At 50.2% G+C, this 58,752-nt stretch overlaps 3 protein-coding genes across 3 annotated transcripts; 1 reads left to right on the forward strand and 2 right to left on the reverse strand.

Annotated features, from left to right (window-relative positions):
• Positions 1 to 2,270: 2,270 nt before the first annotated feature.
• On the reverse strand, positions 2,271 to 7,222 carry LOC122381963 (cytochrome P450 307a1-like). Its single transcript, XM_043366759.1, has 4 exons — positions 6,749 to 7,222; positions 4,023 to 4,513; positions 3,775 to 3,888; positions 2,271 to 3,471 (listed from the first exon to the last, which is right to left on the reverse strand). Exons 1-4 carry the CDS (start codon positions 7,149 to 7,151, stop codon positions 2,929 to 2,931), a joined length of 1,551 nt encoding a protein of 516 aa, XP_043222694.1. The 5' UTR covers positions 7,152 to 7,222; the 3' UTR covers positions 2,271 to 2,928.
• A 120-nt stretch (positions 7,223 to 7,342) lies between these two features.
• Positions 7,343 to 42,515, forward strand: LOC122381965 (cholesterol 7-desaturase nvd-like). The gene is made up of 8 exons (XM_043366760.1): positions 7,343 to 7,437; positions 30,427 to 30,621; positions 32,371 to 32,563; positions 34,593 to 34,784; positions 35,028 to 35,209; positions 35,776 to 36,009; positions 36,349 to 36,528; positions 41,193 to 42,515. Exons 2-8 carry the CDS (start codon positions 30,427 to 30,429, stop codon positions 41,352 to 41,354), a joined length of 1,338 nt encoding a protein of 445 aa, XP_043222695.1. The 5' UTR covers positions 7,343 to 7,437; the 3' UTR covers positions 41,355 to 42,515.
• A 1,598-nt stretch (positions 42,516 to 44,113) lies between these two features.
• Positions 44,114 to 57,398, reverse strand: LOC122381966 (caveolin-3-like). Its single transcript, XM_043366761.1, has 4 exons — positions 57,325 to 57,398; positions 55,305 to 55,411; positions 52,794 to 52,973; positions 44,114 to 45,596 (listed from the first exon to the last, which is right to left on the reverse strand). Exons 1-4 carry the CDS (start codon positions 57,332 to 57,334, stop codon positions 45,399 to 45,401), a joined length of 495 nt encoding a protein of 164 aa, XP_043222696.1. The 5' UTR covers positions 57,335 to 57,398; the 3' UTR covers positions 44,114 to 45,398.
• Between the last annotated feature and the right edge of the window lie 1,354 nt (positions 57,399 to 58,752).

Raw genomic sequence — 58,752 nt, forward strand, 5'->3', positions numbered from 1 at the left:
TCTCTGCGTCTCGTAACGGCGCACACGCTCGTTTTTTTCCGCGACGCGCTAGCTCCACCAGGGGCGAAACGGCAAGGGGGGGTCGTACCCGCCCCCCCCCCCTCGGCCGGCGCGTATGTAGAAAACCAATAGGTCCGGCGAGGGTTAAAAATATATTTAAAAGGAAATGGAGAGGACAGGGACTCTGGAACCACAGGATAAGTTAAGGACAAAGGAAGTAGGAACGAAGGAAAATTAAAAGGAAGGAAAAGGAAGGAAAATTAAAACGCGGAAACGGCACGGTGCGACTGCGAAAAAAAAAACAAAGAAAACGTTATGCCAAAAAGTATGCTAAGCTTTTATAAATGCTTATTCTACGTCTTTGATTTTTTGGTAAGATGACGTCATTGATAATCATGTTGTATGGTAGATTATCATAAAATAAATCGGTTGTACAACACCAATTTCGTTTTAATTATTTTTTCATTTGAAATAAAACCACTTAATAATATTCGGTAAAATATTTTAAGGAAAATGAAATATATTAAAAACTATATGTTATGATTAGGCTCTCAGGAGAAAAGGATCAACAAACGTTCTGCTGCAAATTAAACAATGCAGCAAATTTACCGAGACGAAAACGGCGCTTTTGTTTCAGTTATTTTTGTAGGGGTTTCAGATATTTATAGAGTTCAGTGGGTTGTTTCTGAGGAGATGTGGAGATGTGAATCATTAATTAATCACACTTTATTAGTATATAGGGCCTTGCACTTTATCATCTGGATTAAAAAAAACGTTTCCTGCTGAGTGCAGAAAGGTAGGTAGGTGCATCGCCAGGTTCTATCACCAGAATTGGAGCAGTTATTGCAGTTGAAAGTCAAAGTTGGCTGTTCATGTTTAGGCCCTGTTCTTTATTTGGCCATCTACCCCGTATTGCAGTTGTGATGACAAGCAGTTTTCAGTGTAGTTTTGTGATCTTTGATGTCATCAATTGGTGTCATTATTTTTCGTCAACTAAAACTTATTTGAACTTTCCTTTCAATCGACTCAATCATACGAGTCACTCTAATTTTCGGGAATCAAATCAGTCAACCAGTCGCTAAAGTCAAACGAGTCAGTCAACCAGTCATCTCGAAAAGTCAATCGACTCAATCCAATCAACTCAAAATACGCGTTGAATCAAATCAATCAATTCAATCGACTTGATTGGTATACAACCCTGATTATGGTGCACGAATAACAAAACAATGACAATATCTAAATGTTGCACACATTGCTTTTTAGGGAATGAAAAAGAAAACTAGGGTATAAAACGTTTAAGCATCACATGTTTGTTTCATATCATTGATTGTTTTGCATTATTGCCGCTAAAAAAAAATAACTAAATTCCGAACACCAATACCACCTGAATTTCAGGTATGTATTTACAAAGTCTCCTTGCAGTTGGCAATTCCAACGGTTCTGTGCAAATTTTTTCTTGCAAAATAGTTTTCATGCTCGAATATTTCGTGAAATGCGAAATTCAAATATGGGCTATTATAGTTATAGTTTTTCATTGTAATAACCAATTTTGTTTGCTGGCGAAATAGGCCTTAGGTCGCCAAAGTAAGGCAGAACATAAAAATATCGAATTGGTTTTAGAAAAACGCTCTGAGACATTTCACCTATTTTCCTTGCAATCGCATTCCGTGCTTTTTCCAATTTGTCCCTATACTTTGCACTGTAGGTATGCTCTTCAGTAACGACCACCAATCAAGACCTTTTACGTCGAACCGTCCTTCCAATTCCTCCTGGAGCAGGTGGCGAGTGTCACAGCAACAAAAAGATAAACCATGATATTGTACGCCAACAGTTTATTGACAATAACAACAACAAGAGAATGCCACGAAGGATTGACAAGCATTGTACAAAGTAAAAAGGCCTAGATTTCTGAGGTTCCAAAGCAACCCGAAATCATTCAAACAGAAGTCACATGAGTCGATCCGAGGCCCTTACGTGGTAAGATAGCGGTCTCAGAGGCCCGGGCCAGCCGACGCCTTGGTCCAGTTCCGCACACCCCGCCTAGGTCCCTGGCGCCGCGCGCGCGCTCGTACAAACCTGGGTTCGGGTCGCGTTGCTCGGGTAATGCCGTTTCTGCCTTTGGCCCGCCGCAGGCAGGTTGGGGCATCCGGTCCGTCTGCTGCCGGCGCTCGGGACTGCGGATCCCCTGCGCTCCAGCGCTCCCACTCGTCACCAGAAGAACAATCGTCATCATCGCACAAAAACACCATGGAGATACTGCTCCGAACGCCTGGCCTTCCTCAACCCTGATCGGGGAGCGACCGCGTCCCGCTGGCATCCTACTGTCATATCACATTGTTAATATCATAGATCCTGTCCTACGTTATGCCCTCGCGGTATTTACAAATTTATCAAGACAAACTTCCACAAAGAAAAAAAGAATACTACAAAAGTTGAAAAGAAATCCTCACCAGTTACTCATTATTCATTAATGCCAGCGGGTCCACCTACGCTACCACGCACAAACAATAAATACATATTTGGAGTGGCGCTGGGCCGGTGTGCGCGGCCGGCGGTGGGCGGACAGAGGCGGCCGGTGGCCGGTGGACGGACGCGCACCGGTCGCCCGTCGGTGGGTACAGAAGAGGGCCCTCGGAGGAGATCACGTCTGGAGATCACAGCCGCCAGCCAATGCTGATAGACACAGGACGCGCAAAGACATTCGCTTCTCGGCACGGAGAACGAAAGTTTAAATAATGCCAAAGTACGACAAAAAATGGAACGCAATCATGCAATGATTGTAACATAAAATAATGCCTCAAAGAAGTGCTTCTTTTCAGACAGACTAACTGGGCTGTAGCTTTTGAGGCTCGTGTTGAGGAGAAGCTTTCCACGCGTCGGTCAGTTGGCCGAGCAGAGGCTCGACCAACGTCAGCTTGTCAAGACCGCTCACGTGTGGGTTCTCTCCTTGAAGACGAGCGAGAAGGAGTCGACGGGCAGCGCCAGACAGCCGGTCACCAGGTGCTCCTTGACCATGCGCGAGTTCTTGGGGCAGTCGGGCAGCGAAATATCGAACTTCTGCAGCAGACACCCGATTGTGAGGAAGGTGATGTTGGACAGCATCTTTGAGCCCATGCAGCTGCGCTTGCCTGTGGAGAAGGGCAAGAAGTGCGGGGGCTTTACCATGGCTCCGTTTTTCACGAAGCGGCCGGGGTTGAAGGTGGCCGGATCGGTCCACAGTTGTGGACTCGTATTGAGCTCGTAGTTGTTGATGAAGACGAGTGTGTCCTTGCTGATGTCGTAGCCTCCGATGGTGGAGTCTCGGGAGGCCACGTGTGGCACGATGGGGCTGCTGCAGACGCGCAGCGCCTCGTACATGGTGCTCTCTGTGTACGGCAGGCTGGCGCGGTCGTCCAGACTCAGCTGGCGGTCACCGACCTGCGAGTCCAGCTCCTCTTGAACCTTGGCCTGCACCTCAGGATGGCGCGCGAGCTGTGGAAAGCCCGAAAAGATCTGTCACCCACGGAAAATTTTGCCAGTAATTGGCCTTATGCATTGCACTTGATTTTTTCACTTGTTTTGCACCTTTAAATATTGTTCAGCATGTCTTGAAACCGTTAAGCATTTTTCAGAAGTAATAATCAAATCGATGCCTTCTTACTAAAACAGCGTATAAATTTTCAAACGTCTCAACACAAAGAAGAGGACAAAAAAAAAAGAGGGAAGCACGCAAAGGTCATTTGAAGCTTATGCACCGATTTAATCTTGTGGACAATGTGACGATTAGGCACGAACCTGTGTGACGGTTTGCATGATGATGTTTCCGACGGCGGAGTGTCCTCCCAGGAAGTCCTCCAGCTCGTAGAGCGCCGTCGTCTCCGATATCCGCTCGTGATCTCCTTCCTGGCTCTGTTGGAAAAAAAAGAAGACGTCTGGATAATGGAATATAGATGACAGGCATTAAATTGGTTAACAGTATGATGAGCAATGTGTGATAAACACTCAAAAATTAATGTTTTCACCAGATATAGGCATTGACTTACGTTCATACGCCTGAGCAGCATGTCCACAAAGTCTCTGGGGTTGTCGTAGTCGATGGTCTCCTTGTGGTGGTTGACGATCCGCTCGCAGATGAACTTCCTGATCCGGCTCGACAGTTTCCGCAGGTGCTTCAGCGTGCCAAGGCGGAACACCTTCAGCCACTCGATGAAGTCCATGGCGTAGCCCTGGTTGATATCCCAGAAGACCTCGTCGAAGTCGCGCACCAGACGCTGGTACTCGGGGTCGTTCTGGTCGAACCGGACGGAGCAGAGGTAGTCGCAGAAGATGTTGCACGACATCATTTGTACGAGTGGCTTGAAGTCGATGGGCCGCCCGGCGGCCGCGCGGATTTGCTGCTCCACGGCAGGCATCTCGGTGATGATCGAGTCGTTCAGCATCTGGAAGACATCAGAGCCGGGCCGCACGTGCATGAAGTGGCGTGCCACGTTGCGGCGCGACACTTGTTTCTTGGACCAGTCGCAGAGCGCCAGCGCTGTGGGCAGAGGGCGAGAGAGCGCCGTCAGTGAGGTCGTCGCACACGTTTGGTTGTTTATCAGGGGGCGTGACGAGCGAGCGGTCCGTCTGGGCGGCAAAAAGCACTGCTGCGCCTGGCGGCAGTCATGGGTTCCCAGATGGTATCAGTGGGCAGAGCGCCGTTCCGGCCCGCCCGGAGCCGGCGGCGGCGCGGCGTCTGGCCCGGCGAGCGTCACGGCCGTCCAATGAATGGGAGGAGCCCGAGCGGCGTCCCGCCGTCTCGGCGGCCCGCCCCTCCCCTAATGGACCGGCCACATTCCGCTTCATCGCCGACGATCTGCCGCTCTTCAAACGGGCCGCAGTGGCCATTAGTTGTCGGGCGCCGGCGCCGCCGCAGACGGCACACCTGGCCGAGTCAGCGCTCAAGTTCAGAGTCGCTCAGCAACAGCCACCCGGGCTGCCACGGCCATGTGAGAAAGCTGCTCCGGCTCGACGTCCGCCAGCTTAACGACTGGGTCAGACGCATGTTTATCGTGTACTCGGCCACCCGCCTCCGGGCGCCCTCACTTCCCGTGCATGCATATGAATGCCGCCGACGCCACGAAACGACGTCTGCAAAGTCGATAAGGCAGAAATAATCGGGTGATCTGGCTCGCACACCTGCAGACAGACTGCCGTTTAGGAATTTCTAAGGTCGGACAAACTGTCTGTCTCGTAAACCGGCCGAGATAGAATTACGCTCGAGCGTCCACGAGTTTAGGATTTCGGCGAAGGGACGGAGCCGTGACCGACGGCTGTTAAAGTCGAGTGTGCAGCAGGGAAGAGCGCCTCATGGGCGTGCCGCGGGGAGCAGGCACGGCGTGCGGCAGAGGGTTCAGGCCCAGGAACCGGCGGTGCGGAAAACCTCGGCTCCAAGCAACTGACGATGGAAGCAAGGGCCGTGCGGAAATTCCCAGCCTGGAGACGGCGACGGTGGTCTGTGCCGCTACCCCAGAGGTCGGCACGGTCGGCGCTACCGGGCGCCGCGATGCGCCGAGAGCCCAGCCTGGTCGCTAAGCCGCCCACTTAGCTCCCAGCTCGTCTGCGGATTACCAAACTAGTTGGCGCGGCGCCGGCGGGGTGTGAGGCGTGCCGGCAGCCGCGGCGCGACGCACCGGGACGGCCGGGCCCCAGCCACCGCGCGGCCAGCTCCAAAACCTTGGGCTCCGTGCCAACTGTGACGGGGGCCCGCTACCCGGCAACCCCAGCCATTACGATGAGTCAAGCGGTGCGGGGGGCTGGGGCGATGGGGGTGCGGCAGCGGCAGGGGCGTGTCCCGGCCAGTTCCGGACGGAGACCGGAAGATGGCAGCGCGCCGACTCGAGCCGCTGCAGGATAGGTCGGCGAGACCGGCAGCACGCGACCCTGACCGGCACTGCCGTCCCGCAAGGCCGCGCAGGCAGCCGCAGGCGGCGACCGGACACCGTAAACAAACGTAAACTTGACCTTCGCCGGCGCGCTCGGCGACCGTGGCGGAAGGCCGGTGCGCCGCCACGAGCCACACAGGAAATACCGAGCGATGGCATGGCTCCGGGTGGACTGGACGACCCCAGTTCGGCCCTCCCACCGGAGGGCGAGGGCGCTGGGCAGGCAGCCGGTCAGCTCAGCAGCCCAGTCGGCTGGTCTAGCAATTGGTCATAAATGAAACGTGCTGGTACAGAAGCAGGTCAGAAAGCGACGCTGCTGGTCAAGAAAGTGATCAGATTCTAATTCTGCCGTTCTGGCAACTGGCAATGCAGCTGGCCAAAAACTGCTCGTGTTGCTATGAAAACAGGTCAAAAGCGAACCATGCTCGTACTAATCTAAAATCAGAAACTAAAGCAAATAAAGCTAATCAGGAACAGATCATGCTGGTATGCCAGCAGATCATTGTTAGTACCTCTACGATACAGCGGTACGTGAGTGTCGGCACTAAGGAAAATCGGCTGAAGTTAAAGTCGAAGTCTGCGTGCCAACAGTCTCATATAATTTGTTGGGGTCTTTCGATATGAAAGTTCAGTGGCTGACACTATCTGGGCATTTCTTACTGAGATATATTTCAGATTATATACGCTTTTCGCATTGCAAGAATAAAAAAGGCATTTAAAAGGTACAAGGCTCTGCTAACTACGAAGCCAAGAGCTAGCTTGTTGACCCCAGTCAGTAGCAGGTCTGCAGGCCCCAGCCCCGATCAAAATGCATCCGCGCGCTGGGGGAGGAAGCTGTCGGTACTCACAGTTGTCGCGGTCGCCGCCGAAGAGCTCGTGGTAGCGCAGGAAGTTGGGCCTGCCGTCGAAGTGGTCGCCCTTGGTGACGAGCACCTCGCGGATGCTGGCCATGTCGTTGACGACGACGGCCTCTGTGGGACCCAGCTTGAGGCCGTAGACGGCGCCCAGGCGGCGGCTGATGTCGGCCATGCACTCGTACGGGTTGGGCTTGAGTCCGAGCTGGACCATGTTGCCGATGATGGGCAGCGCCCAGGGTCGCGGCGGGGGGCGTCGGGTGGGTCTCCTGCCAGCCAGCGGCAACCAGTCGGCCAGCAGCCTCTGGAAGCCCGCCTTCTGCTCCTTCGTCAGCAGCCAGCCCAGCAGGTGGACGGCGGCCAGCACTGCGAACACGACGGCGGAGAGCAGATCCATGGCGACGGGACTTAGCAGCTGGCTGGTGGGGGCGGGCAGACGCGCTCTGGCCAAGCAGAGGAGACTACACGCGCCCACAGCGGCGCGCGCCGTTTTAAGTAGCGGCGCGCGTTGAAGTGGTGGCGACCAATCAGCGGAGGCGGCGCGCCGCGGCCGGCCCAAGTGCCCCCTGCTCGGCGCGGGGCGTGCCGCACCATTAGAGTGCTCCGTCGGCCGCGCTCCGGTCAGCCGCCTCCTGCGAGCCACCGTAGGCCGTGCCTGCCGCCAGTGCTTCCTTCACTCTCCGGTGAGTACCGCCGGCCGACACACGTCCCCCGGTCTCTGCCGACAAACTGACACCGCAGGCGACCTCACCGCCAGGGCTGCCACGGTCCAGTGACGGTCCATCGAATGCTGTTTGTTCAAAGTCAAGTTCAGGATGCTCCTCAGATGTCATGCTTATCCGCGCTGCCGTACATGGGACGGTGCTATCAAGATGGGAATTAAAACGGCTGTAGCACTTTCGGCATTTACTGCTAAATATTCAATTGCTCGGTTCCGGATATGGTGTTGTTTAATCGCTAGCACCAGGACCTCATTGAAAGGCGCGCTACCAACTTGAGCTGATGAGTTTCGTTGTGAAAGATACACTGACACAAATGGCAAAAGCGCTAGATGAATCGTTGCAAGATATTAAACGTTAGCCGATTTATTTAAATTAAAAAGTGTAACATCAGTTCTTTATCATCTCCGAGATAGTGTGCATGCATAAAAGGCCGGTCCTTAGATGATAAGCTAGTTTTTAATTTCTAACACCCGTGTAATAGTCACTGAGATTGTGAGCCGGTACAGGATAGACTAATTTCTTGAATAACAGAGATGGTCAAGCAACAAATAGAAAGCGAAATATCATTTGTGATTTAGTTATGCCACGGTAGGTATTGCCATGATAAAATTTCATTTGACTACGTCTACGTCGTACCTTTTGCCGCAAGTTTCTGCAAATACCTATCCAGAAAATAAGCCCGGAATCTGATTTCATGGACCTTGACTTCGATCACATGAAAGAGCAGGCTTTTCTTTATGGCCAACTAAGGTCGAAGAATTAAACATATTTGCCCACGAATCCGGAAAGGTCGGAGCCGAGCGTCTTTTTTTACAACTAAAACATGTCTTTCTTTGTTTTCTTAACTGTTCTTTTGTGCATGCAGATTAATGATAGTTCAGCGTTCACGCGTGAGTAATACCGCTTGGTGTGGAGCATGATTATGTAATAAGTTACCTATACTAAACGTAAATACATTCTATGCAAATATACCTAAGAACTAACTAACTTGGCAATTATGTGTTATATACCTAATTCGTGTATATCAGTGCTCTCACCCTGTGATTTTATAAAATGTGGAACAGAGCCACGCTTGATAAGTCCCAATATATCTTTTATTTGTCAACCGGTATCATAACACCGTAAATAATACCTAACAAGATGGATAGTTTTACGCAAACCAATCATATTCAACAAATGCATATTTTGCATGAAAACGCTTCTATATTTCGCACAATGGCCATGTGAAATGATAAATGTATTGTCATGGATAACGTTTTGCTATACGAATACCATATTGTAGTTAGATAGTAGTTACAGGCGTTTCAAATCGTGATCAAGCGCGACGGAATGTGTAGTAGAATATTTTGAATATGTCTCTCATAAAACTACCCCTCAGAAACTATTATTCTAATTGTATTATTATTGATGTGATACAACGCAGTCTTTCTACTCAAAGAAACTTTTAGAGGTGATTTTTCAGTCGTCAAATACGATGTCGATGGTTTTACGTAACATATAAATAAATTGAAGTAGCACTGTATAAAACAAGCCAATTCATTCAGCTCACACCTAGTTGTGCCTTTGCTATTTCGGGAGATAAGCGCAGACGGTATCATTATATAACCAGACAACAATGTAACGGATCAAAAAGGATACCAAAGGACTCCGTATTTGGACGGCTCTGCCTAAAGAGCAGAGTCAGATCTCGGTCCGTACCGTTCAGGGCTGAGGCCTGCTACAGCTCGGGGGTTGCGAGAGCAGGTATACAGCTCTGCTCAGCCAGCAACAAACCGGCACAGCTCGACCGGACGACGGTCAGCGGGTCTCGGAGGCTGCGTCAGGGCACCTACGTCCTCCCGCGCATCACGTGATGCCACAAGGAGCTGTGACAGCATCTTCAGAAGACCGGCGCTTCACAGATATCACCCGGCTAACAACAAGGGTCAGCTGAATGACAAAACAGCTGCAAACTTCCATGAGCTGCACCTATGAAATGGACCATAAAATTGATAACTATATCAGCTTCTCTGCCAATATGTGATCTGTTGAAAGACGAAGATGCAGATGATGCATACATATGCATAAGGAATGGCAGGGCATAACCAATGTTACCTAACTGCTGCTTGTAAAGAGCGGCGCATGAAAAAAGTGTTTATGTCCGGAATTATTATTACGCTAAATTAGCAGCACAGAACGAGCAGCGTCAAACCCGGGCGTCGAATTATGCCGAGTCATCGTCTGTTTGGCATGGCAGGTAATCATTTTGGCATAGGTCCAACAGGCTTTGCTATGACGGCGGTGCGAGGCGATTGAAGGGCGACGGAGGGTGCCCTCGGTGAGCGCGAGAGCGCGTACTTTCCACTTGTCGGGGACCCTGAGGCGGCGCACATCAATTTGGTACGGTGGTAAGGAGTGTCGTCGCCTTTCTTCCGGGATGGTTGGCGTCATCGTGTACGGTTCCCGGAGACGTCCCATGGCAGGGGAACGCCGCAGCTTAGTGAGCTGAAGCGCGTGGCTTTTCACACGAATGATTCATCTCACACAAGCACCTACCCGTGATACTATTCATTGTTGACCTTAACCAAACAGCATTTCTCAATTAGCAAATGCGCTTAGCATCTGAAAGAAGGAAATAAACACTTCGCGATTTTCTAGTTGTAAAATGTTTTACTTCTTTTTTACACCGAAAAGGTTATTACTGGTCTATGTAGTCTTCTCGTTGAGCACGAGCAGCACAACAGCCAGATCGCGTATGTTGACTAAGCGGGGCTTAACATACCGCGCGAGCGGGGCATCTAATCCCCTGCCGGCGCTCCCGGGCGGAGCGCCTGTTTTGGCGCGCCATTCGGGACGGTTTGTCGCCGGCCACTGTAGCGGCGCGCTGTCGGGCGACTGTTGCGATGTGCAGATGCACGCTGATCGGTGTCAGTGGTGTGTAACCTTGGCCGTCGGGCTGCAGCGCCGACCGTTACCGCCGCGGCACATTTGGGCACAAGAAAAATCCGCTGTAAGAGGGGATGACATTTCCTCGTCGTCAAAAGTTGCCAATCATTGAATGAGATATGTGTGAGGGTGTGGACGATTGGGACGTCGTCAAGGGCGCATAGGATTCTGAATGACGTAACGCCGTATCGCAAAAGGAGCGGCGGCTGTCATCAGACTGTGGGGAGCCGGAATTAATCAACTATTTCCAGTGCTGCGTAGTGAGAATCCGGGTTCTTTCTGACAGCATCATTGCCGAGGCGGCATCGAGAGTCGCAGCTTAGCGAGCTTGGTCAACCGGGCATCATCTCATGATATGCTGCATATAATACATATGCATTATGCAGTGTGCACGTCTGATCTAAAGAGCACGGGTACCGTTTTGTTTGACGCAAAAACTCACAGTTGAGTAAATTGTTTGGCAATGACAATACTTATAACCAAATAAAACAGAAGTCAACACGGCTGTAGCATTGTTTAACCTGCGCTGGGCCGGTACTCGGCGCCAACCGCGCCGGGCCGGTGATGGTCTCTAAACTACCCCCCCCCCCCCCTCCCATCCAATCCAACTCGGCTCCTGGGCCACGTATCGACACGCAATAAGCGGCATTCGAAAGAGCGCCCAAAGAAGGACGAAAGCATTTCAGTCATTCCCTAGGTCAGGTGAGAGGTCAGGTCACCAGAGGTCATCAAAGTTAAAATGTTGCCTATTTCATTTTTTTAATGCCGGCGCGTAACTCGGGAACCAATAGAGCTAGAGCGCTGCGGAAAAGCGCATTTGATAGTGCTTTTAATATTTGTTTTTGGAGTATCCACAGATTTTACCTCAGGTCAACTGTTAAGCCTTCATAGGGCAAAAACTCAAGGATAGCCATTTTATAATAAAAAATCTGCAATTACTTTTGACTCAAGAAAGTGACATTTATTTTGCCAGCATCGTGCTTCTCTCATCGAGATGCGTCATATGAACTATAAATTCACCTTGAAAGGTCATTTTGAAAATTTGACCACAGATCAAGGTCATTCTGTAGGTCAGGTCAAAGGTCAGGTCAACAGAGGTCATCAAAGTTAAAATGTACCCTATTTCAACATTTTTTTTAAAATAGGCAATCTGACCGGAAAAGGTCATGTTGCATATTAGTTGATCCGTATCTTCGAGCTTAACACTTCTGAGATGTGTTCATCGCTCTAGCATGTCTCTATCAAAAGTTATTGTCAAAAAACTGCTATGGATCTTTCATGACCTGATATGACCTCAGAGACATAAGAGAGGTCACGGGAGCTATGTTTTCGTTTCAGCTTGTCAAGTTTACCTGTACCCGATGTTTGAGAGTGTTTGGAATGACGTTCGTCCAAAAGAGGCGACTTCAATGTTCTCTTGCCAGGTCAATTTTGCGACTTCCCCAGTAATGGATATGTCGCAAAATTGACCTGACCTTAGGTTACCGATATTGAAATTCCGAGAAATAGATTTTGTACATGCTGTTACTCTTATTAATCGCTAAAAGTTTCAAGACGATCGTTTAGTCTGTGCAGCAATGAAGAAGATTTTAAGTCTTTCTGAGGTGAGGTCACTTAACGTGACCTGGAAGCCTGACTTTGAAAGACCTGGGTCTAAAATTTTTACAACATGTGCGGGAAAGATGCATCGGCGTGTGTTAATTATGTTGACCTTCTCAAAACGGCTCAGCCCTGTTTTGCAGTTGCCGATACTCCATTTCTGGTGAGAAAAAACCATGACAGGTGAATACCAGTTACAACTGGGTGATGACCTCAAGTCAATCATCAGCAGTCATACAAACTTCGGGGCATTGTAGCCTTTGTGACGTCACCAAGCGCCTCTATTTTGCCGCTATGGGGACTGTTTTATGCACAATGCATGCGACTCACTGCAAAGCAGTCCAGCAAGTGAGCTTGCCGGCGAAAATTAGGTAGTCAGATAAGCCAGACTGGCATTCAAGCGAGTAGCTGTCCCTTTCTGACAATGGATTCAGAACAGTACATTTCGATGTCGCATCAGTTCTTTAGAGATGGGACGCCGGGTTGGGATTTCCCCCATTGGCTATGCCATTTATTCTAACTGAATCAAACTGGGTGGACTAGATGGGTGCATCAGGAGTTCATCTTACTTTAAATAACCATGGTCCAATGTGCAGCATGCCTTTGGAATGCTGTTTAGCATACGCAAGCCACGCAGGGGAGAAGGTTCTACACTATACATGCTGGAAAGCAGCACTACAACGCTTGTCTCCAATAGTTAATGTGTAAAACACCAAAACTCTATTGGGTGGCGCTGACAAACATACAATTAAAAAAAACTAAATGCACTTCACTTAAAGTAAATATGAACATTCAACCATCATCCTCCAATCTTTTAGTTGCTTTTTCCAAAGTGGTCAAGGAAGATGAGGATTGCGGACTGCTGTATCTACTCTTCCAGTATATGTCTTTTGGTTTAACCAATTAACCCAGCTGGACTGGAGCCAGCATTGAGCATCGACATCCAATGAATTTTGAGTTGGATGATAGCATGTTGGATAAATTATCTTATTAATGACCTCCATCATTGTTATTTTGTCATGCTTTGTACCGCCGAGCCATTCATCGACTTTCAGTCGAGGCTCCCCCAAACAAATGCGCAGCTACGAGAGCTAAACATAGAATCCAGGATGTGCAGCCGACGTGGCGACGCATCGGTTTTTAAGCAGTGTTTCCGAGTACCGGTCCCAGGGGCCAGGGGTGGTGGGCTCCTGCAGCCCACACCGAAACCCACCGTAAACATTTCCACCGCGCTGCGCTCCCGGAGGAAGATGGTACGATATAGGTACTGACTCGGGTGGGCTCTCTGCCCGCCCTGTCCCCGGGAAAGTGGCGGCGCGTCTCTGCAGTTCGCCCCGCTGACCGCTGCGCCTCCGACCGTGACCATGCTGCTCAGCGGCGGCCCGGCTCGGCCCGCGGAGCCGCCCGAGGAGGGTCAGCAGGACGCCCGAACGGTGCAGGCGGGCGGCAACTCGGGCCGCCAGACGCGTGCCTCGGCTCGACAGAGCCGGCCGCCGGCGCCCCTCGTCCCACCATCTGATAAACAGCGTTTCGATGCAGGGTGCATACTTCTGTTCTTTATTGTGTGCCAGCCAGTTCAACAACCGGTCAGGGGGCGCAGTAGACGTGCTGCTGGTGTGACCTTGACCTGTGACCTTCATGGCCGGCCGGCGGTACGGTGTGACCCGCTGGCGTGGCTGGTAACCGCTCGACTCCCTATAGGGAAGAGGCTGACAGCACACGCACCAGGCGGACACTATCTTGATGACCTCCGGCGACCGCCACCCTGACCATGATGGACCCCCCGAACTGTCGCGCCCGGTTCCTTAGAATTCTAAGCGATTTGTTGGAAGGCGGACGCAAAAGTAGTGTGTCAGCCGTGATGACGTCAGACGTGTCATGACTCTCGCCGCGAGAGACGTCCTTACCGAATCCCATAACACAGCAGCTGTCTGGTTCTTGTAGGGTTGTTTGTGCTTTAAAACGCCAGCCCTGATTGGTTCTCCATCCTTTCAATAGTTTGCTTATTTATTTGCATGAAAGGTCAAGCCCATCAAACACCAGCCAAAGCTAGTATACCAACTTGGAGAATCTATCTCCGACTTGGTAGCCGTAGTAGAAGATTTTCAAGAAAACTTCAGGATCTTCAAGTTGCGGCTTAAAATGCAAAAGAAGGGAATCAACAGAAAGTGCAACGTATACCTACCTACTCTGAAACGTTGTGTTCGTAACCTCCAATCGACAATGATCCAAAAGCGATTGTTCAAAGACACCAACATGTGACATCGTTACAGGTGCGTCTCTGGTCAAGCTTGTCTGAACATGGATAGAAGCTTCATCTCGACAATCTCCACTTGTTCTTGATTCAAAAAGCTCCGTGATTTCTACTTCGTAAATGATGACGCCTGAGACATGCATTTTGAGATTTCGAAATACACGCTGTGATCGTGTGCGTTGTGCCCGCCTCTGAATGTATTTATAGAGGAACGAAAGGCAATTTAAGAGACGTTGAATGACATAGTTAGCTTTTCATATCTGCTTTTCATCAAGCTGCACATATAAAGGAATTTCAAGTTAATGGATCTGGAAAACACGCCGAACAATTATTACAGACATATTACCAAACTGTTTTCTTGAAACTGTCCATCTCCCGAGTGTTCTCGGTGAAACTGTGCAACACTGGGGCCTGCAGCGCCCTCCCCGATGGCCAGCTTCTCTCCATGAGTGTTGGGCAACCCTGCGACGGCTGGCGAGAGCAGCTATATAACGCTGACGCAGGCTGTCCTGACTCATAGCAGACCCGATCCACCGTTCGGTGAGTACCTAGCAATAACTGCTGGAGACGCGCGCCGGGCGTCTCCGGCGCGTGCCTGTGTGGCCAGTGTCCACCGCGAGTGTCCATCCACCGTGGCGAGTGTCCGCCCCGGCGACACTTTGACCAGTCACGGTCGCAAGGGCAAGGCTATAAGACACTCACAATTAGCGACGACATACTGCTGGCATACTGCAAGCCCCATACTTTTTAACCGAAATCGTGCTGGAAATGCTTGTTTTTGCACGATAGCTTATTATATGCGGGTCCTGCAGCGACGAGACTTATTAAAGACATCAAACAGGCTTCCCTGTTGCAACGGGTGCCGTGTTATGCCGAGCGCTGTCGGATTGATCGTCTCAGCAGCGCGGGATTTCATCAGCTTCCTGAGTGCAGTTGCCGTGCGCGCGAAGGTGGCGAGGCGCGCTGCCGTGTGACAGAGAGGTGACGGCCGAGGACAGTGCCGCGGCTGGACCACACACTGCCACGGTCACACTGCGTGACCGCACGGTGGACTGACTACCAGGGTCCTGCGGCACAGCCACGGGCACCACACGTCTCCGCGAGGTAACAACAACTGCTGATAGTGAGCAGAAATGCTACATAGCTGCCTAAATAGTTATTCATTTCGCGGGCTAATGCCGAGATTGCACTTACTTGCCTGTATTTCACCCTCGTACTATCATATGCGATTTGACCTTTAATTTATTCACTACCTTAGTGCGCGACACATTTCATGTTGTTGAATTTCTTTGGCACATTAAAAAGCCTTTTTTGTGTCACCATGCTTCTTTAACAATTATTATGTAAGTGGTTGTCATAACTTTATAAAACCATGCTGTATATCACCCCAGTTATCTGCACAGACTGTAATAAAGTTTAAATAGCTTTTTAGCATCAGTATCATTAAACATATTAAGAGCGCTGTTAAACAGCTTCAGTCCTTCAGTCTTGCGTTAACTCTCCTACTATATCGTTTTTACACGACCGTAGCGTAGTAGGTGAAACTGAAAGCCGGCTATTCTACCACTCCGACTTTGGAATTTGTCCCGGAATCCAGTGAGGCGCGGCGCTCTGCGGGCGGTCCGTAGCGTCTTCCGCCCACCCGCTGTGCCCTCCGGTCAGTCCGAGCAGACCAGGCGGTCCTCTCCTCGGCGTGCCCCTATAACCTGAATTATCTACTCGGAAGAAGGCTCCCGAACTGAAGAGAACGACCGTTGATAACGGTAACATGGCTGGCCCATGTCTGCGAGAGCGTCGGTAGTAAAAACTCCGCCGGCCGCCCCGCCGCTGTCGGGACGCCCAGAAGTACAGTTAGATGGTCAGGTCAAAGTCAGCCGTGGTATTTTCACTTGGCCGCCGCGGTCGGTCGGACGTTTCCTTTCGCTCGACTCAGGCGGACCGGAATGCTAAGAGGATCGGGCCGGTGGAAACTGGAGGGCAGCGGGAAGGTGAACTGCGTGAAACTCGCGAACCGGCGAACTAGTAGCACGACAGAAGGGTCATGGCCACGCAGGATGTCATGTTTGGAGAGCGATTAGCGGCGTTGGAAGAATACGGACTTTTCTCCCGTTGAATCAAGTGCTCTTTACGACGCCACTTGTCGCTAGTGGAGTCTTTTTTTAGCAGAGCAATATAGGCGCGTAAGGAGAAGTTCTTACATTAAAGTTGATGTTAATGAGACCCAAACCTGACTTGGATGCTTGGACCGCAACCTCTTCAATTCAATTCAATTCAATTCAATTCAATTCAATTCAATTCAATTCAATTCAATTCAATTCAATTCAATTCAATTCAATTCAATTCAAGAAAAAGGTCAAAGGGTTGACCTAATTGTTGGATCTGTAGGTGGTACCTGCCCAGCCTGAGAGCGCTGGAGACGGTTCTATGGCAGGGTCCGCACGCATTCCACCTTTCTGAATCATCCGATCTCACTGCTGTGCCGATTCTGGTTCGAGGAAGATGGGCTTTCGCCGGCGCCTGGTCCGGGTACGTGGAGTGTCCGGGCCGGTCCGATCTGCGCCGTAGCGCCGACGCCACTTCCTCATGGCTCGGGCTTTTTATCGGCGCCCCTCCGACCGTTCACCCGTTCGGTAGACTGGGTCAGTCCCCGCGGCCAGCGGTCGATGGTTCAGAGCGTCGCGGAGGCCAGGGTCGGGCCTCTCCGGCTGATCGTGGCCCGACTTTCCCGAACTGACCGGTCTGTGACCTATTTGGTGGGTTCAGCGGCGGGAGGCGCCCTGTGCCACCACAGGATCGTCCCTCTACTATCGGGGAGTCACCTTCTTTCATGAGCATCACCCGACAGCGGGTCATAGTCGGGCTTCCTCTGAAACGTGCCTCCAAGGGTCATCTGCCTTTGGTCGAAGATGACGTCATTGGCCCACTTCACTGCTTTACTGGCCCTTTTCAAAAGTAGCAGGCGTTCGAAGGAACCGGGACAAAATTGGCGGCTGAGCTGACTGGCATGTATGTTCACCTTTTTTTCTGCCAAATATAGCCATAGTGCACACAGTTCAGGACAGTAATAGTGCAACCGATTCCGACAGTTTCCATAGACAGACTATGCCGACTGTCGAAATCACCCGCACTTTTTCTGAAATGCCGTCTCTGTTCACTGCCGTCTAAATTGGGTGTAGAAAGGTGTAAGGACATGTTCTCAGACTCAGTATAGAGTCACCATACATACGAGTACATATATGTGTGGCTCATCGCTTCCGCGTGTTCGGATAACAGGCATCGTACCAAGATCATGGTAGCAATGTTGGATGCGTCTTTTGCCAAATTGCTTAGCCAATTCAGAGCCGATTGCAGCTCCTTCCATTTCGTTTGTGATATTTGGGAAGGGGCAATTGTTTCTCCATTGTTTCAAAGAATCATTCATTACATTCCTTTTACCTTTTCCATTGAATCTCCCAAGTCAGCTGACGTGCCCTACGTCAGCTGACGTGGGAGTACCGGTGAGTCCATCGTGTCCACCTTTCTCCGTTGTCCAATCACCAATTCAATATGGCACCACCCCTCTCTACCGGTTGGCTCCGGTGTAGGTCAGCACTTGACCTCCGTTCGCCGAAGAAGAGGCTCCGCTTCGCCTAATGTAGCGACGATTCATCATTCGACGGAAATCGAAACTAGCACGTGAACCCGGCTGTTGGGAGCGCGGGGCCTTCGGCACTGTGCCCTGACCGACTCGGCGGTGCGGCCAGGGTGACGGAGCTGACCGCACTCGCGGCACCAAGCACGCGCCGGCCAAGCTAACGGCACCGGTCCTGCCTGTGCCCAGTGGCGAGCCATGCCAGCTGGGCCGGCGCGGCGGCCGTGTCGGCAGTCGGTCACGGACCGGTCCAAGACCGTGACCCTGGCCGCATCCCCGCCCTCCCAGATCCCGGCGCGGCGGCCAGAACTAGCCGCACAGCTACCGGTCCGCGCCTCCGCTCGGCTGACCGGCAGCATGCTTTGATATAAACAACTCAGTACAGACTTCGAAAGACGAGGAGGGACCGGGAAATGTCTGGGAAATCATTCGGACCCACCCTTGTTTGCAATTTGCATCGTCTCGAAAATGTTGCACTGAGTGAGCTCTGAAAATAAATGTACTGATAGTTTTAAAATGTGTTCGTCAGAGAATGAATGACAGACCACCCTAAAATGTTGACCTTCTCTTTGCACGGATTGGTTGAAAACTCAATCAAAGTATCCCGCCTGGAACTATTATGCATGCTCATTTAATAAGTTCAAAACCAGTTTCATAGGTGTCCTCGCCAATGATATACGCTTTCTTCCTCATGAGACAAAAGCAATTGCTTTCATTGATTTATAAAAACACTCAGTCAGTTCTTTCTATTTGTCATGACCACAAAAATCTGAATTTTTATCCGAGTCGACCGAGTGGTGCCAGCCTGCCTCCCGAGCGTAATTTCCCGAGATTCCATCCGGTGGCCGTTTGACCGGTGGGCGCGTTATGACGTGTGGGTCCGAGCTGGCCTGGAGACGCGGCGGCCGGCCGGCGGTGACAGCGCTGATCTGCCAGGGGTCACGCTGACCCCTGGCCGACCTCCAGACCCGGCCCGCCGGGACCGGCGCCGCACTCTGCCGGCTGGCCAGGCCGGCACCGTTAGGCTCCGTGGGCCGGCGCCCATCCGCGGCTCCTCTCGTGGCCTAAAGATAAGCCTGCGGACATCAGAAAGCCAACTCATCGCATCGCTTCAGTGGAGTCTTCACACAGCTGCTGCCGATTTTGGAGCCTTTGGGGATTTTATTGGGCTTCTGCTACAGGCTTAGGAGCCCGATCAGATTATTGGTGTGTAAATTTTAGCTACCGGTACATTCCGGCGCCGTCGGTGACGTCTGTCTGTGACTTGTTCTGCAGCAAGTGTCGCAATACTGATCTGACGCTGATGCCTATATACTTTGCATCTACCGTCCACATCATTTCCAGCTCGTGTTTGCTTCCGTATGCTTCTAAGTGGTCAGTTTTTACGTTTTTTTTTGCTGTTTTGCTTTCATGGCCGGTTTCTTTTGCTTACAGAAGGATACCCGAACAGAATTACATTTATAGAACATTTGTCTTCGATATATTTTGGACTTATTTGAGCTTCCTTGCGGAACTATCTGCTGCCATTTTTTTTTTTTTACCTTTTATGGCTTTTATGGTCATTTTTGCCAACTATCTACTTATTTTATTTTTGATAGCGTCACTGTTGTTGCTTTTGTCCTGCACCACTCCTACATCACTCCCATTTTTTGGCGTTTGAACACCATGGCTCTTTCTCGAGTAACGCGATCAGAAAACTGTTCTTGTTTGTCTCTCGTATTTTGTTTGCTTCTCATTTGTCTCTCGGATCTCGTTTCTTTCTCGTTCGTTTCTCGGGTCTCGTTCACCTCTCGTTTGCCTCTTCTTTGTCGTCGTTTTCCTCTCGTTTGTTTTTCGTCACCGGCGCCCGGCACAGGGAGCCGGACAGACATTTCCATCCATCCATCCATCCAACTGTTTATTGGTAATACAAATTAAACGCATAATATATAGTAAAATAAGAGGAGGCACAAAAGCCAAAGGGCTTAAGTCTCGGTGCCAACTCTCGTGATGCAGTGCACCGGAAATATGTAGGTATAATACAAGCGCAGACACACATACATGCATACTTACATACATACACATACGTACATACATACACATATATACATATATACGTACACGCCTGAACACATTCATCATCTCTCATACTTCGAACATACGCTCAGTCAGAAGTTCGCCCGACCGCCGCCCCGTCGCCAGTGGTCGATAAAACTTCCAACGTGCCAACGCTCGTTGGAGCAAGATATTAGCAATACTTGGATTGGAAGAGCTGGAGACAGTCCGCCCGTCTACATGGATGCTTCCTTACGCCTAAAATACAGCATTGACTTATGACTTACTAATCGTCCGGTGCTGTTATCGGCTGCTGGGTACCGCGTGAATGTTCCCTCATTCACTCCTGGTCACCCTTCGGTCACCCCTCGCTGGGTCGGGCCAGTCGGCTATTTTTATCCTCTTTCCGGCTAGGCCACCCGCTGAGCTCCCGCCGTGCCGCGCCGTCTGCGAGGGACCTGACCCTTCTGCCGGCAGAGGTTTCTCCAGGTGTCTCCAAGGAGCCATCGTAGCGCTAAGGGTGTGCTCCGCATACACATACATTGATTTTCGCCCTTACTAGCAGGGCCGCTGGCACGCGTTGGCAGCGCCCTGCGGGCATTTTTTCGCTTAGGGTCATTTTGTGGGGAGGATGATCAGAAAATCACCCTTCCAACTTTCTCCAGGCCTGGGTGTTTTATCGAGCGCGCCTGAAAACGCACAGTGGACCGAAATCACACTTCGATTGCGTTACTTCGTATTAGGTAATACGATAAAAAGTCCGCTCTTTTCTCAATCAATAAGGACAAGTGCGTTAAAGCACACATATAAACTTTTAAATTAAAAGCTTTAAAATGCTAAATTTCAACATCTCTACGCTGATGATAATCGTCAGTTGTTTCAGACTTTGGCGCGAAAACGTAGGCATTCAGATCCACCGTGCGACCGGTCACCGTATGCAGTAGTGTGATGGTGTGAGTTGGGGAATCAAGGCCGTATGGGGAGAAGGTGAGGAGATACCGGTGTGCCGACGCGGCGGATGGCAGTGAATTTTCAGGATAGGTAAAGACTCACAATCAAATCAAAAGGCTCACTCCCAGACGTTGTGCCAAATTTTGCGGCGCTACGCGACACCAACTTTTACGCTATTCGCGAAAAAAAAACTTAGGGAGGCTGCTCCCCCCCCCCCCGCCAGGCGAGGGCTAAGTTGGAGACAGTGATGGGACTAAGATGTTCGTTGGAGCAACTCCAAGCATTTTATCGACCTCTGCCCGTCGCCGGCCACCGCCCGCAGCCACCGCCCCCGCACGCCCCGCCAGGAGGCCGCGCCCGGCCAGGTCCCTGGATGAAGTTAGAAAGCGCATGAGAATCTGTGAGTATCTTGTATAAATTTATAAACACTGAACTGGACACCGGTCCTCTGTGACCAATGACGTCATCAACTATAAACCTGTCGGGCCGGGAAGTGCGGACGGAGTGGCACGTGTGTCGATCACGCGCCTCGTCAGCTTGACTCTTTATCTTACCAATCACACGCCGAAGGTGCTTAGCACTTAAAACCGGAAAAGCAGCGCTTATTAAAGGATCTGTTCCAGCAATGCATTCGATTTTATTAAATAGCTTGAGGGTGCTGAAAATAGCAATGGCTAAAGTCCAATAGCCCACTACTTCTGTATCCCATTGGGCTTTGAAATTCTCGATTTTTTTCTTCAAATTTATTGTTTTTTTTTCGACAGATGGATTCGAAACAGCGAAGCGCTCGTGTGGTAGCAGGTCGGTCCAGGCCACGCACGACCAGTCATCTCAGGCTGCTTGTGTTTTGGTGAATGACGGTGCAACATTCCCTTCCTTTCGCTTTTATTGTGTTCACTGTCGGATGGCCGGCACGACTTGTGAGGAGAGCGCTGTCTGACGGCGTATGGCGTCTCCGCCCCTGTCAGCTACGGAAGAAATACCGCCATCGAGAGAAATACCACAGCCTGGCATTTGGCAGTGGCTCGGCTCTGAAACCGAGAACAGGCTCGACAGCCACTGCTTAGGAACGGCATTTCCATAGATAAGCCCTGTCGGGGCACATTTTTCAGCGACCTGTGGCAGATTTTCTGGCGTGTTTTCCAGGTGTGGTCGGCAGGCCTTTCCGCTGCCTCCTCTGCTGCCAGCTCCGCGACATCTCGACCGCGCCCTGCGCCAGTCGACCGCTGGCACCGCAGCAGGCATACCGGCCGTTCATGGGCCGTGCCGCGCTGTGTTCACCGATCCACGACCCTTCTTGTCTGTTTCCTGATGATGCAAGGCTCGTTACAACTTACAAGCTTTTAATAAAATCGACACATCCGCGACAAGAATAAGAGTGAACAGGTGCTCTCGCTGTGCGCCGATTTTCTACCAACCTTGTCATGCTCTGACAACACACCCTCGGTGGCCCCTGACACGTGTGACACTCCTGCCCCCTATGGCAAGGACTGACGGCGGCGGCGCCACGCGACTATATCCCACTCAGCAACCGACAGACGCCTGACGCAACAGAGGCCTACGAGTGTATTTGTCGGGCCTCCGTGCCTCGGCATTCTGCGAACTGCTACAACAGCTCAACGCTCAGAGATTTAGAGCACATTATATAAACATAATCTGATTCAATTCATACCCATGCATATTCTGTTGCAGATGGGACTACAAACGGGTTAACCCTCGCCCGCACATGCCATTTTCCCATCTTAGAACGCACATGGGGGGGGGTTGCCCCCCCCCCGCGCCATTTCGTTCCTGTTGGAGATAGAGCTTAGCGGTAGGTAAAGACCAAAAAGATTCTTTGGGAAGAGACGATTCCAATGATACCCAGTTTTACCTTCTCAGGTCAGTCATTGACCTTCCAGGTCAGGTCAAACTAAAAAATATTGCTGTTTTGGGCCACCGTTGGATATCAAGTGCTCTACTTATCTGATATACCGATGACGATGCCGTTTTCGGGTGCCAAGCCAGCTAGAACCTCTTTGTCACACTACCCGACCAGGTTTTTGCTGCTGAGGTCATTTCAGGTCAAGTTAGGTCAAGGTCAATTATATGTGTTTGTATGTCTGTGTGTGTCTGTGTGTATACTGATGTGTGCACCGATTGTTTATGTGTCCATAGTACATGAAATCATGATCTGAGAAGCTTTTACCAACAATGCAGTCAAAAAACTTCACAAAAAGTAAATTTCGCTTGCCTAAAACGCAATTATCTTAGATGACCTAGGTTGACCTTGACCTTGACCTTGACATCTGTACATCGTCGAACAACATGTTCCATGATAGGTGGGAGGTAAGACTGGTAAAAAAGGCCGAAATCAAGGTGTCAAAAGCTCACAAGACCCATAGCCAACGCAAGATGTTGAGAATTGGCCATTTGGGTCATGACATGACCTGAAAAACAAGGTCATATCTCCAAAACAAAAAACCACAGAAACTTGAAATTTTCGGTGGACATCAAGAAAGGATAGAGGAGCAGCTATACAAAAAAAAAATCAGCCTTCTAGCTCTAAAAATGTTGAGTGCAGAGCAGAAAGACTACCTGGGGGGGTGGCAACCCCCCCATGTGCGGGCGAGGGTTAAGCTCATAATTACTTCCTTATGCCCCGCGAACGCACTGTTGAGAAGCACGCGCCTGCCGGTGTAACTGTTACTGCAGCGGCAGCCGACAGGACTTGACAGGACCCCTGTCGGGAGTTGCCGTGCCGTGAAGAGTGATCACAGGTCGTTCATAAGCCGCCGTCTGACCTGCCCCGTCGGTAACGGTGCTGCCGACTCGAGGTCGGCTCCTGGCCAGTTGCACGGACGATACGAGTGTCTCCAGTTGGGCGCAGGAGTAGGAGCCGGCGCCGGGACGCGGCCGTGGCATTCCTGGTGTGATGGGGAGGTGATAGACCGTCTGGGCGGGCGCCGGGCGCCGGCTGTCCTCTGCCGGGGCGCGGTCGCCGCCGACGCGTCCGACGCGGGCGGGCGGCTGTTGTCAGGCCGATCGCGGCGCGCGCGCGGCCGTTATGGCGCGGCGTCCTCGGCCGCCCGTTTGACGCCGCGCCGCGAGACGTTGGCGAATTAACATACAGAGGTGTGGGCTGTCGGAACCAGTCAGAAATCCCCCCATATAGAGTCAAACGTCACCCACTCCGCCCTACTCGACGCCGAGTTTTTGGTCAAAATATTGCGTTTATTTTGTTATTTATTTGATTCTCATAGCTTGATTGCTAAAGGAGTCTTGTCGCCCATAACTTAGCCAAGAAAGGACTTTTCTATTCAAGAGTGTGCATCCTTAAAGCGAGCATTCATCTTGCAGTTTCAATCTCTTTAACATTGGAACTTGAAGCATTGCCAGAGCAGAACACACAAAATCAAAGTTCAGGTTCGATCGGTACTACACACAGGTCGGTAAATGTAGCGGAGTTTGACAACCGTGTTATGTAGAGGGCCCGGTCTGTTTCCCCTCAGAGGAGTGAGAGGACTCTGATGCCATGACTTGCATCATCCAGTTGTTGTTGACTCTGGCGGACCAATGGGCGCGAGGTGCGTGAGAGGTTCTCGGCAGCTCTGCGGGCTTTCTCCGGGCGCCGATCGCAGTGCTGATCGCTGGCCTTGACATTCCGGGCCGGGAGGCGGCGCCGGCGGGCCCGGCAGGCCGTCACCGGCCGGCGCGCCCGCCGCCGGCGGCCTGCAGCCCGCACGCACAGCTCGCCGGCTGCACGCGGACGGCCACACCCCCGCGCGGGCTGACCGGCGCCCGGGGCGGCGGCACGTGCGCAGCGCACCCACCCAGCGTGCAGACAGCTGCGGCGGCCCGGGGCGCAGCGCTCAGCGGCCCGCCTGGGTCCGCGTGACCTCCGGCCCGGCTGTGTCATCGTGAACAGGTGGAAACATGACATAACACAGGAGTGCGGTAATACCGGCCCTCTGAGGGAGAGTCGGATATTCCGGGTGGGTGATGCCATAAGAGTGGCTATCGGGCCGCTAAATATCTGCGTTTCATTGCAGTGAAACTGTGCATAAAGCGAGGGTGAGGCTATTGAAACTATGAAGGCTTCCAAGGCAGCTAAATAAGCAGAACATGTGGTATTCCATCACTGCGCCTTTTTTGTGTAACACATTTTAGGTTTCGTGTAGTGATATTGCATAAAAAAACACGAGAAACAGTTTTCAATGTGAACAAATCAAGTATAATTTATACGATTTATTGGTTTTCGTTTCTTTTCATCTATGATATACTGAAAAGACCAGAGGGGCTCAGGCAGTGACGCAAATGCACTATATCAACCAAGGTTAAATATGCCATCCGTGTATCCATTGGCACCGTGTATGATGAAACACAGTGCTTTCCTACGTGGCATCTTGCATCCAAATTATGGTCGTCATCCGAATGCAAAAACAAGGGTGGTATAAATCAGGCGGCGCAAGAAGCCTTAACCCGCGTGGGGCTGGGGGGGGGTAAATTTTACCCCCCTCGCGAATTTTTGCAATATCTCAAAAACGGCGGCGCGCAGCGCCGCCAAACTTTCAGTGCCTTTTCTTACATCAATTTGACACGTTTCCTGAAAATTCGATCGAAATCCGTCGGAAAATTGTTGAGAAATTGACGTTTTAGTGACGTCATGTTCGCCATTTTCGCCTCAAAAACGGTAAAAGTTCAAACGCCGTTAACATCTTCATTTTTAAAGGAATTAAGACGTAACAAAAAAGGTTATACGTAATTCTACTTTGTCTATCAAATCACTATCTCGGTTTTTTGAAAATTTTGGATTTTGCCCAAATTTTTTTCTAAAAAAACTGACTTTTTTGGGAAAATAATTATAAAATCCAAAATTTTGAGTGTATCGAAAAAACCGGAATATATGTCAGAGAAGTGGTCTATGTGCACCTACATACCAATTTTTAGAAGAATCGGTTCAAAAATGTTGGAGTTATTCAAGATTTTATGACGTCACGACACACAAAAATTTTGAAAAATGTTTTTTTTTTGAAGTTCTAGACCTCGTACGGAAACAAAAATAGCACCATTCGATTTGCCGTGAAAAACTGCATCAGATAGACACCTGTTTAGGCCTTAACAATCAACTTCAAAATTTGACCTCACTTGACCTGACCTTGACCTGACCTCGACCTGAAATTCATCCAAAGGTGGTCCATATCACTTATTGAGTGTGCCTATTGAATTCTATGAGTAAAATGACCCATAAAACATGTGTCGCACATGCCCTTTTCTATATTTTTTTTTGGTGACCTGACCTGACCTGACCTGACCTTGACCTTGACCTTGACCTCTGAATGATATTGTATGCAACGAATATTGTCTTGGTAGCCTAAGAACACGTTTTGGGCAATCAGTTTCAGTCGATGACTCCATTCTTCGGCAACTACGGTGCAAGGCCGATACTGTAGAAATTTGCAATTTGTATCCTTGACCTGACCTTGACCTTGACCTCAAACTTTAAATTAAGTACATGTTTTTAGTTGTTCGTGATGAGATCTTTCGATTGGCGTTTGAATTTTCCAAATCGGACCATTAGTTCGGGAGATAACAGGGGGGGGGGGAAATATACCCCCCCCAGCCCCGCGCGTTCGGCTGGAGACCCCAGCCCCGCGCGGGTTAAATAAAGGAAAAAAGAAAAAGGTTTAATAGTTAACCACATCCCAAGTCATCCTCGTTGATGTCTACGATACAGCAATATCGACCACTTCCGCATAGTTCATGCTCTATGGTGGAGATGAGCTGTTATACGAGTTAATTAACCCGCGCGGTGCTGAGGTCTCCAGCCGAACGCGCGGGGCTGGGGGGGGGGTAAATTTTACCTCCCCCCTGTTATCTCCCGAACTAATGGCCCGCTTTGGAAAATTCAAACGCCAATCGAAAGATCTCATCACGAACAACTAAAAACATGTACTTAATTTAAAGTTTGAGATCAAGGTCAAGGTCAGGTCAAGGGTATAAATTGCAAGTTTCTACAGTATCGGCCTTGCACCGTAGTTGCCGAAGAATGGAGTCATCGACTGAAACTGATTGCCCAAAACGTGTTCTTAGGCTACCAAGACAATATTCGTTGAATACAATATCATTCAGAGGTCAAGGTCAAGGTCAAGGTCAGGTCAGGTCAGGTCAGGTCACCAAAACAAAATATAGAAAAGGGCATGTGTGACATGTTTTATGGGTCATTTTATTCATAGAATTCAATAGGCACACTCAATAGGTGATATGGACCACATCTGGATGAATTTCAGGTCGAGGTCAGGTCAAGGTCAGGTCAAGTGAGGTCAAATTTTGAAGTTGGTTGTTAAGGCCTAAAAAGGTGTATATCTGATGCAGTTTTTCACGGCGAATCGAATGGTGCTATTTTGTTTCCGTACAAGGTCTAGAACTTCCAAAAAATTCATGTTTAAAAAAAATTGTTTGTCGTGACGTCATAAAATTTTGAATAAATCCCTCATTTTTGAACCGATTCTTCTAAAAATTGGTATGCAGGTGCACATGGACCACTTCTCTGACATATATTCCGTTTTTTTCGATACACGCAAAATTTTGGATTTTATCATTATTTTCCCAAAAAGTCCGTTTTTTAGAAAATTTGGGCCAAAATCAAAAATTTTTCAAAAAACCGAGACAGCAATTTGATAGACAAAGTAGAATTACGTATAGCCTTTTTGTTACGTCTTGATTCCCTTAAAAATGAAGAAGTTAGCGGCGTTTGAAATTTTGCCGTTTTTTAGGCGAAAATGGCGAACATGACGTTACTAAAACGTCATTTTCTAAAAAAAAAATCCGAAGAATTTCGCTCAAATTTTCAGGGAGCGTGTCAAATTGATGTAAAAAAAGGTACTGTGAGTTTGGCGGCGCTGCGTGCCGCCGTTTTTTAGATATTGCAAAAAAAAATCCCCCAGCCCCGCGGGAGTTAAGAATGGGTAAAAATTTACACATTTTACACAGTTGAAGTTTATGTGTTTACCAAGTAAGTCAATCGCATATTGCATGTCTCAAGATGATTCTGTGCGCACCTATTGATGCAATTAGCAAAAGCGCCAGCCAACAACCGATGATCATAGTCGGCAGTTTTGCATTAATCACACTCATTACTCGACTATTGGTTCCCGAACACCTGCAGCAATGATCTATGTGGCAATTGTTTTGATTTATGCAAAGACGTCACATCTCCTGGGAGCTCGCTCGCCGTGCCGATGGCGCCGTCGAAATAAAATGACAAACGACTCGGGGCTTGGAGGAGGGAAGTCCCGTTCGAACCCCGCTGCTATGCAGACGCCGGGTTGCCGGGCTAAGATCCGGCTTTCTGGACCCCATCACGGTTAGGGTGCGCACCCAGACGAGGAAGCGCCGGCCGCGCCGCCGTCGTCTGAGCGGCGCGCGTCATGAGCGGCTGGCGGGCGGCGGGCCGCGCCGGGACTGCACCCGTGCTCCGGTGTTTGGGCCGCTGCTCTGATCACGGGCTCTATCAGAACTGGTCCGGTCCAGACCAGGCTCAGTGTGTTTGGGGGCCCGCTGGGGGTCACCTGGGAATGCCTTGGTATTTTATTGGAGGGTCAGTGGGTGCTCCCTGGAAAGGACAGGCTGCGGTTGAATAACGCTTCAGTGGTCAGTAACTGAATAACTGAAATTTGTTGTGGGTTATCTAGCTCATTGCCTTTGCCACCTGTTGCCACCTGCCTTCTCCCACTGCACCGCCATCCATTGGCCGGGGCACCACCTCTCCAGCATCGATATACATCGGCCAGTGCGCCCAGTGCATCACCAGGGTATATAGCTACCATCCAAAGCGAGCCACAGCAGCCGGTTCTCCACCACCCCACATTATCCGTGGCGGTGCCTCCACCGGTGTGGTCGGCAGAACAGCTCGGCAGGTGGTCGGCCCTTACTCCTTCTGTGTCCATCTCATTCGAACGACCTTCCATTATATTCTATGCCGACCCCGAAGTGATGCAACTTATTGTGCTGCTGTTGCTACCTGAAGACTGATGAAACGTTCAGAATTCATCCTTAGCAACTCAGAGCAGCTTGTGCAGCGGGAATGTCTGCTTAGCCTAGCAACAAGGATTTAAAGGCTTTGATTTACCTAAATGGAAGCAATCTGAGTGAAGTGGTGAGGTCTATCTATGTGGAAGTGCAATGATACACCAATCGAACCACGAGACGCGCTATACATATGCCAAGATTGCGTCTGTAATAGTTAAAGATGACGTTTACTGACCTTCTTCAAAATAACTTTCAAAGGTATCTATTCTGATCTGAGGCACTTGGAGTCAATAAATTATCCAACAGAACAGCGCAGCCAATGGCCCTTTAACTTCGACATAAGTTAGCTACCAAAATATACATGATGAAACACTTCTCTGTTTTGCTCTTCTTCGGGAAGAGCTTCACTGTCCCATCGTACAACTCTTTGCTGTAGCGCGACAATAAATGCCTTCAAAAATACACTGGCCCACAATTTTAGTGGTTATTCATTTTGAGTTTGTATGTTTGGTAGACCAGGTAAACATGCCTTGCTAGTTGCTATCACTACCTGTGATCACGTTCTGACATATCCGTCCCGTCTGAAATTTCACCTTTCCTTTTGATTGACATGGTCCAGGTCAATCTACTCCACATACCGTGTTTTATCAAATCCAGTCTTGACAACGGCGCATATATTTTACCGGCTAGTTAGCTTAACCGGCTTTTCTTTGCGGTATTCTTGCCACATGTGTTATAACGAGTGGCAAGCGTACACGAGTTCTTATGACAAAATAAATTCATATAAATGAAAATCGTTCATACTCACTATCTTTGCACACCATTTTTATTTTGTCCTTCTGTTCAGGCCTAGCCCTTAGGACATAGTGGGCAATCGTGGGTGAAAGCCTGATTAGCTTCACCACCATTGAATTTCAAAACTCCCGGAAGGTGAAGTCATTCAAGAAAAATGAAATAGGTATGTGGGGACACAATTGACTAAGATATGGACTTATGAGTATGCAGAGACCTCTCCGGCGACCACCATTGCATAGTTTGCTAATGGATCTGAAGAACAGCTCACCAGCGAAACGATCAGCTCGATACCTGCTAGCAAGTCGTGCCCCTGTGCCCACGCCCCGCTCCGGCGCGGCGGCTGAGACCGGTCTGCGGCCCGCCCGGTCACGTGACCGGTCCCGTGGCCGCCGGCAGCGCCCGCGGCAGTGCGTCTCTGGCAGAGCTGCGACAGACACGCGCACAAATTGTGACACTGTGCGTGAGGAGGTGCGTGCACGGCCGCACAGTGTGTGCGCGGGCCCCGGTCGGGGAGCAGCTCCCGGACACGGACTAGGTAATATCTAACGGAGCGACGGGATGACCCAGAGCCGATTGTTTATCGCATTATTTTAGAAAGTTTGAAGGGATAACAGTTGTGTTATTCCATCAGGAGTCGATGGCTTATAGTCAGTCAGGCTCAAAAAGTAGCCCCACCATGGAGATAATCTATTTCCTCACGTGACCGACGCATGCTATTTCTGACACCTCTTCTCCTCTGCTTATATTTCAGATGGCGATTCTCATGCGCGAGGCGGCGTGCTGGGCGGTGCTGGCGCTGATGTCAGCGCGCCTGCTGGTCAGTCCAGAGCAGCTCAGCACTCAGGAGCTGCTGGTGGCAGCCAGCTACGGCGCTGGCCTGCTGGTCGTCGGGTGGCTGCTGTGGTACGCCGTCACCCTGTATTTCGTGCCCTACAATCGAATCAAGGTGAGTGCCAAATGGCTACACACTGAAAACAATTTAACCCAAGGCTGGCGAGTAAACCGGTGTTTTACGGGTACCCCTATCCGCAGCCATTTTTAACCACCCTCCCAGGAGTAGTGCTAGGTCCCATTGCGGTGTAGTCGTACTTGCTCTGAGCGGATATAACCGCTGTCAGCGAACAAATCCGCTGAGAGCAGGGACGACTTCACTGCAATGGGACCTTACTGTACTCCTGGGAGGGTGGTTAAAAATGGTTGCGGATAGGGGTACCTGCAAAACACCGGTTTACTCGCGGGCCTTGGGTTAAATTGCTTTCAGTGCACAGTAAAGGAGCTGTATGTACTGCTGCGCCTTGTTCGTACGTCGTTACTGCATCTTATGTCACACACTGTGACGGGTGCCTGCTTTAATGAATGATTGAATACTCGTAGTAGGCCAGAGAGAGAGAGTCCAGTGAGAGATCGGAAATGATTCAATGGAGTCTATACCACGATAAGGATGAAAATACATGTCCATACGGCCCATACGGGAATGCTAATTTTCCCGAAATATGCATCCCAAAACATACCAGCACCACTTTCCGTTATCTTGTAAAAGTATTAGATGCTGTAAGTGTGAACATGACATTTTCAGTACTGGCAAAGTCCATATTTGACGGCTCTGGCTCCTAGCTTTCTCTGTACCACCTGCTCTAACGGCGTTCCGTGTAGCAGCGGCGTGGTCTGGACCCGTTCGGGGCAGCGCGGCTGCAGCTCGCGGTTCGCTCGGTCCGCCCAGCCCCCCACCCCGTCTATCCTATCCCGCCGGCGGCCGGACGTCGGGGCCAAACTGCTCGTCGGTCCTCTGCGAGGGCTGGTCGGCTCGTGACTTATCTGCACATGTACCGATGCTCCGCGCCGGCCGGAGGCAAGGCCAGCCCGTGTGCGCCGCCGGCCGGCAGGGGAGCAGGGCGGCCGGCAGGACGGCCGGCGCCGGCGAGCCGTCCTCCGTGCCGGCTCAGGGTCGGCCGGCTGGCCCGGCGCAGACGACCACCGCCCACAAGGGCCGCCCCACCACCAGCAGGAACTCCGGACAGTCGTCCTCACTCTGCAGACCTCTGGCTTCCAGGAGCCCCTCCGTAGGACCCTGTCCGCACACCACTCAAGGCGTTCTGCTGTACCCATTTATGGGGGTGATTCGCTTCTATCGATATCATGGTTGCCGGAGTTATTAGCCTGGGAAAGGCCATGTAGTCGGAACGGAATGCTTTACTGAGGCGGCAGCACAAAACCTCCGTGTCCTCGGGCACGTCATGGCCCTGGACCTGGTGCTCTGTGAATGTAAACAATATGTGGCAGCACCGTTCGAGTGTGTTTCTAGAATTACAAGTATGTTTCAGTGAACAAATGCATGTCAGCAGAAGATGTTGTTGCACAGGTTCTGGGATGCCCCATAGCTCGGGAAGTTCTGGGTAGGTATCTGGCAGATTTTCTGTTAATTGAATGACTGTAAAGGTCACATTGTCCTTACAGTTAACAATATTCATGTTATCCTACGCAAAAGCAACTCGTTGCTAGTTCGTAGTACCTGGCCGGTACATAAACGTTCCACTAAACTGTTCCAGACCATGACCAATAAGCCATGGCACGTCGATGGTGAGGTGGCCAAGCTGAACTAAGCTCGACTCGTCTTGCATTTCATTCAGCATCGATTGCGTGAGCAAATGAAATCCTAGCCATGTCTAACGCACGTTCCTCGGTCCCTGCGCGGCAGGCGGCGGAGGACTTTGGTCCGATCCGAGACGACTCGACCAAGAACCTGGGCGGCCGGCGGTGCGCGGCGGTGAACGAGGTGCGCCGCCGGCAGAAGGAGGCCGCCATGCCGCCGCCGTACCCGAACGCCTGGTTCGCGGCGCTGGAGAGCAGGGAGCTGCGGCCCGGCCAGGTGCGCCCGCTCGACATCCTCGGTGAGTGGTGGACGCCTTCCTCGGTCCACAGATCCCTCCTCTACCGACCTCACCGGACGCGCGACGACTTGCCACATATTCTTAGGCTCCTGCAAGGTGGGGCTCGGGCAGTTTCTTCGGCAGTGTTGACTGGGCCCTGTGCAATTTTGATATACATATGTGTAGTCTAACCAGGGCTTCCGCCATAATGGCATTGTCCAGTATTGGCATATTACGGTAAAGCGCTACTTGTTTGATTTAGTTTGAACTATATAAAACACATCAAATGCAGCAAGTGCAAACCTTACGAAGATCACAAATTTTGCATTTCTTGCTCAACATGCTCCTTGACGCACAATCTCACTCGACATACTCCTACGTAGTGCAATCGATGTGAACGGCTAAGCTGAACTAACTCAAATGTTATGATCTCAACTCAAATGTTTGCTGGCTAGCTTAATCGAACTGAGCTGAATAACTAATCGGTGCGGAATATTCAGTGCAGTGGTCAGGATTTTCTCCGCCTCTTTATTGGCCTAGAAAGTGGCAATAATTCCGCCTTTGCATGCAGACAAGAAATAATGTAAAAACACGACGGCTATATTTAGCTCATCTCCTTCCAGGCTTCACGCAACCGGTCGACCCGGTGAAGCTCGTTAATGGAACCGCAGTAAATTGAAATATTTAGCGAAGAGTTTTGGGGATTTAATCAGGACTACTTGTTGCACTCGTTCAAAACTGACTCACAGACCTCAGTTGCCAAGTGGCATCAACTTGTCGCCGACGTATTCATCCATCCACCCATCCATTCATCCATCAAAACATACACATGACGATATATTTATGCATTTGTCCTATGGTCAAATATCTGCAAATATCGGCACGTGCTGGGGGTGGGGACGCAAGCGGAACAGGAAGAATCTGTGCCATGCCACCGGTATGGGGACGGGTGGAGAGTGGAGGGGAGTTTGTTTCCAGCCGGTAGCCAGCGGCGCCGATCGCTGCGTATATGCGGCGCTCCTGCAGGGTGTCCGGGTGGGGTGGCAGCGGCAGCCGGTGACCCACTCTTGGGACCTCCACGGCAAGGTCAGGAAGAGCCACCAGGGCCAATGTCAGACGCCGCCGCCGCCGGCCGGAGGGCGGAGCGGCCGCCGAGCCGTCCGCTCCGCTGGGGTGTCGGACAGTAAATGTCGGACGGGTGATGTAATAGAAATGTGCGGTCGGACTGGCGGGCGCAGGGGAGGCCGGATAGGGCTGGTTGTGGATTAAGTGCCGCGGTAAAGGACGCGGGGGAGAGCTGCTGATCGGAGGTGGAGGGCTGTTGGGCGAGGGTCGACACTCGACAGAGCTGCTGGCCTGCTGCTAGAACGGCTGAGAGATGGTGATGGCACGGGAGGGATGGTGATGGGATTGCAGAGAGACCAGGTCCTGGTTACGGCGGAGGGCTTGCGGTAGCAGACGGTGAGGTCAAGTCCTAGTGACAGGCGGCTGGGTGAGAGGTATGAGACTGGTGAAGGCTGGTGATAACAGGCACACGGCTAGTCATGGGTAGGCACTAGGCAAAGAGCTGCTGATGGCTGTGACTGGGGAATAACTGATTGGGGCCGTGGGAAGTATCTGATGGCTGGGTGGGGAGTTTTCACTGGGATTGCGCCCAGCGTGTGTCCTGTGTACCCCGGATGGGCCGGCGGGCGGCGCTCGCTCCCTCCCCTCGCTCCCCTCCTCTTCCTTCTGCTGGCGCTCTGCAGAGGAGGGTCGGACTCGGCTCCTTTCTGAGAGACGACGGCCGCCGGCCGTGGCCAGAACCGGCCCGGTGCGACTCGGCCAGGTCCCGGCGGCCGCGTCGCGCACCCTATCGCGCCGCAATCACTGCCCGAGGTGCGCGCCGACAGACAGACAGACAGACAGACAGACAGACAGACAGGCACACGGACAGACAAACGGAGAGACAGACCAAGACAGTCTGAAACAGACTGAGATAGTTTGTGAAACTGACTAAAACAGACTGAAACAGACGGCCGTCTGACGTCGTGACTGTCGGTGCCGGCAGGTCAGCATCTGGTCCTGTTCCGGACCCGGGCCGGAGAGGCGCGCGTGCTGGACGGAATCTGCCCCCACCTGGGCGCCGACCTGGCGCAGGGCGCCGTCCGCGGCGAGGACATCGAGTGTCCGTTCCACAAGTGGCTCTTCAACGGCCAGACTGGCGAGGTTGAGTGCGTGCCGTACACCAAACAGAGCAAAAGTGAGTCGGGGTGCTAATTTTATTGATAGCATTTGAACGTTCTTCCTGGATTGAGGTGACTAATAATCATGGCAATGAATTGAATATTAATTACGGTAAGATCATCAGTAGGTACTTGGATGTCACCAGTGGCTATATTTGAAACCTTATATGAACACAAATCGATAAACACATCCAATCAAGTTGCAACAGCTTGCGTTTCTAGTGGCGCGTGACAGTTGGTTTGTCGTTCGTTTGTGGCAGGCAGTCTGAAGCACTTCTCGGTGACCTCGTGGCCCGTGTTCGAGGCGAACGGTGTAATCCACGTGTGGCACCACGCCGAGGGCGAGCCGCCCAGCTGGTACCCGCCCACCTACGAGCAGATCGCCTCGGGGCACTACCGGTACCGCGGCCGCACCGAGCACCTCGTGGCCGCGCACATTCAGGTGAGATGAGGGAACATGCGCTGGGAGAGAACTACACATTTTGGTGAGAAACGTGCGCACTCAATTGTGAGAGGCGCCCACAAATATGGTACAGCCGCCCACATCCATGTGGGCTTGTTTAATCTGGTTAACCGCGATGATGTCACTATTATGTAAGTAAATACGATTATGCATTTACGATTATATAAATTACAATGCTAGTATATGTCATGTGATAAAAGGCCTCCTCCGACATTCTCCCTTCTCTCGACGCGAGCTTGTTTAGATGACACTAGCGGTGGTACCGCACGCGTCAGTTTGCGTCCTTTTTCAGCGACACTTTTTAGCCGTAACGTCATCTGTCGCTGGTCACAGCTGAAGGTCAGGAAGGACAGACTACGACGTTACTCCGTTGACCCATGGTTTGGACTCTCTGACCTCACCTTAAGTCGCACTTACCGCCGTAAATACTCGACTGGACAGTCCACCGAGTGCGGTCGCTCTGAGCTGACCTGTGACCTGTGACCTGTGACCTGTAACGTGCAGCTGACATACAGTTGACTGTGATCCCGCGTCTCTGCTGACAGGACCTGCCGGAGAATGGTGCCGACCCGGCCCATCTGGCCGCCATCCACGAGAAAATATTCGCCGACGGCAACGACCTGGAGGAGCGCTCCCGGTGGGGCTGGATCCGCCACAACTGGACGGCCAGCTGGCAGCCGGACGCCGAGCACCGGCACCAGGCCTTCGTGCACATGCAGATGACGTTCGTGCTGCTGGGAAAGCTGCACTTCTACCACAACGACATCACCGTGCGGCAGGTCAGCTCCGAGAGGGTGGTTACGTAACTGTGGCGAAGTTTGCATTCCGAGCCGTCACATGTCCGATCAGTGTTTGTAAATCACGTCAGGGAGTCGATGGTGCAGTCGATTAGATAACAGGGTTACAGGGAAGTATCAGCAATACAGTTGAATAGCCACAAGCCACCCAATTCATGACAGTGATTGTTAATCACCACAATGTTTTACGAATAATGTTTTAGCAGTGTGTAACAGAATTAAACGAGTAGATATTGCGTAAAAGTGGTTCCCTAAAGCTTGCTTCCATTCATTCTGAAGCATCACTACAGTGATCCTGTTTTTCTGCCGTGTCGTTTACAGGTTGGACCGGGCCTGGTGTACATCAACTTCAAGTCTCCGCTGGGCAGCGGGGTGATCCAGCAGCTGGTGACTCCGGTGAGTGACCTGCGCCAAAAGGTCATCCACACCATCCACTGGGATCGCTCCTACGGCCTCGGACCACTCATCGCCAAATTCTACCTGATGGTCGAGGCAAACCAGGTACGTACGCTTCCGAATGTTTTATCACTGTTAGGGTGATATAATATTCATTTTTGCAAAACAATCCCAGAAGGTGTATGAATACCAAAGAATGCAATGGTTTTAGGCCTGGCGAATGAATCTAAAAGAATTCATATTATTCTCTCTTAAATGGTTTGAGTTATATTATAACACTTCCTTATTTCACCTAGAACACCACCATAACAAACGCGATAGTTGATTTCGTAACAGCAGATGTGTCCAGTTTACACCACAATGATGATAAGAGAGGCATTTTCAATGCAAGTTTAGTATATGGTAGCGTGTCGTTTGTCGCTCAGACAGTATTTCGAGGTCTCTCGTATGGTTATGGCCGGCTGCGTTCGGCGCGGCGGCCCAGGGCATATTTTAACATACTGACTGCGTCCCATTTTGGGACGCAGCCCCCTGCCTTTGGGACGTAGCCCTCGCGAAATTTGGACCACTGCGTCCCACACTGAAATGTTACGGTTTCAGCGGAAAAGTGCAAGCAAAAATAATTAACATGCCTCGGTCGTTTACTATGCAACAGATGTTGTCTTTCTGATTGCTTTGTGCCCTGATTTACTATGCACCTAAGCACATACATGCGCTCTCCAGTCCTTGTGCCCTGCCCTATCCTAGGGTCGTACACCTTGTTATGTCCTGCCCCCTACCCCTAGGATAAGTGACCTTCACAGTGCCCTGTCCTAAGGTCTTGTACCTTGCCCTGCCCTTCCTTCAGGCCCTGCGCCCTGCTCTGCATTCAGGCCCTGTGACCCTCTCTGCCCTACCCAGTGCCCTCAAACCCGATACCTTGTTGTCTTCCCGTCTTAAGGACCCATTCGGTGCTGCTGCCGGTTCGGTGCTGGGCCCGGATTTCGGGAAAATTGTGCATGTCTAGTCCTGTTTCTTGCCCTGCCCTCAGATCCAATAATACTTAGGTATATTGATAAAAAAATCAAATATAACACTTTAGCTTAAGCTGGAGAAGATTATCCCTGGACCTGGGCGGAACCCAGGGAGGCGAGGCGAGTTATCACAAGCAGCACAAGTGTCACCTTTAATCCCCTCCGCTCCCCCTCCCCTGTGGCACCATCCGCCGCCCACCACCCATTCATGATTGACATTCGCGTAGTCGCCGTGCTGGACCTGTCGGAGCCGAGCCGGACGTGCGAGCCTGGATGTTAGGCTGACCGGCGGAATCGGCGCCCACCCTTCCGGGGATTCTCGGCCATTGAAACCAAGGCCGTATAGGAGGGGTAGAATCATCCCGCGATTTCCAATAGACCGGTCGCTAAGCATTAGCGTGACGTCACTGGTGGAGACCGGGCGGCGCCCGGCTCCAAGCTGTACGTCGGGTACGTACATTTGGCACCGTATAGTTGTTATTAATGAACGACGAACGTAACGACAACTAATGACTCTTAATGACTTTTTTATTCACCTAAAGCTGATTTCCTTGCCGGTACCTTGCCGACCCGAGCCCCAGGGTTGACAATCATGGGATATGGGTCGGATGAGCGGCCTCGCGACGGGAGGAGGAACGATTGCAATTGTTGTGTTCCGCACCGCCGATGGCATTCTCATCTGCACCCGGGGGGAGGGGAAGCAGGGGGCACGTGCCCCCATCGGATCAGGGGGCCTCTCGGGCCAGAGGGGCCTTGCGACGCCAATTGGCGGCTGAGGGTCCACGCTGGCATCTTTCGACTCAGAAGGGCTCCACAGGGCTCGAAAGAACACCTTATGTGCTCCAAAGAGCCACACTTCTCTCCATAAGAGCCCCACATCGGCTTTTTAGTGTCCCTTGTCGGCCTTTGAGGGCCCTTTGCCGGCTTCTCAGGGCCTATTGGCGACCTCTGAGGGCTACTTGCCGGCCTCTGAGGACCCTTACCGGCCTATCAGGGGCCAGCAGCTCTAAGGGTTCCACACACGCCTGCGATGACCCCCTAAACCAATGGTTGAAGGCCCCCACAACGGCGCCTGCGAGGGCCCTCACCGGCGGCTGTGAATGCCCCACACCGGTGCCTAGCTGAGGGCCCCACACTGCCACCTCTGAGTGCAACCGGCACCCCTGAATGAGGTCCCGAAACCAGTGCTTCTTAAGGCCATATATCGGCGGCCTGGGGGCTCAACGCCGGAGCCGCATCGGACGGCCACTCACCGGTGACTTTTGAGGGCCGCACACCGACGACTCTGAGGGCCCCACTGGCGTCTGAGTGTACCTTGCTGGTCTCTAAGGACTCCACAGGGCTCCCGAAGGCACCGCACACCTCTTGAGAGCCCCTTGTCGGTCTCTGAGAGCCCCTGTCGGCCTGTAAAGGGTTCGAGCCAGCAGCTCTAAGGGTCCCACACCCGACTGTGACAACCCCACACTGCAGTGTCTCTGAGGGCCCACAACGGCAACTGTGAGGACCCTCACCGGCGCCTCTGAGGGCCCACAGCGGCACCTCTGGGGGCCCCGCACCAATGCCTCTGAGAGCATCACACCGGTACCTGTGAGGGCCCACCTCAGTGCCTCCAAAGGCTTCATAACCGGCGGCCCTGAGGGCCCTACACGGGTGATTTTGAGGGGCGTACCGAAGGCACCACACAATCTCTAGTCTCGCTGAGCTTCTATCCCAATCCCATACCGGCTTCTATCCCAATTCCGGCTCAACTAATTATCAGCCCCCCCCCCCCTCCATGGGCTCCATACCTATGTTTATTCGCTAAACATACATAGGTACATTTAGGTGCATCAAGGGAGGTCAAACACGCCCAACGACGCTCAGGAAAACGAATGACTAACAGCAATGGAAATATCATTTACTCGCCGGTCCGTCCTTTGAATGCGGAAAAAGAACGCGCTATGACTGGGCGAATTTCGAGACTGGCCAAAAGCAATCACAGCCCGCTCCCAATATCCCGCTTGCTGTCCCTCCACCGGCACATTACACAATGACACGTGTATTTCACCTGCATTATATATTATTTCGCTTGCAATGTGGTATGTGCCCTTTCCGGTCGAAGCATGTGCCCTATGCCACCTTTGGGACGCAGTAAAAAATCCTTAAAATATGCCCTGCGGCGGCCCGGCGCGGTTGGCGCTGCACTACGGCCGCGCCGCCGCCAGTCGCAGCAGCCGCCTGCGCGCTCCGCGATACTGCGCCGCTTAACTCGGGGACTTGAACGGGCCGTGCGTCACTAGCACCGACCGCCTTCCGCCATGTGCAAAATTCGCTGATTCGGCGGCACCGCTGCATTCCAAACAGAAACGGAAATTCCCGGTGGTAACAGACATCTGGACACTTCCAGATCATCTTGGTAACTTTGAGAGGAGCGTCTTCTGCAGGGATGAGTTATTGTCGCTCGAGACGCATTACATAACGCGGCAGTTATGTAACGAAGGATGGGGGATCTGTCGCCCGTGTTTCTATATGGAGGGATACCTTATCTGCCGCTTCTTTCCTGGTTTTGAATGGAACTCTCGGAATTAAATCAGAATCTTATTTCGATAGCTTTGAATGAATTCTTTTGGCATGACCAATAGTCATATATTGTCATTCATGCAGGGGCGGATCCAGAAAATCTCCAAGGGAGGGGCCATTAGAAACCAGGAGGCCCCCCCCCCATAATCCCACCTGTTGGAGGCCCCATCTTCCCACTTGTTGGGCCCCCCCCCCCCCAAAAAAAAAACTGCGTCTATTGAGCTTATCTAGCTGTTCAGGCAACATCTCAACATCTGTGCAGGCTTGGAGGCCCTCTGTGCAGGTTAGGAGGCCCTGTAAAAGTGGTCATCTCTGTGAGTATAAGAGACCTCCAAGTTATGAAAAGCTTTACCAATCTTCTAACAAAGAAGTCTTCTCAGCTAGTCTTCTAAGAAATAACTAAGTGAGTAGGTTAAAAAAAAAAACTCATCGGATTTCGGCCACTTTATTTTCAGGAGGCCCCCTTTTCAGCTTTTTAACTTTTTAACTTTTTATTTTATTTTTGAAAAAAAATCGGCCAAGGGGGGGCCATGGCCCCCATGGCCCCCCCCTTGTATCCGCGCCTGCATTCATGAACCCAAAAGAATTAATATAAAATATACATGTTTATTCTACTACTTGGAATTTTTCGCGAGCTAGTCGAAAGCAGCAAGCGAATGCTCACACCAGTCATTTACTTGCATGATGCTTCTTTAAGCATAATGCATTATTACTAGTTTATAATGTTTGTGAGATATACATAAATAATGTGTAACTCACCAGACATAGTTCGATTCTACATTGCAGGGACGCTGCTTTGAAGCTCCTACCTCTAATGCTGTTTTAAAGTAACATCTATTCTAGACTAGTCTCCCTTTGAATTAGTCAGTTTTATTTCGTCTGCATTTCATTCAATGGAAGCAAGTGCATCTCATAAATGTGAAGCTTAGATAGCATACGAGTGTATGGTAGCGGTGAATGTCAACAAACATGCTTTCAATTAGCATAAGGGCTTGCAAAGTAAAAATAAAAATATTGATATCTGCTTTAGACCACTTTAGACAAGCTTTCTGCTCTATTCCCACTTACTCCAAGTAATTGAATATTTTAAGATTTTTGAAGAAAGCCGATATAAATTCATAAGGCTACAAATATCTTAGGCTCCCTTTCGGACGAACTACAGGTAGTTTGATGGCTGGTCTGTGCTCTGTGCCGCAGTTTGAGCGCGACGTGCGCATCTGGAACAACAAGGACCACCTGCCGCAGCCGGGCCTGGTGCGTGAGGACGCCACCATCCTCAAGTACCGGCGCTGGTTCTCCCAGTTCTACTCGGAGAGCTCGCGCCGCCCACTGCGGCCGGTCGACGCTCTGGAGCTGTAGGGCGGCTCACCCAGTCCCCAGGCCGTTCGACAGACGCTGCGGCACTGCCCGCGGGCCTCTGAACTGTGCGACTGCTGCCGGGGTCAGGCGCTGGAGGGTGGCATTTAGTTGTGTGTTGAACAGGCGCTGTCGCGACTCGCCTGTGTCCGGCTGACGGAGCGGGGTGGTCAGGCGCGGGGTTTAGCAGGGTGTGTGTCTGCTGTACGGAACATAGCCGTCGCCGGCGGCCCGGTAGAGGCTGGTCATGACATCACTGTCCAACTAAAACCGTTGCACTGAAAGTGAGCGTGGATTGTGGTTAGATGCTTAAGTTGTTCAGCTTAGGGTTTTCCAGGAATAACCACATGCACGATCCCGTGGCATTGAGCTCCCCGTAGCGGCGCTCACTATACACCTGTGCAGGTGCAAAGGCTGTTTCTCAGTTTCCGTGCTGATCTTCGTAGATCGATGTGGTCAGTGATTGAGGTAGTCGTGTGGTCGCGCTATTAGTTCGTTAAGTCAGGTGGTTATAAAACAGCACCAATGGCAAAATGCTTACCTTCTAAGAATCACTTCCCGTTTTGTATAGAAAAGAATGCATGTATGGCTATAAGTTAGCTGATGCTAATTATCACAATGGGTAGGAAGGCGCGGTGAGATGGCGCTATAACAATTACCTTCCAATAAGGCCAGACTTCCGATGTGTGTGTGTGTGTGTGTTTTTTTTTTTTTACCTGATGCTATCGTACAATTAAAGATGCGCAGTTCTTACATTGATTTTAGCATGAACTAACTTAGCAGTAGAAATCCATAGCTCAACTTTTGCAATAGAATGCTTTTGTAGGAGGCAATTCTTCTTGTGAGGTACTCTGTGTAATTATTTTACATGACATTGAACGTGGACCAAATGTTAACAGGGTGTACTATATTTTTCGAACTTTTATATGACTACCCGACACCCGATCGTGGACTTTTCTCGAGCCCTGATGAATCAACACATTCATTGTCCTGCAACACTTCGTACGTTGCCAGACGCTATTTTAGACATAGAGATCTTATATGTGTTACTTTACATGTATGTGTATAAGATCTCTATGATTTTAGCGCTATGTGTTACATCATCTTCATTGTGTGAACCGTCGGTTTGAATGTGTCAAGGCTTATAATACATAACAAAGCCTTGAACTGTTTTTCTTTGTAGCTGTTGTAAATGTATACGCGGTGGCATGACATGCTCGGGAATATCAATTACAACAGACAAGAAGAACACCAGAATGAATTTCATTGATTTATTACACGAGTTCCAGTGGTGGCGGAACACCTTCAATTAAGGGGGGGGGGGCACTGCCGACTGTTGGTCTCATTCTTTCCATGCAACGCCCATAGGGCTAATGTTAAAATGCCAAAAGCAAAGGGGGCACGGTGCCCCGGTGCCCCCCCCCCCCCGTTCCGCCGCCTATGACGAGTTCGACGCTCTGCCCGTACCCTAGCATATGGTCCGCCCGACTTCTGCTTCATCCTGCTTATCCCCATTTCTTACCCCTACCCATCCCTCTCCTTCCTGATCTTCTGCCCTACACCTACCACTACTCCTACCACTACTCGGGCTGCACTTCTACTCCTATATTCACTCCTACATCTACTCTCATCAAAATGAAGAGTGATTAGTTTGTATACAAATAAACGAATCTCATGGCTGCGTTAACCCTAGAACGCCTAGGGGGGGGGGTTGTATCAACCCCCCCCTGAGGTTTTTTCGAAGTGCACGCTAAACGGCTTGCCGTAGCGGGCTGAAATTTTCAAAACCCTCTGGGGCAACCTTTGCGCATCTTTTGCCGAAAAAAAATTGATCGGGTCGTGTCAGGTCACGGAGTTATGACGTCATAAGAGGTACAGCCTCCGGCCGGATTTTCACAAACTGAGTGCCAACGCCCGAGGTTTCCTGCCGGTGGTACGGACATCGGTTGATGGATCGTGATGAAACTTCCCATGCATGTTAGGGCAAGTATTGGCTATCATATGGTATAAGAAATTTGACCGGGTCAGGTCAGGTCACGGAGCTATGACGTCACAAGAGGAACAGCGTCCGGTACTATTTTTGAAAAGCGCCCGAACCACTATTTTGCTAATTCTTGTCACCTCAATGGGAATATGCAGCAATATTAGCTTCTATAGGGAGCAAATGGACCTCCCAAATCCAAAAATACAATCAGATTTCAAAAATTTAAATTTTGATTTTTCGAATTTCTGTCGCCGACTGTGACCTTGCCGACTTCCGGCGCTCCCAACGCGCCATTTTTAGAGCTAGGGAAACGAAATACATACCAAACGATAGAGAATTGATCAAGGAACACGATAGTGAAGGTTTCAAGTGGATATCTCCCACCGTTTTGCCGCAATCGCCGCCGAAAGTTGAAAAAAGTCTATTTTTCCGAAAATTTGACCTTTGACCGGTCAAAAGTAGGTCAAATGTTGACCTAGGACCAAAAAATATACCACCAATCGCGAGATCTCGTTGAGAGCAATCCGTTGGTTTTTTCCGCTAAGCTCTACGACCTTCCGTTTCGAAACGCCAGGGGGGGGGGTCGTAACAACCCCCCCCTGGTCGTTCGTGTTATGAGAAATGGCCTGGTCGTGCGAGGGTTAAATAAAAAATGTAGCAAACTATAATTGGCGTGGCATTGTTATGAGGAAGAGGTTATTTCAGACTACTGACACTTCGAAAACGCAGGCATTAAGCATTGCTATAATGTACAGTCGATATTATGGAGAGACAAATATGTATAGAGAGGCATGTATTGTGCCTTATATTTCATGCGAAATGACTATCAAATAAATAATTCTATGGAAACACGTTTATAGAGCGCGTCAACGCGCAATATCTGTTCAGGCCTAGGCCGTCAACTTTTTTTTAAATTTCATCCGTACGAATGCTCGTTTCCTGTGCATCAGATGTATCTTGCCTTTCAAAACGATGCAAGCTATTAAACATTCTCTACCTGATTCTGATGGCTTTCTACAGTATGTGCAAGCTGCAATGATCTACCATTTGCGTTCATATGTGTATGGCAATGAACAATAGCAGCCTGTAAGGTTGCATGAAACACACATTATGAATGCCAAAATAGACTGCAAAGATAGTATTTGTTCGCGGTAGTATCAAATAAAACAACAAAGAGCAATCGTGTGCAAAAAAACACATTAGAAGCAGCTACTTCACCATAAATGCCTTAACCTTGCCATGCATTGTACTCGCTTGCTGCTGATCATAATGGATCTGGCCCCTTAACATTTCATGGTCCTCCTTATCATATGGCCGCGAATACGATAAAACGTTAAGCTCATCCACAGCGCAAGGAGCTAAAACATTAAGTGATACCGGAAAGGCTACTTATTTATGATATACTATGACAATGTGGGCTAATAATCATCAGTAAACGTCATGCGGACACACAGAGCTTGCATTTTCGTATTGCCGTCACATCATTTAAGCCCAAGTAACGCAAAAATCGTCATGCTTGTAAAGCTGTCCTTCACTTTCCACTCCTCGCTCACGCTTCACACATACTGGCTGTACGCACCTACGCAATACGCATATCATTAAGCACAGATTAAGCACTCTTCCGACGAATAAAAACATGATAGTCAATATTCAATCGCATTCCCATAACCGTGTGATTAAACAAGCGATGGCGTAAATGCGCTAGCACCACCTATCTATCCGCATTGATACGTCGTTCTGGCAGTTGACATACCATTTTTAAAAGTGCTAGCTATGATAAGGTGCAGATACCTATGTGTGCACTGTGCAGCGACCCGTCGATGTGCGGAAAGAAGTTCCGCATACAGGGTCACATGACTTACTACTGGGCGCTCTCTTCCCTCCCTCCCCCCTCTCGCTCTCTCTCTCTCTCTCTCTCTCTCTCTCTCTCTCTCTCTCTCTCTCTCTCTCTCTCTCTCTTTCTTTCTCTCTCTCCGGGCGCCCTCCCTCTCTCTCTTTACCCCACCCTGGATAGAGTGGCGGGCATCCGATGCTGCACGACGTGTTATGCGCCTTCGCGGCGTTCACACGACAAAGAGGTCCTCCTCTTTCGGATCTTCGGAGGGCAGAGGGCCATGGCGCACTCGAATTCGCTGGAACATCATGCCGCAGACGTCGAAACAGGGCGCCAGTGTGGCCTGCATGCACACGCGGTTGACTGCGCGCACGAAGTTGCAGTTGATCTTGCACTGTCGCAAGCACGGAGTGTTGCACCAGATGTGCTGCGGAAAAACGGAGGGTGGGTGTCAGTCATAGTTGCGATCGGGTGGAGAAAGGGGGGAGGGGATACCTATAGCTTCACCGTCTCCTTCCTTATCCTGGTATATTAACTTTGAACAGCAAATTATTACAAAAGTCGTTCTGTGGTGAATTGATGTACTTGAAGGTCGAATCTGATAGAGATTATATTTGAATCATGTGACACAAATAAGTAGCATATGAATTATGCATATATGTACATTGTACAGTCTTTCTTAAAAGTACCACGCAAAGTGACGGTGGATCCATCAAGCCTAACCGAGGAAGGGCCTGCTTTAATTTGAAAGTCACCGAACCAATTGACCTGGAATGGACGAGAATGTCAATTGCTTCGGTGACTCAAATTTAGCAGGCCCTTCCTCGGTCAGGCTTGATGGCTCCACCGTTTCTTTGCGCGGTACTTCTAAGACAGACTGTACATGTAAGCTATATATTCACCATTGCTACACGGATGAAGGAGTATCTACATCCAGAAACGTGGTCTAGAAAAAGATGAGTTTGCCATAGGCCTTGATTATGGCGCAAGGTAAGTATTCTTTTTCTGGTACATATAATGAACATCTAAATTATTTTCATGATTAACTTTTCCAGCAAAGGCAGCTCACTTATTACCTTTGGACTTTTGATCTCATTTATATGCTGAATATGAATGCCGCTTGATTTTAATGATCAGCTTTTTATGATTAATCGTTAGTAATCCTGCTAAAACACCGAAGCCATGTTAGGCAGACAAGATAACTTTCGTCAGATTTATTTCATTAACTACATCATGCCGATGCCGGGTAGGATGAGGTAATTTTGCCATGACGTTTACAATTAAATGGAAATAATTTTGACGGTGCCTTATAGTCAAGGTCTTTTCCATTTCTACTACTATAAATTATGTGAACTTTTCATATAAGTATTCATTGCAATCCTAATCATCATAGTCAATTTGATTGTATTTTGAGGCGTGTTTTGATCCCTGCAATCATGCCCATCGTGCCAGGTGCAGTGGTCAACAGACCAATCTGTTCAAGAGAGGTCACTTTGTACCAGCCCCAGGCTACGCTGAGCCAATTTCCGGCAATGCTCCAGAACGATCGCCGCTATAAGCCCGGATATTCACTCATGAGGGTGTGGAAGCCGGAGGCGGCCGGTGCACCAGCATGACCCTGGTGTTCCTGCTGTGAGCACCGCGATCTCCCCTCGCGCAGTCCGTCACTACTCTCCACACTCTATCTCCACCCTCCGCTCCCTCCCCACGTCCAGCAGCGCCCCGAGCACCCCTCTCTCCCTCTCACCCTCGCTCTATCCGGCGCCCAGACGAGGCGGAAAAGGTGCGTCGGCCAACGACTGGCCGCCGCGCCGCCGAGCGGGGCAACTGCGTACGTCCCGTTCACCGTCGGCTCGACCTCGTAAATCGGCCCGCTGGGTCGTCGGACGGTGGCCGGCCGCCGGATTTTCCGTGGGTGCGGCTCGACAACCAATTTCAGTAGCACGCTGACAGGAGCGTGGCTCAGTGGCGTTACATGATCAAGTCAATAGGCAAATGCTATATTGCAGCTATTTAGCGGCCTAAAGACGTCACAACGAGTCAGTTATTATGCATTGAGTGATTGTAATGTTGAGTTATCACTAATTTCGTGAGAAAAAGGGTGTGGCAGTGAGAAAATAGAGGGGTATTGCTCATTACAAGATAAGGATCGGCCTAAAAGATGTTCTATGACCATGTCTGGCTGCATGTTGTACGGCGGAAAAGAAATTGAAAGTCGGACAATTACACGTGATTATTTCTCATGGAATTTAGCATGAAACTAGGCGGTTGTCTTCTGGGTAAAGTGCTATTTCATTTCCAACCTGCTATATAAAGACTTGCCAGTAACATTGGACGTACGCAGCACTTCAAGGATTTAGAGCCGTGCTAAGGCCCCCCTTTAACTGACTCTGCAACAAAGTTAAGAAAGGGTGCCAGAACACCGATTAAAAAAGCTGAAATACCGTTTGAATGGACGGATAGCCGGAGCCTACGCTACGCAGATCTTGTTGTGTAGGCCCAGATCCTTAAAGGGAGATAATGAGCTTTCTTTTTTCTTAAATAAAAATTACTCGACATCTATACTATTTCTACTGTAGTTTCTATAAAATATGAAAATTTCGTAGCACATTTTCGTATGTGAAAAAGGTTTTTATTTTTGCAAAAAAGAAGCAGTACTTGCAGTACTTGTAACACCCACCGAAATGCGTTGTCCTTCTCTATAAAAAAGTCGCAGTATATGGTGCTTTTGTTTCAAACAGCGACGCTTGGGTTTTTGTTTATGTTATCGCCTTGTCGTTGCTTGGTTGTAAGGATTCTAATTTGAATTAGAGTTAATTCGGTTTAGAATTAATTAGATTCTAATTCGGGGGTACATAGTGCCTACTCTTCTTTGTTTCCAAGTAGGTAATAGGATTATTTTGCGCCACAAATGAACGGCATGCGCCAGAAACGCAGCCAAATCTTGCGATTGCGACTACGAAATTCATTATTTTGGCGTCAGAGCCTGAAGCGAAAAATACAAGCATATTTATTTCAAAAAGACTTCAGGTTTGTCGAACAGTGTTATGAGAATTTTGATTACGGAGCGAGCGAAGCGAGCGTAGTCTTTCCTTAGATTAACGGAAATTTCTGAGTATGAGCGGCCGGCCGGCCGGCCGGCCGTGGTCACGCTTTTGCGAGGCTTATATCTCAGCAACCACTTGACCGATTTACACGCGGTAATTTTTGTAGGGTAGCTTCATTCCTTTTACCAAGTATTGGACTATTCCCGATGCATGTTGGTGACCCCTTATGCACGTGCCACGTGCAAAACGAAGAGGTGTCAGTTTTGTAATTTTTGCAATATCTCGGTAACTACTTGGCTGATTGCACTGAAAGGTGGCATGTAGGTAGGCACCCACCAGGCACTGCATATACATGTGCCAGAGTTGGGGTGCTGCTGCACGTGCGCACGTGCAGGGGTCGTTTCCAGATCTCGGGAACGGCTGGACCGATTGCGCTCAAATTTGGTACACGGTTAGGGACCGGTTAGTAGGGTGCCGTGCATAAGTCAGTTGGGACCCATTTTGCACGTGCGCACGTGCAGGGTGCCGCTTCCAGATCTCGAGAACGGCTGGGCCGATTGTGCCCAAATTTGGCACATCGCTAGAGACCAGCTAGTAGGGTGCCGTGCACAAGTCAGTTGGAGGTACCCCCTCGCAATTTCGCACGTGCAAGGCCCACCCTCTCGCTCGCTCCGTTAGTCGCCCCAAAAGGCGTTATACTGGTAACAGTACTGCATAAGTTTTTCAGTGATGCCGCAAAAGTGTTGTATCTATCTTCTTTTATTGTGCAGTCGGCGGGACCGATTGAAAATTGAGTCGTTGCTACTAAAATAGCAGCATATGGCGTCAGATGATGAACAGGAAAAATAGTTGCGTAAATTTAGACATAAACCACCCCCAAACCATGAACATCTTTTGAAGGCACTATAGACGACCATTAACTAACTAGATGTGATGAAGAGCAAATGTAAGGAATACGCTCATTTTACAAAATTACATGCAAGTACCAAAAAGTGATGTAAGTACTTATTCAACGGTCATTTTCAGCGCTTCGCGCTAACGTGACTTCAAGTTGAGATATTTGCGGCAAGGTACCGAATTGAGCAAAATGGTTTTAATTTACATTATAACTTGTTGTGTTTTGTCAGAAAATGGTCCTAACTCAGATTTTGTGGAAAAAGGTCATTATCTCCCTTTAACGTCCGATCGCGCAATTCCAGGTTATTCGGGCTCGGGCTCCCCGTGTCAGATTTTTTTATACCAACGTGCAACGTGCCCGATGTATCAAAGCCGGTCACGGCCTCTCCCACAAAATTGACCTCAACTGGTTGCGGCTGCTGACCAGTGTTCGCCATGGGCCGGGCCAGCCCAATGGACCATGGGCTGGGCTGGGCTACGGGCTGGGCTGGGCCCTCAAATATGAAAGATCGATGGGCTGTGGATGGGCTGGGCCATGAACTGTTAAGTGGAGTCAGGGGCTCACAACTGAGACAAAAACTATAACTACATAGCTTATTACTGTGCAAGACTCAAAAACGAGTCAATAACCCGGCCGGGCCCGGGGGGTAATCCCAACCACCGCAGCTCGGGGGGGCGTTTTTCGCCCCCCCCCCCCTGTCTAATTCCGTAAATAAGGGAGCTACGGAAACAAAAGCGATACCAAACGAAAGGTCCTTACGAGACGATTCTAAAGCACCTAAAATTTTTGACCTCAGGTCAATTTTCAAGGTCAGAGGTCAAGGTCAAAGACAAAAACCGGCACATGTGTAGTGATCTCAAAGTAAGCCTTCTAGAGGACGGCAGGCTGCATCAAACCGGCAAAATTGGGTGTCAAACAAAAGAAGAGAATCTGAGGATTCCGAAACTGTGCTCAAAATCAAAGGTCAAGGTCAAGGTCACGCTCAAAATTGACCTCAAACTTGGCACTTTTTCGCACATCTTGCGTGCTAACTTCCAAGATGTTTTGAAATGTTTTGAGGCTTATCAGTTCCCTATTTGTGGTTCATCTTACGATACAAGGCTGCTCAAAGGTGAAGGTTACAGAAGAGTATCCCTGCTAGAGGCTATTTCACTAATTCAAGTTAGTTATAATAAATAAGACAACTTTGCCATCCGGAAGCTCTAAATGAAGGCTGAGAGGAAAATAGATGCCAGATTCGTGATCAGCGGATACAAATCCATCATAAACGACCTTTCATGTGTCAAGGTCAACCAGAGGTCATTCGAGGTCACATGAGGTCAGCATAAAATTTGACCTTTTCCGAACAAAATATATATCATTCGACGCGGCTTGACAAGGCGAATGCGATGGTACCACTGCCGTAGCTCTAGGACCATTTTTGTCGAAGTTATTTGCGAAAAACTAAAACCACATTTCGGGGTCGTTGACCTGACCTCTGACCTCAGGTCACCAAAACTATTTTTCTATTTTTCTCTAGGTCAAACGCTACACAACCGTGCTCGTAATTTGTCTTTATCTCTAAAACTCTATTTTTAGCAGCTATTTGAAGTTTGCGTCTGTGACGCCGAAGTTTGCCGTGCAGGGGTCTAGAAAAATGGACCTTGTGACGTCATCAAGGGGGCTAGGTCCAAATTTTTTACTTCAGAAGATGTCAAATTGATAGGAGAAAAGGTACTGAAAGTTTTGCTTTCCTATCCCTAAGCGTTCGGCAGCTATCGCAAATATTCGCCAGGGGGGGCGAAAAACGCCCCCCCCCGGGCCCGCGAGGGATAAAGCACGCACGCAATGTGCATTGTGTATGCGGCTCGCAAAATATTGTTTCTTTGCTACCTTTGGGTACCTGTGCGGTGTCAATAATTTTTAACCCATTCATTTTTGACGGGCTGGGCCGGGCTGGGCTTTGACACTTTTACCATGAATGGGCTCGGGCTGGGCCGGGCTGTGAACCCATGGGCCTGGGCTGGGCTGGACTAGGATTTTGCGGCCCGTGGCGAACACTAGGCTGTCACCCTGTTTTTGACAACAACAGAAGCAACTAGCAATTGCATTTTACTGGGCGAAAAGTTGACTTAAAAATAAAATCTAAAATACTCGTAGGCAGCTAAATGATGGCCTCAAGAAAAAACATCAACTCAGATGACGATGATTATGCTGCAGGCTCATGCTATTCCATTAGTACAATTCATGGTACAATCAAGCTCACGGCTATGTGAGATAGGAATCTGTTGCATGCATACTCAGCCTTTTTTCTCAGCCGCATGAAGTTTTGAGCCGTGAAGGGATAGCTGCGATCGGAAGTTGAAATCGCCTTTGAGGCGACGGGGACGATGTCTTTTCTGTTCATATTTTGATGGGAATTTCATGAGATAATGAAGAAGTCCGGTATTTTTTCCTTATGTTTTATAACTCTTTGAGAATATGGAGAGCCGGCGTCACCTGTACCCTCTGCGGTTCCGCTCACGCCACATGGGGCCCGCCGAGGCAGGTGGCCGATAAAGGCGATCGACTCATTACGGGTCGGTGCCAGCCGTCTGGCTGTACAGAGGTCACAGGACGCTGAACGGTCGATGGCGTGAGACCCTCCCCTGCCTCTCAATACCACTAGAACAGACCAGCCCCTATCCCCGCTTGCGCTGGGAGCGGGGGACCATTGCTGTCCCAGCACGTTCATTTGTGTGAACCGTAGTGACCATTGTGGTTTTACCTGCCGTAAATTTGCGGTGTAGCAGCCATGTACCCGTCTCCTTGGAATTTGTCATTTTTTGTTAAAACACAATTAGCAGGTGAAGTCCTTGTATGGGAATTTTAGTGCTATATTTTCATATCAAAATTGGAAAAGAAAGTATACCTACTTTGTAGAACTTGGTGTGATGGTATAATACGTTGTGGCAGAACCTGCAGAAGTGTAAAGTAATGGCAGAGGAAGGACAGCTTCACAGATGATATGCCAGCCAAGGACAGCATCATATTACTAGTACATGGGCTAGATACGCGAACTGGCAGCCCCGGATTATCTCACAGATAAACTGTCTTCTGAGGATTATCTCACATGTGCTCTGCCAGCCAATCGGGACTATCAAACAGATGATCTGCCAGCCGGGGATTATCTCACCTGAGAGCTGGTAGCCACGGATTATCTCACCTAGAAACTAGTAGCCGCGGATTATCTCACCTGGGGACTGGAAGCCGGCTGATAATCTATCAGCTTCATGAGCATCTCACAGATCACCTACCAGCCGATGACTGCCTTATCTGGAAGCAATGGTAACCGGCAATTAGCTCACCTTTGAATTGATAGCTGAGGACTATCTCACCTGGAAACTTGTAGCCGTGGATTACCTCACCTGGGAACTGGTAGCCCCGGATTTTTTCACCTGGGAACTGGTAGCCGAGGATTATTTCACCTCAGAACCTCCGGTGGTTATCTCACCTGGAAGCTTGGGAGCCGCGGATTATCTCACCTTTGAATTGGTATCCGAGAACTATCTCACCTGGAAACTTATAGCCGTGGATTATCTCAGCTGGGAACTGGAAGCCACGGATTTTTTCACCTGGGGACTGGTAGCCGAGGATTATTTCACCTCAGAACCTCCGTGGATTATCTCGCCTGGAAGCTGGGAACCGTGGAGTATCTCACCTGGAAGGCTAGGCAGGCGAACTGGCAGCCGAGGCAGCAGGCTAAGAGCGGGCCAAGGATGAACGACAGCACCCGGTAGCAGCAGTGCTTGGTGCCGTAGAAACACTTGTAGGAGGTGCGCCACGTGCAGTCGCCGCTCTGAATGCCCTCCGGCTCGGCAATGATGTCGTCCCACAGCACCTGTCGTCGGTGGGTCAAGCCTCGTCAGACACACTCAATAGAATGCAAAGAACGCGTGCAACATTTTTTGTTCATGTGGTTCACCTATCAATGAGAAATATTGAGATAATCTGTGAGATAAACAGTTCAAGTAAATATATTTCCTCCATTGTTCATCGCTAGTTATATACATGTATAACGTCAGCCACTGTGTATCATTATATGGTTGTTGATTTAGTCATCCACGCTACCAGTGAACAACTGCATGGACCGCGAACCCACATGGCAACAGGGCCTCGCCGATGGACACGCTAAGGTGCTGGTAAATGCCCAAAGTGGATAATTACCATGTGGTTAGCCTAAAAAAATGAGAGTCACGATTGAAAGGGAATGGCTCCTCTTATGCTGATTACTGTGCTTACACATGCAGTTGTATGATTTGAGAGAGCTCCTTGAATGCACACATCTCAGTCTCATCCCCACTATTTTTTATCATTAGGTATTCAGTGTTTTCGCGGCTCTCGTGCCCTCGATTATTTTACATAATCTTTGCCCTGATTTGACGAAGCGGTTTGCTAAAGCAGCACCTCTGCCTGGCAGTTCATTGAAGCTCTGACAAAACCCGAATACTTAATCATTACCTCAAATTAGTGTGGGCAATCTATCCGGGTATTGGCATGGTATATCATCCATGGCATGGTTATACGTGCCTAAGCTTGTGCCTACCAAAATATATGTGATGATGAATAATAAAATCGAGCAAAAAATTGCATGTGTGTTATGCGTGCATGATGTGTGCTGAAACAATGTACGCTGGCTATACAATATACATGTGTTTGCAAAAGCCTACTAAGTTTTAGGTTACCTATCCACTATTGATATGAAGATCGTCTCACATCCTTCATAAGATTAAATGTATGGTCACTACATTACAAGTTATTCCAAGGTCCACCTGACATACATCTAAGGTCATGTGGAGCTCATGCCAAAGGTCATCTGAAGGTCATCTGAGAGACCATCTGAAAGACTCAGTCTCTGAGAGGTGAATGTGGTGGGAAGGCTACCTACCTACCTAAGGTAGCTGTGTGTGACCGGGGTGGTGGTGGTGGTGGTGGGGGGGGGGGGCTGAAGGTCACGGACCACGTGTGGGACCAGTTGACCTAGGTGGGGGCGGCTGAATGTCACGGACCACGTGCGGGGCCAGGTGACCGGGGCCTGACGGTCACGGACCACGTGTGGGGCCGGGTGACCGGGGTGGGGGTGGGGCTGAAGGTCACGGACCACGTGTGGGGCCGGGTGACCTAGGTGGGGGCGGCTTAAGGTCACGGGCCACGTGTGGGGCCAGGTGACCGGGGCCTGACGGTCACGGACCACGTGTGGGGCCGGGTGACCGGGGTGGGGGTGGGGCTGAAGGTCACGGACCACGTGTGGGGCCGGGTGACCTAGGTGGGGGCGGCTTAAGGTCACGGGCCACGTGTGGGGCCGGGTGAGCGGGGGCTGACGGTCATGGACCACGTGTGAGGTCGGGTGACCGGACAGCTGAGAGCCGGGTGATCCCGGTGTATGAACAGAGATGGTGCGCCGGGCGGGCGCAGCCAGATACGATCGCGGCGTTCCTGACCGCCGCGCCGGCCGGTCGGACAATATCAGCACCCATCTGCCGGCCGCTTATGGCTCGCTGTTGTGCCGTGTCCGGCCGAGCGGTCTCGCTCTCGATATGCGCCAAACACTGGCGTCAGAGCGCCGGAGGGGAGCGGGGAGCGGGGAGAGGGAGCGGCGCCGCCCAGTTCAAGGTGGCCCCATAAACTGGAGCACCACGCCGGAAGCCGTCGGTGCTGGACGGGGCATGACGCGGGAACAGATGACAGACAGCGGCAGAGTGTGTGTGGTCACACTGTAGTGGTGGTTAGACGGAAAACCAGTTTTTTTTCTGGCAGTCCATTGTGGGAACAGCATTGGACTGCGCGGTCTATTACTTCTTGGTGGTAATGGCTCCATTTGTAATGTTTAGCGAGACATGAACGTCGCTGCAAAGCTTATTAATCAGATTCGTGAAACGTGTCTAACATAAGATTGTTGACAAATTTCCGCACAGAAATAGCGATGCACCATGCTTATTTACTAAATTACACATAAGTTTATTTTCTGATATATTCTTTGACGGCTGTGAAACTCCTGTAGCAACGCATTTGCTGTTGAGAAGTTTGAGGGCTTTGTCCTAAATCTTATTTGAACTAGGTACTAAATCTATGGTTAGCTTATGTGAACACCAATGAAGGTGCAAACCTTATTGTTTTACAACTACGTCGTGTTTACAATACATGCTGGAGCAAAGAGCAGAGCTGTTCGCACCTGAAGGTGAAGGTTGAGGTTGTTGGGATCCCGGGTGTCCATGCTGAATCCAGGAGTGTCCTCCATCGTTCCCATTGGCCTATTCGATATGTCGAAAATCCGAGTTCCTGGAAAAGAATGATTAGGAAAACATCAGCAAGATGGCAAATGAGGCTCGCTTTTTCCACTAATGCATTATAATGCGCGTAATGGTGCGCTTTTATCACGGATGTAGACTATAATCACGTGTTGAGCATGTGCTTTCCTAAAAAGTTTCAAAAAAATCGTCGCAAATAGTTATCAGTGCCTTATGTCGGTACTGTCGGTACTGTCGGTATTGTCATCTTTTTCACATTTCACATAATTGACAAAGTTAATAGTCACCATATTTAAACAACTGCAGATAGTAGGTACATTGCTGAAACTATTCAGATACGTTTTAGTCTTAGATTCCAAAATCTCAACAGTATTAGGGATTCTGGGCCCCATTAATGCCATTGTCAAAGCGATTAGTTGGCACACCATTCCGATGTTGCCGTGACGAACTCTGCACGCAGCCGCAGAGCTGGTGATATCGAGCGGTGTGCCGTTAAGACGTGCTGGCAGCCGGCGAAGTTCCAAAGCGGCTACTTAACTCCCTCGGTATCTGCACGACGATCGTTAGCGTGTTTACATTGGCCCCGTATTTCAATGTCTGGCAAACTCTAGTGATGAGCCGTCGCCGTGCAGCACCGGCCTGCTGATCGACCTTCTGGCAGAGTTCCGTGTCAATAGTACCCATCAAAAGGGAGACGCGGACAGACTAGACCATTCAATGAGGTGTTCGTAACTTCACACTGGTTCTGCATTCATCATGGTTCACATTTACCATAACATTGGGTAGGCGTATCAAAGTTTGAAATCAAGCCATCTGGCAAACCAATAATGCCGTTCGTCAAAGTGGGTTGCCTAATGAGTTATCGCGCGTAGGATCCACTGCTAATTGAACAACAGCTAGACGATTTTCCTGCGTTCAGAGATGATGCAACGTCAATGATATGACACATATCCGTTATTGGTCATGACTTTGAAACTTGAAATGATCTACTAGCACATGCACCTAGTCCCACACTCATACTGCATTCGCGTGTACATATTGTGCAATGTGCATTTTGCATATATAGCTTACGATCAAAATGCGCCCAAGCACGACTTCAGCATATCATCAAAACATGCGAAATTGCCCAAACAAGTTTCGTCAAAACAGAAATCGGCATGCTGAAAGAGTGAAGGCGGCTTCCATGGAGTAATCATTGAGTAATTGCATCTTATATTCATTTTCCGCTGTCCTTTTGCTGCTGCTGAATGGCTTTTACTGGAATGGTCTTGGTTTTATACGCTCATGTTGCTTCATAATGATTATGATATCTCACAGGTTTATCGCAAAAACATGACAAACATTGCAATGCATGACGGTAAATAAGATATTGATCATAAACCTATGACGATATTGTCAATTATGTGAGTGTTTAATTTCTGAGGAGAAATCACAAAGCATATCTTAGGACTTTAATTTACATAATTACAGCTATGGCCAACAGATATGCAATGAATAATTTGTAAGCCAAAGCTATAATCGTGAATAGAATTAACATAATAATGACAACCATTTTGATAAAGAATCAAGCGAGAATGATCAGCTTTGCAAATGTACAGACAGTTCTTTGAACCTACTTGCGCCTAGTTCATATTTCAGAATATCACTCTACGAGCTTTATTCTTTCACAACTACACACGTAATCCGAATGTGCTGACACATTTTTGCATGAAACCCATTCGCATTCCTATTCATTATGCTACAATAACAGGTGATATACGGCGAGGCAGTGGACAGACAGCTGCAGCAGCACGACACGACCCACGACTGCTGTTTTGCCCCTGTGCACATAACACACGCGGGCTCGGACATTCTCAACACGCTGTCGTGACCAGCCTTGTTTGCTCTGTCTACGGCCACCCGAATCATCGAAAAAAAAAACACCCAATAACGACGCACACATACCTGCTTTCATAATAGCCGAGCGTCGCGCCGATTGGTGGAGCAAGGCCGGCACGTGACAGCACGGAAATGGCACGGAACGGACGTGAAATGCCACGAAACGGGCACGAAACGGACACGGAACGGACACGGAACGGACACGGAACGGACACGGAACGGACACGGAACGGACACGGAACGGACACGAAACGGAACGGACACGAAATTGACACAGAACAGTCACGGAACAGTCACGGAAGTGGCCGGGAATGATCACGGAACGGACACAGAATGTGCACGGAATGCAAGAAAGAGATCGAGCCGTTCCGCACAATCCTCACGGACTACTGGCGGAGCCGCCGACCGTCGCCGTCCCCCTCGGCCGTCACGGCGCGAAGTCGGCTCCGTCACGCGACGCCTGCGTCGACGCCGACAGAGCAGCGCCGCCGCGGCGGTCCGGTGCCGGACGCGTCACTGACAGTGACCCACTATTGTTACGCCGGCCGCGTATCGATTAACCCCCATGCCGTGACCAGTGGAACCCAGTCACGAGCGGTCGTGGACGACTGCTGGACCGGCGCCATTAGACCACGATTGGGGGTGGATGACTCGGAGGGCCAGGGGGACACTCAGCGGGCCAGGGCCGAGTGGACTGTGGACACTGGACGACCGGGCCAGGGCCGGGTGGACTGTGGACACTGGACGACGCTCGGCGGATCAGGGGTGGGCGCTGGACAGCTCAGTGGGCCAGGGGTGCACAGTAGACAGGGACCACTCGGCGGGTCAGGGGTGAACAGTGGATAGTGAGCAGCTGCTCTGCGGACCAGGGGCGAACAGTACATAGACAGTGTGGAGGGCCCGGGATGGGCAATGGACACCGGACGGTCGGCATATCGGAGGGCTCGGGTGGGGCAGTGGACGCTGGACAGCTCGGCGGGCCTGTATTGGATACCGGACAGCTCGGTGGGCTGGGGGTGGATAGCTCGACGGGCCAGGGGGTCGAGAATGGACAGCTCAGTGAGACAGGGTCAAGAGTGGACAGCTCGCCGGACCAAGAGTGGGCACTGGACTGGATATCATGGACAGCTCACAGAGCCAGGGGTGGACGGCGAACACCGAATAACTCGGCCGGGCCAAGGGTGGACAGAAGACAGTTCGGCGGGCCAAGGATGGGCACTGAACACTGAACAGCTCAGCGGGCCAGGGGTGGAGAGTGGGCAGCTCAGGGGGCCAGACACTGGACCGCTTGGCAGGCCAGGGGTGGACACCTCCGGGGTAGTCGGTTCGGTCGACCATGGGTAGTCGTTCCTGCTCGGCAGGTCGATATTTGTTCCGTTTCTTGGAAATGACGTGCCAATGTCGTTGAGTGCAAACAGTGACGTATGTAACTACGTGTGCATATTTTGCACGCGTTTTGCGTGACCTACCAACGTGCACCAATGTTGAATGTCA

This window comes from Amphibalanus amphitrite, unplaced genomic scaffold, assembly GCF_019059575.1.
Source record: "Amphibalanus amphitrite isolate SeventyFive unplaced genomic scaffold, NRLGWU_Aamphi_draft 000131F_arrow, whole genome shotgun sequence".
Classification (NCBI taxonomy): Eukaryota; Metazoa; Arthropoda; class Thecostraca; order Balanomorpha; family Balanidae; genus Amphibalanus; species Amphibalanus amphitrite.

Coding starts and splice junctions, on each gene's coding strand:
- LOC122381963 (XM_043366759.1), bottom strand. CDS start 7,151: ATGGATCTGCTCTCCGCCGTCGTGTTCGCAGTGCTGGCCGCCGTCCAC. Junction 3,889..4,022: donor TGCTGCTCAGGCGTATGAAC/GTAAGTCAATGC, acceptor TTTTTCCAACAG/AGCCAGGAAGGAGATCACGA. Junction 3,472..3,774: donor TCATGCAAACCGTCACACAG/GTTCGTGCCTAA, acceptor GGCTTTCCACAG/CTCGCGCGCCATCCTGAGGT.
- LOC122381965 (XM_043366760.1), top strand. CDS start 30,427: ATGGCGATTCTCATGCGCGAGGCGGCGTGCTGGGCGGTGCTGGCGCTG. Junction 30,622..32,370: donor TGCCCTACAATCGAATCAAG/GTGAGTGCCAAA, acceptor CCTGCGCGGCAG/GCGGCGGAGGACTTTGGTCC. Junction 36,010..36,348: donor ACGACATCACCGTGCGGCAG/GTCAGCTCCGAG, acceptor TGTCGTTTACAG/GTTGGACCGGGCCTGGTGTA.
- LOC122381966 (XM_043366761.1), bottom strand. Junction 52,974..55,304: donor ACCTCAACCTTCACCTTCAG/GTGCGAACAGCT, acceptor CACCGACGACAG/GTGCTGTGGGACGACATCAT. Junction 45,597..52,793: donor TCGCCTGCCTAGCCTTCCAG/GTGAGATACTCC, acceptor GTTTTTCCGCAG/CACATCTGGTGCAACACTCC.